This window comes from Hibiscus syriacus, unplaced genomic scaffold (assembly GCF_006381635.1).
Source record: "Hibiscus syriacus cultivar Baekdansim isolate YM2019G1 unplaced genomic scaffold, ASM638163v2 tig00003103_pilon, whole genome shotgun sequence".
NCBI classification, from domain to species: domain Eukaryota; kingdom Viridiplantae; phylum Streptophyta; class Magnoliopsida; order Malvales; family Malvaceae; genus Hibiscus; species Hibiscus syriacus.
The window spans coordinates 183,226-255,085 of NW_024061962.1; the positions used below are offsets into that span (position 1 = coordinate 183,226).

At 34.9% G+C, this 71,860-nt stretch overlaps 5 protein-coding genes and 3 pseudogenes across 7 annotated transcripts; 4 read left to right on the top strand and 4 right to left on the bottom strand.

Annotated features, from left to right (window-relative positions):
- The first annotated feature begins 15,172 nt into the window (after nt 1-15,172).
- LOC120174699 lies at nt 15,173-16,742 on the top strand (annotated as a pseudogene).
- Nucleotides 16,743-19,064: 2,322 nt separating this feature from the next.
- Nucleotides 19,065-22,008, top strand: LOC120174710 (pentatricopeptide repeat-containing protein At2g02980, chloroplastic-like). The gene is made up of 2 exons (XM_039181481.1): nt 19,065-21,032; nt 21,803-22,008. The coding sequence occupies exon 1, from the start codon at nt 19,148-19,150 to the stop codon at nt 20,966-20,968; it is 1,821 nt and encodes a 606-aa protein (XP_039037412.1). The 5' UTR covers nt 19,065-19,147; the 3' UTR covers nt 20,969-21,032; nt 21,803-22,008.
- Nucleotides 22,009-22,578: 570 nt separating this feature from the next.
- LOC120174754 (E3 ubiquitin-protein ligase MPSR1-like) lies at nt 22,579-25,284 on the top strand. The gene is made up of 2 exons (XM_039181517.1): nt 22,579-23,405; nt 24,006-25,284. Exons 1-2 carry the CDS (start codon nt 22,785-22,787, stop codon nt 24,045-24,047), a joined length of 663 nt encoding a protein of 220 aa, XP_039037448.1. The 5' UTR covers nt 22,579-22,784; the 3' UTR covers nt 24,048-25,284.
- Nucleotides 23,802-25,926, bottom strand: LOC120174720 (myb family transcription factor PHL8-like). 3 transcript variants are annotated; one of them, XM_039181500.1, is made up of 7 exons: nt 25,389-25,926; nt 25,197-25,273; nt 25,048-25,108; nt 24,877-24,949; nt 24,700-24,766; nt 23,910-24,598; nt 23,802-23,823 (listed from the first exon to the last, which is right to left on the bottom strand). In XM_039181500.1, exons 1-6 carry the CDS (start codon nt 25,774-25,776, stop codon nt 23,930-23,932), a joined length of 1,335 nt encoding a protein of 444 aa, XP_039037431.1. In that variant the 5' UTR covers nt 25,777-25,926; the 3' UTR covers nt 23,802-23,823; nt 23,910-23,929. The 3 variants fall into 3 exon arrangements, with proteins under 3 accessions (XP_039037431.1, XP_039037422.1, XP_039037429.1); XM_039181491.1 differs by having other exon boundaries at nt 24,700-24,769; nt 25,389-25,923; XM_039181498.1 differs by lacking the exon at nt 23,802-23,823 and having other exon boundaries at nt 23,841-24,598; nt 24,700-24,769; nt 25,389-25,924.
- Nucleotides 25,927-30,890: 4,964 nt separating this feature from the next.
- On the bottom strand, nt 30,891-40,357 carry LOC120174747 (transcription factor MYB105-like). Its single transcript, XM_039181505.1, has 4 exons — nt 39,672-40,357; nt 39,111-39,581; nt 31,510-31,591; nt 30,891-31,067 (listed from the first exon to the last, which is right to left on the bottom strand). The coding sequence occupies exons 1-4, from the start codon at nt 40,186-40,188 to the stop codon at nt 30,905-30,907; spliced, it is 1,233 nt and encodes a 410-aa protein (XP_039037436.1). The 5' UTR covers nt 40,189-40,357; the 3' UTR covers nt 30,891-30,904.
- A 7,549-nt stretch (nt 40,358-47,906) lies between these two features.
- LOC120174777 lies at nt 47,907-50,963 on the bottom strand. The gene is made up of 5 exons (XM_039181528.1): nt 50,870-50,963; nt 49,676-50,292; nt 49,442-49,498; nt 49,072-49,112; nt 47,907-48,986 (listed from the first exon to the last, which is right to left on the bottom strand). The coding sequence occupies exons 3-5, from the start codon at nt 49,466-49,468 to the stop codon at nt 48,683-48,685; spliced, it is 372 nt and encodes a 123-aa protein (XP_039037459.1). The 5' UTR covers nt 49,469-49,498; nt 49,676-50,292; nt 50,870-50,963; the 3' UTR covers nt 47,907-48,682.
- Nucleotides 50,964-51,647: 684 nt separating this feature from the next.
- On the bottom strand, nt 51,648-54,876 carry LOC120174765 (annotated as a pseudogene).
- Nucleotides 54,877-63,493: 8,617 nt separating this feature from the next.
- The window catches only part of LOC120174787, an 8,907-nt pseudogene continuing 540 nt past the window's right edge, over nt 63,494-71,860 (top strand).

The window sequence follows — 71,860 nt, forward strand, 5'->3', positions numbered from 1 at the left end:
ATAAAACATTATTAATTTGTATGGAAGAGGTATTACCTATTGTACCAATACCTTCAATGTGACCTTTTGAATTGTCTCCAAAAGTCACTTCTCCTCCATTTTTGGCATTAAGCTCAATGAACCGGCTTTTGTCTCCGGTCATATGTCTTGAGCATCCACTATCAAGGTACCATGAATTTGAATTTGTTTCCCATGCCTTGTAGCAATGCTCATTTCCTTACAAACATAGATTAATTTTTGATTTTTGGTACCCAAATTCTTTTGGGTCCATATTCATTAGTTTCCAAAATCCTAGTCCCCTTAGGTATCCATTTGTGTAGGATATTTTTATCTTTAGTAGTAATGAGTTCTTTAGGAACCCACATACTTCTAATGATTTTTCCATTAGAGGTTCTTTGGGGACCTCTATGATTGTAGTTTCTAAAACTTTTTCTAACAAAGTTGGATTTTGAATTTCCACCTTTTTCAAAATGTTTTGTTCCAACTTTATCAAAAGAAGTTTTAAGATCATCAATTTTCTTTTGATGATCATCATTGATCTTTGAAAGTAAATTTTGCAAATCTAAATTTTTCTTTTCAAACTTCTAGTTTGATTTGCAAATCTTTGATTTTACTTTCAAGATCGTTGTTGGTTTTGGATATGAGTTTGTTTTCATTTTTCAATTTTGAAACATCATTTTTATATTTTAAAAACAATTTCTCATAATCCGAAGCTAACCCATTGTACTCCTCAAATAACTCATCATAAGATAAATCATCAAAATCGGATGAGTTAGAGGTTACCTTAGAATCTTCCCCGAATGCCATCAAGCACAAGTTTGCTACTTCTTGTTCCTCTTCATCGGAACTTTCTTCATCGCTCCATGTAGCCACATGAGCCTTGTGCTTATTCTTTGATTGACCCTTTTTCTTCAATTGTGGGCAATCATATTTGACATGCCCCGGCTTTTTGCATTCATAGCAAATGATTGGGTCCTTCTCTTTTGGTTCATTTTTGAGGCCTTCGTTTCGTTTGAATTTTCTTCCTTGGTAAGGTCTCATCATTTTTCTGAACAGTTTGGCAAACAATGCCATTTCCTCATCATCATCATCATTATTAGAATCACTCTCATCTTTTGTGGATTTGAGAGCAACTCCAATATTTTTCTTCTTTTTCTTTTCCTTTGGTGTCTCTTCAACTTTATCAAGGTCCACCTCATCTTCAAGCATCATCTCATGAGTGAGGAGTGAACCGATAAGTTCTTCAAGAGTTAAGGACGATAGGTCCTTAGACTCGATGATTGCCGTCTTCTTTGATTGCCATGATTTTGGGAGGGAGTAGACTAACTTCCTCACAAGCTTTTCATTTGAGATGATCTCTCCATATGATTTGAGACCATTGACAATCGTTGAAAATCTATCCGTCATAGCTTTGATGTCTTCATTTGGTTTCATCCTGAAATTTTCATAGCTATGCGTTAGAATACTAATTTTTGATTTCTTTACCTCATATGTACCTTCATGTGTGACTTGAAGCTTGTCCCATATTTCTTTGGCGGTTGTACATGATGAAACTCTTCCGTATTCATCTGGTCCAAGAGCACAAAAAATAATATGGATGGCTTTGGAGTTGAGCTGGAACATTCTTGTCTCTCCTTCACTCCACAACCTTGGATGAGTGAGAGGTTTGATGTATCCTTCTTCTACAACATTCCATGCTCCCATGTCACTTGCTTGAATGAAGTACATCATTCTATTCTTCCAATAGGCATAATTAGCTCCATTGAAGAAAGGAGGCTTGTTGACGGGCATCGAATCAAGACCGGAGTCGAAGTTTGAAGCGGAGGCCATTGATGACTTTAATAATCGATATAACTCTTCCCCAATCGACTCAAGAGGTGATTAAACCTTCAAATGAGTTAGGCTCTGATACCCATTGTTGAGTTAATCGATCGACGGAATCGGCCAAGAGGGGGGTGAATTGGCAATTAAAAATTTCGTGGAAGCTTTTGCAGAAAAATTGAAAGTAATTGCACAACGATTTACAGTGGTTCGACTTTCTCAAACAAAGTCTACGTCCACTACCTTAGCTATCCACACTAAGGATTTTCCAACAAATTCACTAATTTGTTCTTTATTTTGAGGCCAAAGAGATAACCTTACAAAATCCCTCAAGAGTATACCCCAACTCTTGAGAACACTCTTTTTCCCAAAGAGAAGATTACAAATTTGCAAACTTACAAGAAAACCTCACAAGGTAAGATGTTTGCACAATTCTAGAACAAGAAAAGAACACTCAAAGATAATTACAAATGAGCACAAATGGTGTTCTTGAAAGCAAAATGAATATTGAAAGGAAAATTGGCTTGATTTGCACAAACTTGGTGTTTGATGCTTTCTCTATTGTTTCTCTATGATTTCTTGTTGATCAAGGGCTTCATAACTTGTTTAAATACACCTTGAATATCTTCTGAACGTTGGGGATGATTAGAGAAGATCATATAGCCGTTTTAGTGTGAAAACAATTAATAAAACAGTTTGGAGCGTGGGAGGAATCGGTACCCCCTATGGGGAATCGGTTCCCTAAGTGTAAAATTCAAATATTTCGACCGTTGAACAGGGGGGAATCGGTACCCCCTATGGGGGAATCGGTTCCCTCCGAGCATTCTGGAAATCTCGGAGCCAAACCATTCAGGGGGAATCGATACCCCCTTGGGGGGAATCGGTTCCCTCTGAGCAATCTGGAATTTTTGGCTTTGAAATGGTTCGAAATACTTTGAAAGATTATTTTGAAATTGTTTTAAGATTAAAACTTAATTTTACACTTAAGTAAGGATTAAAAATGATTTTTGAAATATTTTGAGTAATGTTTTGATATTCGAATAATTATATCGAATATACTTAGAAAATCATTTTGGAAAATCTTAAAATTCATTTAACTTAATTTGTTATATCGAAATATCAAAATGTTTTCAACATAATTTCTAACCATTCATAAATCTAAACAAATTCAAAGTCAATCAATCCACAAATTCAAACATTCCAAGATATTCAAAATGTTAAAACAATAAGTTTGGAGTTCAAAGCAAAACATAGAATCACATATCCAGATCAGGAGAAGGAAAACGAGCTCGTATAGCGGCCATTTCGTTAGTGAGGTCATTAATACGTGCGTTGGTTGCTTCATTATTTGCACGCATTTCCCGAAGAATTTCTAATTGTTGAGCTCCCATTGTAGATAAATGGGACTCTATAGAAGTAAAGTACGAATCCATAGTAGCGTATCGAAAATCGAATGTCTCCATAAAGGATTGGAAATATGGAGGCATTGGATGCGTTTGTTGTGCTTGCTCTTCGGGCTGCTCAGGCTCATCTTCGGCTTCATCGATGTCTCGCATTAATAGCTCAAGCTCGAGATCTTCGTCAGCTTCGGGTGGAGCTTGTGAAAAACTAGCTCCCGGAGTATTTGCAGAAGATCAAACCCATTCACCGGTTTCCTTATCCTTAATCCATCCCGCTCTCGTTAAGGAAAGAAGGTTAATTTGTTTCTTAAGGGGGAAAACGGCATCTAGATCGACTCTAAGCCCAGCTTTGGAAAACAGGTTACTCAAAATGCAACCGTAAACAAGAGATGAACAAAGTTTTTTGTTAGGAACAAGATTTACGGTTTCAACAATTTCAGCAAAAATAATCTGAGGTAGGTTGATTTTAATATTGTTTTCGAAACAATGTAACCACCAAAGATCTAAGGCTCTAAGAGTATAATAACGACCTCCGGATGGTCGAAACCACCAAGAAATCATTAGATGAAGAAAACGTTCATGAAGGTCTAGGACACTTGCACTATCTCTTCTTTTATAACGAGATCCTAAAACCTGTTTTTCATTTGAAATACCATCATTATCTAATCCAAATTTATTGGCTATGTAAGCCGAGTTAATATATAAGAATTGTCCTATAAGGTAGGAACGAATTCCTATGGTTTCGGTTTCAGTTTTGTTTTTAACACAAACGACATTAGAATAGAAAATACGAACAAGTTGATGGTAAACGATGGCTTCAAGGTCAAAGAGTTTATCAAATTTCCACTCTTTTAAAAGAGGAAGATATTTAAAATTCATAGCTAACATAGCTTGACGAGAAGAAATACGTTCTTCCCGGATTTTGTAAAAGTCAAAATATTGATAATACCAAAAACGATGATTTCTAGGACCAGGATGATTGAAACACGAATTTTGGATAGTCAAGTTAGGATCAATGGGTTAGGATTAGAAATTGGAATAGAAGGAGGATTTGGAGGTGGATTTGGTTGACGGTGTGAACGACTAGATGAGGACCTAGCACGTTTAGGATTGGATATGGTTTAGGAAATCGGAATAGAATTGATAACCTGCAATTTAGAAAACACATGTATGCAATTCAATCAATCCCAAAACTCAATTGAGTCCTCAATATTTCAAGGTTCTCTAAATCAATCCTATGGGCAAAGTTTTTGAAAAACTTTTGAAAAAAATGGTTTTGAGAAACAATATATGTATAGTTTTCATAATAACAACATAATTTAATCAAAACACAATAATTTGAAAATTAATTTTTTTTATTTCAAAAATTTAGAAAATTTTAAAAGAAAAATCTTGTGTTTTTGATGAAATTAGTTGTAATATCTAGTTTCTAATCACTAAATAATCAATGTCAGATCAAAAATTCAACCTATAACTAATTAAAACTAGTTCTATGTTCATAAATTGATAAAAAGAAGTTTTGGAAAAATACCTTGAATGATTTTGGATTTGAGTGAGATTAGATGAAGTTTGCACGTTTTTTATGATTCCAACAGGTTTAGAGGATGATATTTGAAGTGAATTCCGATTAAAAACGTTGATTTGAGGCAAGAATGGAGATTTGAGAGAGTAGAGGGAAGAAACGGCGTGAAAGAATAAGAGAGGGTTTGAGCAAATATTGGGTTCTGCCCCTGTTAAAACCAGAACCCTAAGAGGGTATCGATTCCCCTGTGGGGGGAATCGGTTCCCCTTCAAAGGGGGAATCGGTTCCCTCAAGGGGGGATCGATTCCCTCTGCACCAAAATGCTAAAATCTGATTTTAAACACCCAAAATGCTAAATTAATTTCCTCTAGTGGTATTGACAACTCATATATTGAAAATTAATCATGTTCAAACAATTCAATTAATCTTTAAACGATACTTGAACATAAAATTAATTTTTTATCACGAATCATAAACTCCCCCTAACTAATAGCAATGAATGCAATCAAAAATTGCTATTATAAGCATTTTTCATTTATTATTAAAAGTGCTAAAATTATTTTAAACACTCAGTGAAGATAGATTGGTCAAACCTAATTCTCTCCTAAGTGTCCAAAATCGTTCCTTGTCTAAAGGTTTTGTAAAGATATCCGCTAATTGGTGCAAAGTATCAACAAATTCTAGGACTACATCTTTCTTAGTGACATGGTCTCTAATGAAGTGATGTCTTATTTCAATGTGCTTAGTTCTAGAGTGTTAAATGGGATTTTTAGTGAGACAAATAGCACTAGTATTGTCACACTTGATAGGAATGGTACCTACTTCAATTCCATAATCAAAAAGTTGTTGTTTCATCCATAAAACTTGTGCACAGCAACTGCCAGCTGAAATGTATTCGGCTTCAGTGGTAGATAATGCAACACAATTTTGTTTCTTTGAAAACCAAGAAATTAGCATATTTCCAATGAATTGGCAAGTATCGGAGGTGCTTTTCCTATCTAATTTGCATCCTCCATAATCCGCATTAGAAAAAGCATGCAAGCTAAAGCTAGAGTCTCTAGGATACCAAAGTCCTAGACTAGGAGTGTCTTTAAGGTATCTAAAGATTCTCTTAACAGCTAGTAAATGTGATTCCTTAGAACATGATTGAAATCTAGCACATTAGCAAACACTAAACATAATATCCGGTCTACTTGCAGTAAGATAAAGTAGAGATCCAATCATTGACCTATTTGACATCTACACATTTACCTCCTTTATCTAAGTCAAGCTTTGTTGAAGAGCTCATTGGAGTGCCATGAGGTTTCCCATTTTCCAGTCCAAACTTCTTGAGCATATCTTTGATGTACTTAGCTTGATTGATGAAGATGCCATCTTTTCTTTGCTTGATTTGGAGTCCCAAGAAAAATGAGAGCTCCCCCATCATGCTCATCTCAAACTCACTTTGCATTAGCTTAGAAAATTCTTGGCAAAGAACATCATTAGTAGAACCAAATATTATATCATCAACATAAATTTGAACTACTAATAAATCTTTACCTTTATGCTTCAAAAACAATGTAGTGTCAACCTTCCCTTTTGAAAAACATTTTTCAATTAAAAAATTTGACAATCGTTCATACCAAGCTCTAGGAGCTTGCTTTAAACCATAAAGAGCTTTTGTCAATTTTAAAACATGATCCGGAAAATTTGAATTTTCAAAACCTGGAGGTTGTTCCACATACACTTCTTCTTTTATAAAACCATTTAAAAATGCACTTTTAACATCCATTTGATATAATTTAAATTCATTGCAACATGCAAATGCTAATAACATTCTAATTGATTCCATCCTATCTACGGGAGCGTATGTTTCATCATAGTCTATGCCCTCTTCTTGAGTATACCCTTGAGCAACAAGTCTAGCCTTGTTTCTCATCAAGCTTATTCCTAAATACCCATCTAGTACCTACAGTAGATTTATTACTAGGCCTTTCAACTAATGTCCATACTTTACTTCTCTCAAATTGATTTAACTCTTCTTGCATATCCATAATCCAATGTTCATCATTTAATGCTTCTTTAATATTCTTAGGCTCTATGCATGAGATAAATGCAACATAATTACAAATATTTCTAAGAGAAGATCGAGTTGTTACCCCTTTTGATGGATCACCTATAATTTCACCATCCTTGACATAGTTGTACTCTCTTGGATAAGATACTTCCCTTTCTTCAATGGTTGGATTCTCAAGAGGATCATGAGTTTCCTCATTTTTCGTTTCTTCCTTTGATGATGGTTCTCCAATGTCATGTCTAACGTCATTTGTATTTATAACACCTACATCATCATTCACACAAGAATCCTTCCTCGGAAGGGGATTATCATCGAAAACAACATCTATAGACTCTTCTACAACTAAAGTTCTTTTATTAAATACACGATAGGCTTTAGAATTTAAGGAATAACCCAGAAAAATTCCTTCATCACTTTTAGCATCAAATTTGCCAAGGTTTTCTTTATCGTTGTTTAAAACAAAACATTTACATCCAAAAGGATGAAAATAACTAATGTTAGGCTTTTTATTTTTTGAAAATTTCATATGGAGTTTTCTTTAAAATTGGCCTAATCATTACTCGATTTACAACATAACAAGCGGTATTTGTGGCTTCCGCCCAAAAAAATTTTGGCAAATTATTTTTACAAAGCATGGTTCTAGCCATTTCTTCTAAAGTTCGATTTTTCCTCTCAACAACTCCATTTTGTTGAGGAGTTCTAGGTGCTGAAAAATTATGGCTAATACCGTTAGAGTTACAAAATTCAGTAAATCCAAGATTTTCAAATTCAGTTCCATGATCACTCCTAACACTAGTTATAGAGTAACCTTTTTCATTTTGGATTACTTTTGAAAACGTGATGAATTGTTCTAATGCTTCATCTTTAGTATTTAAAAATAGAACTCAAGTATATCTAGAATAGTCATCTACCAAGACAAATGCATATTGTTTTCCACCCAAGCTAGTAGTTCTAGTTGGCCCAAAAAGATCTAAATGGATCAATTGTAAAACTCTACTAGTTGATACATCATTAATGGATTTAAAAGAAACTCGCTTTTGTTTTCCTTTAGCACAAGCATCACAGATTTTATCATTATCAAATTTAAGCTTAGGCAACCCTCTTACTAGGTCTCCTTGAATTAACCGTTGCAAAACACTCATATTAGCATGTCCTAGTCTCCTATGTCATAACCAACTATCATGTTCATCCTTAGCAACTAGGCATAAATTAGTCATATCAAAATAATCTAAATGCACCATGTATATATCCCTATTTTATGACCAATAAGCATAATCGAAAGTAGATGCAATGTCAATCAATTTTGTAATCATTTAAAATAAAACATTGTATCTTTTATCAAATTTATTTTTCAAAAGATTATGCTTTTAACCCATTCACATATAAAACATTATGCAATGTTGATTATAGAGATTAAGAGAACATGCATAAAGTTTTTGAAAATGTTATGCATTAAAACTTTATAATATTTAAACAAAAAATCTATGCATAAACATTAAGAAAAAATTTCAGGTCAAAATTTTGCAAAACCAAAGTTCTTGAAAAATCGATATCAATCGTTAAAGAGATATCAATTACTTTTAAAAAAAATTGACCAAAAATTAATATGATGAACTAGAGTTTATAAAAAATATTACCATGTTCATCATACAATATTTTTCAACATACATGAGACAAAACATAATCATTTAGAATTATTTAACATTTAAAACCTCATGCATGCATAGAATAAATGAGCAACCAAATAAAATAAAAAAAATTAAGTTTAGAGGTTACCCATTACTTTTTCATGTGTGGCTAGAGCATCTTGAATATCATCAACTTCATCACCATTGCTCCCACACACCTACAAGATACATTTAAGTAGATTTTGGTATCCAAATTGCTTTGGATCCTTGAACATTAGTTTCAATGCCTCTTGTTCCTTTTGGAATCCATACTTGTCTAATTTTAAATCGTTTTCCTTTCTTTAAAGGACAAGTATGTTCCTTATGACCATGATAATGACAATGTGAACATATTGTCATTATTGAACTAGATGAATTTAGAATGATCTCTTTTTCTTTTGTTAAACATTCAAGCTTATCTTTTAAATTGAAATTTTCTTTTTCAATACTTTCAAATTTCATTTTTGAGAGTTCTAAATCCTTCTTCAAGATTTCATTTTGATTTTCAAAATCCATTTTCATTTCTAGAAGAAGTTTGTTTAATTTGAAAATTTCTTTTTCAAAGTTTTCAGATTTTATTTTTGAAAGCTCTAACTCCTTTCTCAACCATTCATTTTGATTTTCCAAGTCTGTTTTAGCTTTCAAAAGAAGATCATTTTTAGCAATAAATTTAGAAATTAATTTATTGTATTTGGAGTTCATGGTCTCAAACTCCGAAAATAATTTATCATAAGCATCTTGTAACTCATTAAAAGATTTTGAATTTGATATATTTGAGTTAGAAGATACCTTTGGCTCTGTGAGAGCTAATAGAGACATCACTTTTATTGGTTCTTCTTCTTCCTTGTCTCTATAGATCTCCTCAAGCTTATCCCACATTTTCTTGGCACTTGAACAAGAAAAAACTCCTTTATATACATTAGGATCAATTGCACAACACAACATGTGTATAGCCTTTGAGTTTTGTTGAGCTTCATTCCGTTCTTGAATACTTCACTTCTTTGCCTTCTTAGTAGGAGAGGAATATCCTTTCTTGATTATCATCCAAGCTTCCATATCAAATGCTTTGATGAATATCATCATACACCTCTTCCAATGACGATAATTTGTTCCATTGAAGTGTGGAGGCACGTCAATTGGTCTGGATTCTTCCATGGAGAATGAACCGGAAGTGGACGCCATCTTTATCGATTTAACTCTTCCCGGATCGACTCAAGAGGCGATTAAACCTTCAAATTAGTTAGGCTCTGATGCCAATTGTTGAGTTAATCGATTGATGAATATGGCCAAGAGGGGGGTGAATTGTCAATTAAAATTTTTGGTGGAAGCTTTTGCAGAAAATTGAAAATAATTGCACAGCGATTTAGAGTGGTTCGACTTTATCAACCAAAGTCTACGTCCACTACCTTAGCTATCCACACTAAGGATTTTCCAACAAATTCACTAATTTGTTCTTTCTTTTGAGGACAAAGAGTAACCTTACAGCTCCCTCAAGAATTATACCCCAAATTCTTAAGCACACTCTTTTTCAAAGAGAAATACACAAATTTGCAAACTTACAAGGAAAACCTCACAAGGTAAGATGTTTGCACAATTCTAGAATAAGAAAGGAACACTCACAAATAATTACAAATGAGCACAAATGGTGTTCTTTGAAAGCAAAATGAATATTGAAAGGAAAATTGGCTTGATTTGCACAAACTTGGTGTTTGATGCTTTCTCTCTTGTTTCTCTATAATTTCTTATTGATCAAGGGCTTCAGAATTTGTTTAAATACACCTTGAATCACTTCTGAACGTTGGGGATGATTAATGAAGATCATATAGCCGTTTTAGTGTGAAAACAATTAATAAAACAGCTTGGAGCGTGGGGGGAATCAGTACCCCCTATGGGGAATCGGTTCCCTAAGTGTAAAATTCAAATATTTCGACCGTTATACAAGAGGGGAATCGGTTCCCTCCGAGCATACTGGAATTCTCGGAGCCAAACCATTCAGGGGGAATCGGTACCCCTTTAGGGGGGGAATCGGTTCCCTCTGAGCACTCTGGAATTTTTGGCATTGAAATGGTTCGAAATACTTTGTAAAATTATTTTGAAATTGTTTTAAGATTAAAACTTTATTTTACACTTTGAGTAAGGATTAAAAATGATCTTTGAAAGATTTGGAGTAATGTTTTGATATTCGAATAATTCTATCGAATATACTTAGAAAATCATTTGGAAAATCTTAAAATTCATTTAACTTAATTTGTTATATCGAAATATCAAAATGTTTTCAACATACTCCCTGAATGAATAGGGAGCATACACATTTGCCGAAGATTGTTCGAGTCTTATACTCCTTGAAAGAATGGGGAGCGGACCCGTCATTTGAAGATTTTTCAAGTCTCATTTATCCCGAAGTAACAGTGAGTGGTTTAACCTTTTGAAGTTCTCATGACCGGACAAATTCGATCAACTTTTGATCTTTTCTCTATTCTCGTTACACGAAAATTAGCAATGAGGGGCAGCTGTAGATACTCAATTTGTCCGGGGCTAAGTCAGAGCAGACCCGAAGCAGAGCAGTTGGAGGCCCAATTCAGCGATCCAGCTTCTAGCCCTCGTGAATACTCTCTGGAAAACTAAAAGTAGTTATCGGGAGTTAACAAAGCAAGGGTTTCAGTTTTCTTAATCTATCAGGGGGAAACACAGAAAAGGGGCAGTTGTTTTAGGGGGATTTTAACTACTGGAAACCACTAATAACGGAGGTTTTTAACATAGGAAAAGGGGGTTACAAAGAAAGAAAAAAAAAGGAGGAAACAATAGAGAGATATTAACAATAGAAAAAGCCAGAGACCAGAGTTTTTTGGTTTTGTTTTTTTTACACAGCAGGACAAGAGGAAAGAAACAGTGTAAACAACATTTTCATTTTCAAAGATCAAGCAGTGTAACAAGGGTCTTCCTTATCTCTTTCGAAAGCAATATAAGCAATTCAAAAGCAGGTTACTTTCGTTACTTTCTTTATTTTCTGAAATACATAGCAATTTTATATGTGGCTTGTTGTTTTTTCTTTCAAAGCATAAAAAAATAACAGAGAAAGGAATTAGAAAATTACCTTAGTTGTGGATGACGATAGAGTCTTGGTGGTTCTATTCTAGTCATTTAGGGTTTAATTGATGGAAATAGGGACTGGGGTTAGTGTTATGAAACCAACTAGGTCTGAAATTAGAACAATGAACAGTAAAATAAAATAGAAGAGGAGTGGTTGTTTACTTTTGAAAAGAATAGCCATCATCGTTAGGAGAGGTTCCCCAGAGCTTTCGGTCGTACCGTTGAGGTTAGGTGGTCGTGGTAGGGATTCGGTTTAGGTTCAGAAGTCTTATTTGTTTTTAGAGTCTAAGACCGAAGAGGGAATGTAACAATGGGTTATCCATTTTTGAGTAAACGAAGTGAGTATAAAACAAAAATTCAAAAAGCATTTCATCATTTAGAAATCATTTCCGTGTTTCATTGTAACAAAAGAGAAATTGAAAGTATGAGGGATTTGATTCATTACCTGAGCAATGGAGAGAGCACCATTCGCAAGGAGATAAGAATGGAAAGTGAAGAGCTCGGGCGGCTCTGCTTGAAGATTAGGCTAGTTTATTAGTTTACTTAGGTTATATATATTAATAGTTTCGGGTAAATTAGAATTTAGGCCCTCACAATTCATGCTCTCTTTTGCAAAGCAATCCATTTCTTATATTAATTTTCTTGTTTCGTTTCAAATGTGCATGTATTATTTATGTTATTTTGCATATTATCTTAATTTAAATCGAATAGGATAAATTGTATATAAGACCCTCTAGATTCATGTGCACTTTTGTTTAAGTAGCTAGTTTATTTCCAATTTTATATGTTTACTTTTACGTACATTTAAATGGGTCATTTTTTATATGTATGTACATACTTATTTTAAAAACATTTGTAGTTTAGCCTATCATGTTTTTATTTTTTATTTTTGATTAACATTTGTACATTATATGTTAATATACATGGTTAATGATTTTTAATTAAAATACATGTATATAATTTTTTGTATGTCACGTTGCATGATATTTTTAATTTTGTTTAATTAATTTTGGCATGACATCCTTTTTTGCACAATTTGTATGATATTCTCATGTGCATAACTCGACATATTACATAATTAGATTAAGGGTAATACACTTTTAATTTAAAATTGTTTTAAGTGTGTTGTCATAACGCATTTGATGTTCGCTTTTAATGATTTTAAAATAAAAGTGTATCCCATTAGTGACACCTAAAAATTAATCCATCACTTTAAAATTTGGGAATGGAAGAAAAAGAAATGTTCGGCTATTTAAATTTATCGAGAAAATGTTGTTATAGTTTTTAAGATCTAGACTCGATATTTGTAAATAATCGAACATTCTTTATCTTTCTAAAATGACTTGGTAATTTTAATTTAATTTATTTGAGTGCTTTTGCATATTATTGAATTCACATCTTTGTTTTATGGGATCATAAACCAAATTAAGTTCGAATTTGTCAAGTTCAATGAAAAGACATTAAATAATCGATTAGGTACTGTTTTAGGGCGTTGTGGGGGTGCTAATCATTCCCCGCACGTAATCGACTCTCGAACTCGGATTTTGGTAACGCATACCTTAATTTGTTGTTTTAATTAAAATTAATTTTTATTTAAAATAACAAACAGTTTTTGGTGCCCAATCACACCCTAATCAAAGAATGGTGGCGACTCTTCGAATCATATTTTTTTTCGATCGTAAAGGAAATCCAAAAAAAAATCGAAACGAGAAGTCTTTTAAATCGCATTTATTTTTAAATTAAAAATCAATTGAAAAAAGTAAATAGAAATTAATGTGATTTTTAAAATCTCATCTTTTCACTTTTAAGAAAAATTTCGTTTCGACACTTGCAATCGAACCAGCCGTTAAATTTGAGGAGAAATCGGTGAAGGTATGCGAAGTCAAGCCTTATTTTCTTTATCACAAATCTGTATCCTCCCAACTTAATGGTCCAAGTCTACAATTTCAGGCAAGGTGTGCGGCGCAAGAAGATGGGCTCCAAATCATTCTCCACAATCTATTTGGGGATAACAAAATAAAAGGAAATAAATTAATGGCTTTTACACAAGTTCATTGATAAGGGGGGAACTGTCCTCATTTCCTCGTATATTACCAGCGTAATGTAATGTCAGTGCAAGACTTCATCGTGTCTCCTATAATTTAAACGTTTTTCTGGTGGGGAGTCACCGCAGGTCCCGATGCTATGGCAAAATGCATCCCCCTATTTTGCCCAGATTGTAGCACAAAAGCAACTTGGGTTGCAGCCAACGCTGCTGCTTCCACTAATGTAGTGGGAAGCACTTGTTAAATGGATATTATATTTGTGGGTTGGATTTGTTAAATGGATCACTGATATTTTCATGTGCAGAAAACATGCATGAATAGGCCTCGTTATTGGTCGATGAACTTTCGCATGTCTTTTCCCTATACCGAAACTCCTCGTGTTAGAATTCCAATCTTTATTTTATCATCTTCCCATTGTTACTCTGCATAACTCCAAGTCTTAAAAATCACCAATCAGATAAGAGACATCAGATAAGAGACATGATCCTCGACGGTTCTACTTTCCTTTTGCTCTTTTCTTAAAGCTGGAATTATCTTGTCAATCACTTTCATATCACACAAAGACTGATCACAAAAGATAAAAGAATTCTCCATCTCAGAAATGTACATTGCCTTTGAATGATACGGTCGATTTTCACAGCAAAAGAGCCTGCCCTGACCCTTCTTTTCTTTACTCTTTTGGAAATATCAGTTGATCCATTTGTAGCTTCCATGTTTGCAAACAGTTTAACGGAGAGCTTCATTCACTTGATCATGCAAAGTTACCAGTGCTTATCTAAATCGCTTGCTTTTTTCTTGTATGTCATTTCTGTTGCTTTTGGAATCTTTCTTTTATGGAGCAAAGAAGTCAAACAATTATATAAAATTGGTCCTTCGTGAGCAGTGATCCAAAGAAAATATAGAAAACAATAGGGATTTGAAGTGGATGAGTTTGGGGATAATGTTTTAGTGCTTAATATAGACCAATTCATGCCATGCGTCGGTTCTTTAACAGTGTAGTTTCTGCTCTTCAGCAACTTCAAGAGACACAACTTTGAGAATATGTGTCGACCCTTCACGTAAAAACAACAACAAAAATGGATATCCCTTCTCCATTGTGATAACTTACTTTGGAACACCCAATTTCGGCTTAAATTTTCTGATGGGAAAATGTTACAATTTAACTGTTGTGCATTAAATGATAATACCTACCATTTCACATATAGGTAGCTAGGTTTGCATGAACTGCATGTCAAAAAGGAAAAAAGCTTAATCTCATTAAACAATAACCTTGGAGGGAAAAAGGGAACTGATCCATCAAATGACAAATGGTTTCATGTGAGTGGGTTTACCTTTTGAAAGCTGAAATGTATTTTTCACCTTAATGCAAGGAGCTCCTTTTTCCGTCAAAAGTTGAATGGCCATCTAGTCATCTTCACTTACTCTTTTCATCAACTAAGAATATTTTAATGGAAGAAAAAAATAATGCACGTGCATATACATGTCACCATCCACAAGGTAGACATCACCAGCTTGTTTCTCTTATATATTTTGTCGACCAGTGTGGGTACATGAGTGTCACAACTCACAAGATGGACTTATCAAGAGAAGAGAAATTGGAGAGCCAAAATGAGGTTCAACAGCAACCAACCAAAGGCACCAGCTTCCTTAGAACTTGTTTCAATGGCCTCAATGCCTTATCAGGTCCTTCTGATCTCTTCCTATTGTGTTTTAAAGGTTTACTCTTCGTAGAACATTAAGACACTAAACAAATTGCATAACCAATCTGTTAGGTGTTGGGATAGTGTCAATCCCATATGCACTTTCTCAAGGAGGATGGATAAGCTTAGTGCTCCTTTTCCTAGTTGCTGTTCTCTGTTGGTACACGGGATTACTTCTACGACGATGTATGAACACACATCCACTCATCAAAACCTATCCCGATATCGGTGAGCATGCTTTCGGATACAAGGGGAGAGCTATCGTGTCCGTGTTCATGTACGTCGAGTTGTATTTGGTTGCAGTCGAGTTTCTGATACTAGAAGGTGACAACCTGGACAAGCTGTTTCCGAACACGGCATTCAAACTGGCCGGGATGAAAATCGGAGGAAAGCAAGCGTTTGTCGTATTGACTTCCCTCATAGTTTTGCCAACCACATGGTTGAAGAGCTTGGGGCTTAGCTTCTTTTATTCTTGTTATTTGCATCTTTTGGGTAGGAGCAGTAGATAAAGTGGGGTTCAATGAAAGTGGTGTGGCTTTAAATTGGAGTGGAATGCCTATTTCTGTAAGCATGTTTGCCTTCTGTTATTGTGGTCATACGGTTTTCCCTACATTATGCAGCTCAATGAAAGATAGAAGCAAATTCTCCAAGGCAAGATGGTGATATCTTCCCTAATTTAGTCATTGATTTTCAGGGAAAGAAACTCATTTCATGCACACCTAAGCTTTCTATTTTTTGTTGCAGGTTTTATTTGTATGCTTCGTCACAAGCACCATCAGCTACGGATCAATGGCGGTTCTGGGCTACCTGATGTATGGAGAACATCTTAAGTCTCAAGTGACATTAAATCTTCCCATAAAAAAGATGAGCACAAAAATAGCAATTTGCACTACTCTAATCAACCCGCTCACGAAATATGCTATTATAACCACTCCGATTGCGACTACTATCGAGGAAAAACCAGTCTTCCGCAACAGCAGGTCTCTGAGCATCTTCATTAGAACTACACTTGTGATCAGCACAGTAATTGTTGCCTTAACCATCCCATTTTTTGGCTACGTGATGGCCTTTATAGGATCGTTTTTAAGTGTCACCGCATCTATGTTACTGCCATGCCTGTGTTATCTTAAGCTTAACAAAGCTGCTAGAAAATTTGGGTTGGAATTGATAATAATAGTTTCGATTTTGGTGGTTGGATTGTTCATAGGTGTAGTTGGAACCTTTACTTCCATAAGACAAATTGTTAACCATCTGTGAATTGTCAAGAAATTGTTAACTCTTAAAGAATATTTTAAGTGTATTTTTGGCTAGAGTATATTTTCATGCAGACAGTTAACAAAGGTTTGTTATTTAATGGAATGCAGTCGAACAAAGTCCGGAATGAGTTTCGGGATTCTCGAGTTTTCTCCAGTTTTGGAGAATATGGTATAGAAGCTAAGATCATGGAATCAAAAACTAAAAGCAGCAGAGAAATTGAAAGGAGAATGAAATCTCCCTAGAACTAACCACCAATCCCCTCTCGTGATGCAAATGTTTAACAACTTAGATTGACAAACAACTTGAACATGTCATGTACTAACATGTATAATTCCGACCCAACACATTAGCTAATTCCATCACATCACTATATATGCCTAAGCTCAGCCTATGTTGAAAGTGGACTTTGATCTATGTCAATGACAAAAGTAGTGTTAATAGGCCAAGATTCCATGTCAAACCACCAAGTGCAATACTGTGAGTTATTCAAGGGAAAGGAGAAAATTAGGCCATTTTACCAACAACAAAAAAATCTGAAGGATTTACGTTCTACTTTCCTAGACAAAAAATCTGAGCTGAATTTGCATATTAGTTCTTCTGCAATTGATGCATTAATGACTTAGAATCAGGAAATAATGTTTATTGCAGTATTCCGCACATTCGTCTGCATGACCAAATCTGTATTGCCCAAATGAGCTTTGCGTCTTAATTGGCTTAATCGTAGTTGTCCTTTCTCAGACATCATCTTCTCCACAGTTTCAGCATCTACTGTAAATGATCATGAATGCTAGTGCAAATATTGTAGCACCTAAAAGGGAAAACTGTGAAAATAACTAGAATCATCAACCATTGGAGGAGTAATAGTGCAAGGTTTTGTGAAAAATATGGCACAATTGCAAACAAAAACTAGAAATTACAAGAGGATGCGAAGTAGCTATCGCATGGCATATGCTCTCCAGTTCCATATTGCAGTGAGCATTTGTTTTTAGACTGAGCTTGACGCCGGATCTGACCAATCGTGTTACCCTTCCTAGCAACTTGCCATGTGAACATTCTGCGCTATCGTCTTGCACAGGCAAATGGTTTCCAGACCGAGTTTGTCGACGAACTTGAGTCAAGCGGGTTGTAGTTCCTCGAAAGGGCCGATAAGTATCCTTTCGGATGCTCTGTTGCATCAATAACTGGCTTTTAAGGCTAGCTAGGCGTCTAATATGATTTAACCGTGTCAGTCTTCCTCCACCATCAGATCCACCCCTTTCAAATTTTTTTTTTTTTTTGATCTCATGGTACATTAGGGGCATTTCGTCAGCATTACCCCAATTCACCATGAAAGTCGTAGCACAATCCGTAGCCATAGCATTGTCAACATTTTCTTGCAAATGTTGAGCCTCCATACTAGAATCTAACACCGATAATGGATAATTAGTGACAATATATGAGTCATATACCTGCTAAATTGAAACTAACCAGAACATGTTCCAAAGTTTTCGAGGCACTAACCATAATTTTGAGGATTACGATGAACTGCAGGTAAGTTATAATCAGATTCTGACATTAGTACAGCAAAGTTTACAAGGATCAACAACTGGTTGTTGCTTCCCACAGTTGATTTATCTTCAAACACAAGGGTTTCTTCACTGGGACAGGCTCTTCCACATTCAATTTGTCTCTTTTCTTCACTTATCCTTTCTTTCCGACATTCAAACAGAACCCTCTTCTTTTGTTCTGAAACATCTCGACAATATTGCCTCTGTTTGATTGTCATTTCTAATGGTTTGCCGCAAAAAAAACAATGGGAAAGCACTGTCTAGCTAGCATCAATAAAGCACCTCACAACAGTCGAACACAGTTGGCCTAACATCAATGTTTAAGGACATGGTTAAACAAAACATAAAAGAATCACTAAATTTATCATTACTCAGATTTAGCTCCTAGTATTACTCAGATTTAGCACCTAGTAACTTGTAGCAATAATTTGAAAACAAAAATATTAATCCAAAGAAGCAATAAAACAGAACCCACTTGCATTTGGAACCATCAGAACCTGGAAAGAATTTAAACACCATTGTCAAGTTTAATATTTTAACCAGAAAAGACAAAACCAAATATGTTTATGGTAAAGTTTGTCTGAAAAACCCTTAATAAAGAAGAGAATGAGGGGGGAAATGATTTCTGGGTATTGCCAGAGAGTATAATTTTAAAGAATAAAGAGACAATGAGGCGACGAAAAATCGAAAATATCTATGAACTTTTGGCCAGAAAAGAACCCTAAGAAAGGAGTCTCCTAGGAATCTAAAAACTCAACTTGAGTATCGAGTCATGGATTCATGTTTTGCTTCGCCCGGTTTCTGTTCAACATCCTGGAACACAGTTTAGCGTCTGTTAACTTGTATCAAAAGGAATGTACAATTGAGTTACGTGGCATCATATTAATGGTTGTTACTTTTATACAAGTATACATGAATGCATATGGTTACTGTTTTTCATTAAAAAAAAAACACGCAAAGCTCTTATCTTTATTTGCTTTGGCTTCCCTCCACAAACCTTTGAAGCAAAAATATTTCCACGTTCTGCCATTTATTTCCTGCAATGGCAACTGCTCCATCTCCAGTAACTTCAATTTCTCTTCCAAAGTCAAAATTCAATCAGAAATTCTCAAGAACTGAACCCTTAAATCCACCACAAAATCCTATCTCTCTTCTATCCCAATGCACCTCGTTGAAAGAACTAAGGCAAATCCAAGCCTTTGCAATCAAAACCCATCTCCAAAATGACCTCACTTTCCTCACCAAGTTCATCAATTTCTGCACCAAGAACCCAACTTCTACCTCCATGGAATACGCCCACAAACTGTTTGACAATATATCCCAACCTGATGTTGTCCTTTTCAATACCATGGCCCGTGGGTATTCACGTTCCAATACCCCAATCCAAGCCATTCCCCTCTTTTCTCAGCTTCTATCCTCCAGCTTCCTGCCTGATGACTACACCTTCCCTTCTGTTCTTAAAGCTTGTTCAAGTGCTAAAGCCTTGGATGAAGGTAAACAAATTCATTGCCTTGCCATTAAACTTGGGTTTAGTCATAACATCTACATATGTCCCAGCCTTATTAGTATGTATACTGAGTGTAATGATGTGGATTCAGCTCGCAGAGTCTTCGATAAGATGTTGGATCCTTGTGTTATTTCTTACAATGCTATTATTACTGGTTACGCAAAATGTAGCAGACCGAATGAGGCACTGTCGTTGTTTCGTGAATTGCAAGTTAGAAGTTTGAAGCCTACGGATGTTACTATGTTAAGTGTTCTCTCTTGTTGTTCTTTGTTAGGAGCGTTGGATTTGGGGAAGTGGATACATGAATATGTTAAAAAACATGGGTTTGATAAGTATATCAAAGTAAGCACCGCGCTTATTGATATGTATGCCAAGTGTGGGAGCTTGGAGGAAGCAATTTGTGTTTTTGAGAACATGAACATCAGGGATACGGCCGCTTGGTCAGCAATGATTGTGGCATATGCAACTCATGGGAAGGGTTATAAAACCATTGAAACGTTTGAAGAGATGAGAAAGGAAGGCGTGCAACCCGATGAGATCACGTTTTTAGGTCTCTTATATGCTTGTAGTCATAATGGACTTCTGGATGAAGGTTGGAGGTTTTTTTATAGTATGATTGATAAATATAGGATCATTCCGGGGATCAAGCATTATGGATGCATGGTTGATTTGCTTGCTCGAACAGGACACTTAGACGAGGCTTATAAGTTCATTGATGAATTGCCAATCAAGCCTACCCCAATATTATGGCGAACGTTGTTAGCTGCTTGTAGTAGTCACGGTGATGTGGAATTGGGAAAGAGGGTGATTAAACGGATTTTTGAGCTAGATGACTCTCATGGTGGAGATTATGTAATCTTATCAAACTTGTGTGCAAGATCTGGGAGATGGGAAGATGTGGATTTCCTAAGGAAATTGATGAAAGATAAAGGGGTGGTAAAAGTTCCCGGTTGTAGCTCCATAGAGGTGGACAACGTAGTGCATGAATTCTTCTCTGGGGACGGGGTGAATTCTGTTTCAACATCTCTTCATAAGGCGCTTGATGAGTTAATGAAGGAATTGAAGATGGTTGGTTATGTACCTGATACTTCCCTAGTTTTTCATGCGGAAATGGGAGAAGAAGAGAAAGAAATTTCACTTCGTTATCATAGTGAGAAGTTGGCCATTGCTTATGGACTCCTAAACACTCCCCCTGGATCAACAATTCGTGTAGTGAAAAACCTACGAGTGTGTGGGGATTGCCATGCTACTGCTAAGCTTATATCACATATCTTTGATAGGCAGATAATACTGCGAGATGTCCAGCGATTCCATCACTTCAGTGATGGAAAGTGCTCTTGTGGTGATTTCTGGTGATAATTTTGGTCTTTGGAAAATGCTACGGTTATGCAGCATTACTGAAGTCTGAAGCTGCAAGAAGGTAGAAAACATGTACTTGCAAGTTTTTATTTATATTCGATGAATTAATATCACTTCTATGCATAGTGTAAGTATTGAATTGATTATAAAGCATGTTGTTTCATAAATAACTAAATAAATAAAAATCGAGTAAAAACTTTTATAGAGGATGGCAATAAGATCCGAATACTTTCACTTCTTGGGACTGCCAATGACAACTTCATTTCAGAAGTTTGGGGCATTGTAGAAGTTCCCATTGTATGGACTCCTTAATATAGTTGCTAAGGTTTATGTTTCATTCATTAATAAAATCATAATGGAGTTTGTGGATCACAATGGATAATTCCTTAATTCCCTTAATATTGTTGCTACAATTTTAAGATGCATAAAGCCTGATATGCCTTTGAATTTATTCAAACTCATGTAAAACAAGTGAGTGGTTTTGTATGTTAATTTTAATTTTGTCTGTTATGTTTAGCATACCCGGTATCCTATATGCTCCAAAGTGTCACATCTCACTTGGTTTTGCAGGCAAGAAAATATAAAAACTCTTTTTTATATAAAAATGTATTTTGTCTAGAATGAAACCAATGCATTACTATTGCCTAATTTTTGCAACAATTCAAACACATTTTCTAAGAAGATAAAACAAAAAAGGGGATTGAGCCGATACATTGCAATTATGGGAAAAACATTAAATACATAAACCTCTTTTATTTATGAAGGTCTGCTAGAAACTTAGCATATCGGATTCTTTAACCAAAAACCTTCTATCTTCGCCTATAAAACCAGCTTATCAATGTTATATGATTCTCAAACTCTTCAACCTTTAATTAGTTGAGACAAAGGGAAAGCAGGCTGAACGGAGAGAAAGGAAATGAAGTTGAAGTGTTTAGCCTTGATTAATCTTTTAGTCTTACAGTATCTTGCAACTCTTGGTATTTCAAAGGGTTTTGATTTCTTCTACTTTGTTCAACAAGTGAGTCGTCTTATTTTTAATAAGAGATCATTTATTTTCTGGGATTCTTTCGATTTTCTTTGTTCACGTCTCATTTGAATTACTCTGTTGATGCAGTGGCCGGGATCCTTCTGCAATTCAGATAAGTTTAGTTGTTACTACCCTCCAACAGGGAAACCCGCCGCTGATTTCAGCATTCATGGACTTTGGCGTTTAAGTTACGTTTCTATAATTACTAAAGTCTTACATGATTAATCATGGTCTAAAACATGGAAAAGTCGAGGCAGAAGAAGATTAATGAACTCCCCAATAATTGTACCATACCAAGAGCTTAAAATCTAGATAATTCAAGAAGAATCTTTACCCAACTAGCAAAAAAAAAACTTTTTGCTGGTCTCGATCGGTTAAATAAATGTCAAGGGAACACATCAAAGAGATGGTAGGCAACAAGACAAGTGGCACTCAAACATAAAGTGGCATCAGCGTTGAATTCTACGCCCTCTAAAAATATCTTCTATTGCCAGAAAATGACTTTTCTTAACATGTCTGAAAGGGATAAACATTGTTAAAGATGAAAAACATATTGATACAAGGTTATCAACATTCCAGATCTTTACACGACCTTCTCCAATCTCAAATCTGTGGGCTCTCCAGTTCTTCACTTCCACTTATTCCCCTGTTATAATATCTCCCAAAGATCTATTCTTTTCATTCATTGATTCATTCCAAGACTTAAAACAGATTTACCTATGTTCATCAAATTTCTTTTTCTTCCTCCAAAGTCTCTCTTTTTGTCCTCAAATTCATCAAGTTTCCATGGCTTCTGAAACTAAAGCTCCTCCTTTGTTTGAAAGGTTGTTGAGGCAAAGAGACCTCTATTTCTTTCTGCCTTTAATCTTGGGTGTCTCCAACAACGGTAACAACAGTGTTTCAAGAGAAAACAGTGAAGACCCAGATCGAGAAACATCACAGGAAACGACTTCTCAACGTGAAAGAATAGTTTTCATCAACCCATTTACTCAAGGCATGGTGGTGATTGAAGGAGACTCAAATTTGGAAGCTTTGTTACGTGGTCAGGCTAACAAAGATGGCCAGCCGCCTGCTTCGAAAGCATCCATAGAAGCTTTGCTAAGTGTGGAAATCGGTGAAAGTGAATATGGGGAGTGTGTTGTTTGCTTGGAAGACTGGAAGCCTGGTGAGGTAGCAGAGGAGATGCCTTGCAAGCACAAGTTTCATGATGGGTGCATAGAGAAGTGGCTTGAAATTCATTGGACATGCCCTGTTTGCAGGTATAAGATGCCTGTTGATGAGGAAGATATGGGCAAGAAGAGAGATGAGCAGAGGAGGGAGATTTGGGTTAGTTTTTCTTTTAACAGTAGTAGGAGAAGTGAGGATTCAAATCAAGTTCCTTCAGCTGATTCTAGTAATGTCTCTACTGTAAGTCCTAGGCCTGATGATAATTATGAATGGAGGGTTAGAATGATTGTGTTAGATACTTGTTTTTCCCTTTGTTTCCCTTCATTTCAATTTTCGTTTGATTTTTTCCCATCTTTGTGGGGAAATCATGCACAGAGATACTTGTCTTTTCCAAATATGTGATCATAAATAAATTTATATTTCTGTTAGTGCAAACTACTCCTTGCAATTTGATTCCTGAATAATCTTTGTACCTTCTTTCTGCATAAGAATATTCCAGGAAAATTTCTGATCCATGGTGATTCTGTGAAGAAAGAAGCGCCCTGAAGAACATGCTAATTAATTATATTTAGTTGAAGTATGAGTTTGTTGTCGGCAATTCGAGTTAAGAGGGAGTGAGTAAAGGGCGAGTTGTTTCTGCAGAATATAACATTATACCTTCTTTTGATATCAATATTCTTTCAGAAGCTCTTGAAGTTCAATACATTTAACAATTTACATGATTTATGGACAAAAGAAATCGATTCTATAATCAAGTTCATTGCTTACACTATATTACTAACAGAAACCAAGCATTGTAAAAGTTGGACCGTGCCCATTGAGTCGATCTGTTCGCTGCAGTTCAAGTCTATTGCTTTCGGACTTGGTTTGATATCATTGTAGCATTGGTTGTTGAGATCAAATGATCCCAAGAACCCAGACTTCCTTGAACGGCTACGGGTTTCCTCCTCGGGAAGCTCCAATCTTTTAGCTAGTGATTGCTCAATACATATGCCATCAGAATTGTTACTCGTACTTATTTTCTTTCCATTTGCTTGATTGATTGAACCACTCAAAGGCTTCTTTTCTTGGTGAAAGTCCATTAATGAAAGTTCAACATTTGGGGAACAAATATTCTCAGTTTTTGGTGTCCTATTGTCATCTTGCCCCGTGTTCTCGGGAGATGTCAATGAGCTCTCCATGGAACATATAGTACTTCTCGTAGCCTTTCTTTCTCTTTCTATTGAGCCTGAACCTCCTACATCAGTTAGATCAGAAAACGAAGAACTTGTGCAGCCGGTGTTAACCATTGAGACTAGCTGAGAGAGTTCAGCTTTGGCAAGTTCTACACCAACAGAAGAGCTATATTCAGCCATTGTTTCTTGTGCTTTCTTTAATACTGATTGCAGATACTTCCCTTGAGCTTCAATTCTTAGCTGTAAATGTCTCTGGACCTGGAAATGGTGAAATTAGCTTGATTGATATGCATTGATGCATTAGCAGAAAACCATATATTCAAACTGAAATTGGTATAATATGGTTTATATATACATACCTCAATTTGTTCATGAAGCTTTCTTTGTACTTCCATCTGCAGTTGGAGAGCCTGAGAAATCCGCTTGCTTCTGATGAGCACAATAATAAGAGTGTCAACACTATCTGTTTTATCACCGTTTCCATCCGAAGTTTACCAAAAGACATAGGAATCACAATCCATATTTGTAACTATTACTCATTCATTTGCTTGTGAATTCCACTTGTGTCACTAATGAAGTTCCCATACCTGCCCTGTGTTTCTTTGTAATCCGTATGACAACAACAGAAGGGAAAGAGAAAAAAATTATTATGGAGTTCTAAAACGATATGAATATAGATACAACAACCAATGAATTCTTAGCCTCACCATCTTGTTTATCATTGCCAAGGCAGATTTCTGTCTGTTGGGTTCTCCCCAGCCTGTATTTCTGCAAGAAAAATGTAGTTAAAGCATGGTTTTTTCTTCCTATTACAAAAATATTATTGATATGATCATATAATGTAAGAGTAAATTGCCTGTAAATGGCTTTTAAGATGATACAAAGTGAGTCCAGAGACCCCCATGACCCTCATCACACTCTTTGGTGTTGCTTCTGTCAAGAAATAAACATAAAGACAAACATGAACAAATAATGTTCTTATTACTAACAATATGACTTAGACAAGATGATCGTATTATTTAGGTTATCCAAAATTGTTCTACTTAACTGTCTGCCCCTCCGAGTTGATTGACGGCTTCAACGAATCTTTGGTGAAGTTCAGGAGTCCACTTCAGTCTAGGCTTTGAATCAGTTGAGAGAACCGAATTCATTCTTTGAATTTTGAGTGTTTTGCAGCAGACCAGATCAAACGAGACTGGGCCAATGTTTATGTAAGAGAGACAGGCAGAAAGCTGAAGCTCCAATGATGGGTTTTTCTTCTTCTTTTTGATCCTTCTTTTAGTAGAAACTATGTTTTCAATATGCGGCAGATGGGAGTCTCTCTTTATAATGTTGGAGTTGTTAGGCTGTCCTAAGATCTCACTCCATATCTGGAAGCATTTGGTGGGGTTGCATTGGGGAGGGAATATATGCCATGAGCTGTGTCCTTCTCCCATTTCACACCAACTTCCTTTTTTTTTTCTTTGACACAAATAGAAAAAATAATCTTTTTTTTATTTTACCTGTGTCTATGTCAGAAGGCACAAGGGCTTCGCCTCGGGACGCATTTGAGGGAAGGTGAATGGATTGAATCTCTTTGATGTAGCAAAAAAACAGGGGAAGCAGCATAGTTAAGTCTCAAAAGGATAGAAAAATAAAGGAGGTGCATGATTTGTTTTGTTCTTTGCTGGTTTCCCCTTATTCATCCTTTTATTCTTTTCCCTGCTTGATTCCCTTGCTGAGTTAGGTTAGCCCCACCATGATGAATAAATGGAATGTAACTTTCCTAACACTATTGAGGAGCTTTCAAAGGAAAAAGAAAGAGAGAAAATTACATTTGACAGAAATTTTATTTAATGAATACTTTTTAAAGAGGAAAAAAACCAGTAGATGAATGTATCAAAGAATCTAATTTTAGATTTTGGACCCCACTGATCCTGCTCTTTCTTTCTTCATATAAAGAAAATACTTTAAATACAGGTCACCTTATAGGTATCCAAAACACAATTGAGGAATGAAAACAACTCCCCATCCCTATTTTTTCCTACACCAATAAGGTCCTTTTGTTTTTCTTGTACATACTGCCATTGGATCCCAACAAGTTGATGTATAAGAAAATCCAATGATTGAAGACCGAAGTATTTGCCATCTCAGTGCCATACATTCATCAAGTGTAATTTCATTGCTTTAGTTACCTTGAATAGATGCCTTTTGAAGTTGACTCACAGTTGGATACAGTTCAGTGAGCATAGAGTGGAAGGTCCACTGATGAGATTGTCTCTATCAACAACAACAAAAAAGAAGGTTTAACAATGAGATAAGCATGGTGAACCAACTAAGTGGCGGGTCCATATTCACCACCTATGAACCTGTAGTTTCTTCAATGGCAAGGTCTTATGATGTGTGGCCTTGAGTGAGTGTTTGAAAAACAAGAAAAAAGAAGAGTTATTGATGCACCTTTCTCTTTAACAAGCTGATGTACTTGAAACCTCCTTTCTTGCTTTAATATATTCCATATCCATGTAAAAGGAGATTCTGGGATGTTGCCGTTGCCAACTAATGAATCAAAAGTCGTACAATTACAAAGGTGGATTATCAATTATTGTTTTTAAAGGGACCCAATTAGAAGAAGATGAGAAGAATATGGCCATAGGAATCTACAAGGGAAAAGGAGAAACAAACGGAATTAGTCACCATCCAACTAAAGAATGATGGAAATTTTCAGATGAAATATTGTGTCAAGGAATAGTTACCCCAGGTCCCCAACAGTGAAAATGATGCTAGCAATATGTCACAAGTCAAACTTAAACTGTAAGAAAATTACAAGCATGAAATAACTCATATATTCAAATGACAACAGCTGAATGTGTATGCCATTGTTTTGTTAGGAAGTTTTTACATAAAAGTTACAAAAGAAAGAAAGAAAGAAAGAAAGGAAGAAAGAAAGAAAGAAAGAAGAAAGCAAAAAGAAAGAAAGAAAGAAGAAAGCAAAAGCATGAAAACGCCTGCAAAAATGAAGGAAAAATGTTTTCATTCATTGTAAAAGGAAAAGTAAAAGCATAGGTGGTGTTTGTTTTTGCAGAGGCAAGAGATCTGCAGTCTCCGGATCACATCTGCAGCAAAAGAGGTGGACCAAAAGTCTGTAGTCTGTAAGAAGAAGACTGTTTGTTTTTTAACGTCTGCAGACTGCTAAAATAAACTGAAATATAAATAAACTGATTTTTTAAACTTAAAAGAGTTTTGTAATACTGAAATTTAAATAATTTTAGTTTTATAATACTGAAATTTAAATAATCCATACAACTACAATAATAGATTTTTTAAAATAAATCAATCCATATTTTAAAATAAATCAATCCATATTTTAAAATAAATCAATCCATGTTTTAAAATAAAATTTTTCATATTTTAAAATAAATCAATCCATATTTTAAAATAAATTTTTCCATATTTTAAAATAAATCAATCCATATTTTAAAATAAATCAATCCATATTTTAAAACAAATCTATCCATATTTTAAAATAAATCAATCCATATTTTAAAATAAATTTTTCCATATTTTAAAATAAATCAATCCATATTTTAAAATAAAATTTTTCATATTTTAAAATAAATCAATCCATATTTTAAAATAAATTTTTCCATATTTTAAAATAAATCAATCCATATTTTAAAATAAATCAATTCATATTTTAAAATAAATCAATCCATATTTTAAAATAAATTTTTCCATATTTTAAAATAAATCAATCCATATTTTAAAATAAATCAACTCATATTTTAAAATAAATCAATTCATATTTTAAAATAAATCAATCCATTTTTAAAAAATCAATTCATATTTTAAAATATATCAATTCATATTTTAAAATAAAATTTTGAAATAGATTTAAATAATTTTAATTTCTTTGAAGATGTTTGAAGACATAAAATCATGTCTACACCAAGAAGACCTCGCGCAAACGTTAGAATAACTTTTGTCTTCTAAAAAACAAACGGTCTGCGAAGCTCAATGTCTGCACGTGGTCTGCGCAGCGCAGACATAAAGGCTTTGCAAACCTTACACAATAAAAGCAAACACCAAAATTTCATATTGCAAAGCATATACAATATAATGCAGAACAATGATACAAGTGGTAGACAATGATTGTTTTCTGCAGAACCAAGACAGTAAATGTCGAAATTGCTTCACTAAATGAAGCCCAATTTCTAGAAATCTATGTCATGTTTATGTTGGGCATAACATCTTTGTCCTAAGACCCCACAAACACACATTTGGTTGGTAGATACAAAGTAAAATCATGCAGAAATATTCCTTCAAACTATTCAAACCAAAGTCATTACTGATGAAATGGTACAATCCCACATCGAGTGCTGCTTCCCTCTTGGTTTACTCGGTAGTTTACTCATTTGCATACCTTGCGAACTCAAGACTCGAAGACGCAAACTAGCAGTTAAAAACAGACTATGAACATAGGATATATGACATAGGGTTCAGTTGTCACAGAGATGAATGGGGAAAAGGGAATCCAAAGGAAAAGAAAGACCTTTGTATTTGTTTTCTTTCCTTCATCTTCTTAGCGACCGAATGGAACTTTAGCAAACACATTTTTTTATTGAAGAACATAACTAAACACTTAACTGATGTTTAAAGTTGTAAACAAGGATAAGGGTAGTTAATGATGATGACTTATTTGCATTGGATCAAGTGAAAAGGGCCTAAATGGACAAATTCATAACAACATTATTATTGCTCTAGAAGCCTTTCCTTACCTTAGGCTTAAAAAGAAGTGTAAGAGAAAAGAAGGCTGTTAGTCCTTGATCGTAAGTGATTAAACGGTTAAAGTGAGCTCTTCTAGAGGTCTTAGGACCCTCTTTCTCCATACCTTCTCTTATATGCTATGGATATATTTTCTAGAAAGGTCAATGGAGAAACACAAGCACTCCATTCGAGTGGTCTATTGTTTTTGCAGATGATTCATTGTCTTTTTATTGAAGCTAAAGTGGACAACTGTAGAAAGTTGTTGGCAATCATTGAAGAATTTTGTATAGCTTCAAGGCAGCAAGTGAAATTGAGAAAACCAAGTTTGGTTTTCTGTTCTAATGCTATTGTGAATGAAAAAAAGGGAGATGGAAGAAGTGTTGGGTATCCCTGTTGCTGATAGTCCTGGTTTGTACCTTGGTGTTCCTTCATATTGGGGGGAAACAAGGTGAGTTGATCAGAAAGATAAGGAGGCTACAAGGCAGATTCCTATATGTCAGTCTGGGGTGGTGATAGGTTGATTTGGCCTTATGATAAGAAAGAAATCTATAGTGTTAAATCTGGCTATAAAATGTTGAAATCCGGTTGCCAAAACAGATATTAATCTGCTGCTTCTACTTCATCCACTATTGATCTTGAACCTGGTTAGTTTTTTACTTATGTTGCTATAAGATTCATCAGACAAGAATTCTCTCTGTTCAGTACCATGTGACTACTGCTTGTAATTGCTTTGTTCCTACGTGTCATGTGTTTCTATACAGGTGTTATTGCTCTCTGTACAAGGTAGAATTTGACTGAAGTGTAGGAAAAAAGATACTTGATGATGATGATGTACGTATAACCCACATTGTAGCCCAATACAAGGAAAAAGAGAGAGAGACCGAACTCACAAGAAAACAGCCCAGCCTGCCTATCAGTGAAATCCCTTGCTGTTTTCCTTCTCTTTATTCTGTTGAATACATTATGGTACAGATATTCATTGTCAGCCTGAATTTTTTCATAAGGACCCCCAATTTTAACTGTTTGGTTAAAGTAAACCGTATTTTAAGGGAATATCAGGATTACTAGCAGTTCATGGTCAACATTTAACATGTACAAATTTCCCATTCTATCTTCAAGAACAGGTTTTACTTTTGAATCCGGGGAATGATTGATGATTGAAAGGAAACGAAGGATGCAATGGAGAAACAAAGGTTCGTGAAGTTTGTTCTGTTTTCATCACTCGTGCCTGAATTTTGCAGTCCCATGATAAAAGGATGTGTATTTATTCCAATGTTTCAGTTTATTCCTTTGTCTTTCTTTGCCTCATCGTCATATGCTGTTGTTTCACCATCATACATAAAAACATAAATTCATGCCACTCGTATGTTCCTCTTATCTTACAAAGTGTTCTCCTCATACTTTTCTTATGATTTTATCCACTAAGAAAAAAAATCAAGCAAACCTTAAATTAAGGAACATAATTGGCAATAACATGTTCCATTACAGGCACTCACTTTTACCTCCTGGTTAAAACACCATAGACAATGGAGTATTGTATAGTTTTTGAAGCAAAAGAAATAGGGAAGGCGGAAATCGGCATGCATATATATAATTATAATTTTATTACTTTGTTTTCAACTTAATGGAAAGACCGAGGATAACGAGTAAAAAGTAGATGGAGGATATGACTTTGGGAACAGACTGATTGCACAGTTTCATCAACTCTCACCTTTCTCTTTTTCCTCTAAATGATCATCTCAGTTATCTTGGAGCACTTCTACATTAAGGCGGAAACCTTTTTCTTCATTTTTTAAAATCAGGGTTGTTTTCTAAAACTTTTCATATTGCTCCTACTCCAAGAAAATCGATGAAATGGGGTGTAACTGTCTCATAGTGGTTGCTACTGGTTGCTGCTACTAGTGGTAAAAGCTCACTGCCTGAGATTTGTGCTGTTGGTGCTGAGGTACTGTGGAAGTGGTGGTTGTGGTGCTGGGGATACAAACTAGGGGTGTATTCGGTTTGGTTTGGTTCGGTTTGGTTTTTTATCAAAAATTGAACCGAATCGAAATAAACGGTTTTTCAATATTTAAATCGAAACCGAAACCGAATAGTTAAAAAATCGAAAAAACCGAAACCGGTTTTTTCGGTTCGGTTCGGATTTTTTAACGGTTCGAGTTTTTCGGTTCGGTTCGGTTTAGTTTTTTTGTTTTTCAATAAAAAAATCACTTGAAATTATAATTTTTTTTACAAAAATTACCTATTCGGTTCAATATGAAACAAATGGGTTCCATATGGAAAACCCGAACCGAACCGAATCAAAAAAATAAACCTTTTAAAACGAACCGAAAACCGAACCGTTTAAAACCAAATCAAATCGAACCGTTTTACTCGATTCTTGTCAGTTTTTCGATTTTCTCGATTTCGTTGCTCACCCCTAATACAAACCATAGCATTGGGGTTCGTCTATGGGCCTATCCCAAGATCTGGTCTGGCTGAACATACCCATCATGTCATTGCTCTTGAGACCTGTTCCAAATGTTGTTTCAAAACACCACCAGTTACAATGTTAGAGAAACAGTGACAAAACGTGAATATAATGTGGAAAAAAAGCATGTAAAAGGACTAAGATTAGAGTTTAAAGCAGCAAAAAGAGGTAAAGGAAAACGGTTGCATCAGTCAATGTCTATAAAGAAAAAGAATAATTAAAAACACTAAAATCGTCATCAAATAGTTGTAAGAAATTCGAGGTGGGTTTTTTGGAATATCTCAGAAAAAGCAGATTAATATACAGTTAATATATGGTGTTACTGGATACATTAAAAGATATCTAATAAATTTGATTTAGCGTTACTGGAAATGTTGACTAATAATAATATAGTAGGTCTAAGTCATGAAGAAATATTAAAAAATTGTGTAACCGACAAACTTAACTTGTCGGTTCGTGTCGATCCAAATTAAAAATGTATCGATCCACAACGATATAAAAGGTAAAACTATGACAAAACCGGTATTGAAATGATAAAATCGGTAAAGCGGTACCGGATATATTTAAAGTGTCGGTACTTTAATATAAGGATCGACACTTCGTTAATTTAAAAGAGAAGCAATTTTAGCGCCTATAAAGTGTCGATACTTTTAAAAAAAACGTATATATCCACAACGATATAACAGGTAAAAATATGATAAAATCGGTATCAAAAAGATGAAACCGATAAAACGCTACCGGATATATTGAAAGTGTCGATACTTTATATAAGGATCGACACTTTGTGAATTTAAAAGAGAAACAGTTTTAGCGCCTATAAAGTGTCGATACTTTAAAAACTGTATCGATCCACAATGATATAATGGGTAAAAATATGATAAAACCGATATCAAAATGATAAAACTGGTAAAACGGTACCGGATATATTGAAAGTGTCGATATTTTCGTAAGTACGTGTAATAAATTATCGATACTTTCAAAGAAATACGTAATTATCCTTTCGAAAGTATTGACACATGACATAAAAGTATCGACACTTTTGTATTTGTATCGATTAAATATAAATAACATATCCGATGAAAATATAAAGGCCATAGCTAAATATCCTCTGAAAATAGATAGAACGGACGAGTTTTTGAAATCGAAGTGTAATTGTTGTTGCATTTCAGAAGGTGTTTCTAAAGCGAAGTTTGTTTGTTTGTTGCTGCAGTCGAATCGAAAAGTATGTTGTCGAAACCCTAGTTTTTTATTATTACAGTAATCGCGAATAGGGTTTTTATGTGTTGTTTGGGGTTTTGGAGTAAAGAAGCATTTGTGACCGATTGCAGGTAGAAAGTGATATTCAAGGTAAAATATAAATGTCGATACTTTTATTAAATATTATAGGTAGAAAATGATATTATAGGTTGTATAAATGTGCCGACACATTTTGTAGTGGCCATTCAAATTCTTTTGAAGAAAACCGTTTTACCACATGAGTAGTTATCTATATTTGTATATTGAATAAAGTGTATGTAACAAAATAATTTGATTTGCGTAAACTGATATATGAAGGAAAAATGGAGTCAATGGGTTGGAAAATTGTTGGTGGCGCAGATGACTTTGAAATTGAGGCCGAGACTCGAAAGCAACCAAAGGGTGGATCAATGTCTTTTTGTTATTATTGTTGAAATGATAATTGGATTAAAGTATCGATAAACTTTAAATTGATTACAAATTTTAAATGTTGACAGTATGGTCGAATGCAAAATGATGAAGGAAGATGGCACACAGAGCGGTTCGGTATGTAAAATGAAATTGACATTAAGTATTATTTAGTGTTAATGTATTGATTAAGAAACGCTTATGTTTAATATTAGGTGACAAAAGATGTGAGGTCCAAATGAAATTTGATGAGTGATGCTGAAAAGGAACCTTACATCACACAGTAAAGGAATGATATTAAAGAATACAAAGAACGGAGTAAAGCACATGAAAATAAGGTATTCATTAAACTTGTAAATACGTTGATACAAAATATATAAGAACTATAACATTATATATTGTTAAAAAATGTATGAAGTGTCGACAAGATGCAGCATTAAAAGGGTGAATTCATTAATTAAACACCTTAAGGAGAATGGTCAGTTGAATGTGCTGGGAGAAATAGGTTTTGGATCGTTGGTAGGAGTAAGGGATCGACCTATTCGGAGGGAATTGTGTCGATCCTTGATGGCGCAATTTGATGTCAGACAATGTATTGCTAAGTATGGTGATTTTTCATTTCCTCTCAGGATCTCATGTGCTGCAGCCGTATTAGGGGTATAAAATGAAGGCAAAAGTATTGTAGAAGTCTATAAGAGTAAGGACTGGAAAGCACTTGCCTCCAAATATGGTTTGAAGCAGAATGTGACATATGCTGAAATTGAAGAGGAAATAAAAAGTGGATCTTACGGGGGGGATGAGCTGAAGACCATAGTTCTATTATACCTTGTCGGTATCTTTCTTTGTCCAACGGGTGATACGTCAACGAACAAGGAATATATGAAGCTCATTTGCGATGAAGGCTTGAAGGGTGAATTCAATTGGGCTGAATATATCCATTCGAGATTGATTGAATCAATAATCACCTTTAAAAAGGGCAGCCAGAGATACCTCAAAGGGTGCATAGCAATCTTAGAGGTAAATGAGTTGAAGAAATTTTTTGTGTTTTTATATAAAATGATAGTATAGTTATTATATAAAAATATAAATTTTATTATAAATACAGGTTGCACTGTTCGATTTTTGGTCGGGATGTGAGGCAATGCTGGCTTATGAAAGAACCGGAGTGGCACGCATCCGTGCATGGGGGAAGGAAGAGGTAGATTTTATTATAAATATATTGAAACACATTATTAAAGAATTGTTTTCCATGATATCCACGACAAAGTTTTCATACTTAGAAATATCAGTATATTTATAATCGTTTTCTATAATGTATCCAAACTTAAAGTCTCCCATAAAGTGTCGATCAATATATAAAAAGTAACGACCCCAAAAATATTGAAACCGATAATTATATTGTAATGGGTAAATTTTCAATATACCCAAAAAAATATCAGCATAAAGTGTCGATACCTTTTCAAAAAGTATCGATACCTTTTCAAAAAGTGTCGATTGAAAAAACATCAGAACCCATAATTATAATGTAATAGGTAATTTTGTAATATAACCGGTATAGATATACCGGTTTTATGAGAGAATAGGTCTACAACCTATATCGACATTTTTTAATATTGTGTCGCTACTTTATGTCCAAAATGGATGAAAAAAGTGTCGATACCTTTTCAAAAAGTGTCGATTGAAAAAACAACCCATAATTATAATGTAATAGGTAATTTTGTAATATAACCGTTATAGATATACCGATTTTATGAGATAATATGTCTACAACCTATATTGACACTTTTTAATATTGTGTCACTACTTTATGTCCAGAATGGATGAAAAAGTGTCGATACCTTTTCAAAAAGTGTCGATTGAAAAAACATCAGAACCCATAATTATAATGTAATAGGTAATTTTGTAATATAACCGGTATAAATATACCGGTTTTATAAGAGAATAGGTCTACAACCTATATCGATACTTTTTAATATTGTATCCATACTTTTAAGTAACGCGATTTTTCTTCCTTCTTTCAATATTTATATGTACATGTTTCTTATACACAATAGGATCATGATACTTACGATATATAGAGATCGTTGTCATTCCATTCCGTCTTCGAAAAAATCAGTTGATGTAGGCTGTGTGCTTGTACTCAAACTGAGCTTGACTTGAGGACATGTTAGTTTGTTATGTCCCTCACCGTTGCAGTACCCACATTGCCTAATTTTCTTCTCGACCTTGTTCTTTTTCGGCACTTCTTTTCGTTTGCGTTGTTTTCGTTGAAGGTCACGAACGTTGTTTACTACAATGCTTTGGTTGACTGAATCATTCAAACCACACGAGTTTTCTAATTCTTCTATTAGTTTTTTCATCTCATCTCTTGCGGTTTTGAAAGACTCGTCTGTCTTTGATGCAATGTAGCATAACCTACTTGACGTTGAACGTAGAGCAGCGAACCTTGTCATTTGCACCACTTCTGGAGACACATTCATGTCAACATAACTGGGTGCAGAAGCATTCGTATCATTAGTCCACCTACTTTGAATCAAAGTCCCGGGAAAATATGTGTAATCCAAGTGCTTCAAAATGTGAAGTTAATGGCGACTCGGAAGTCCAACGTCTCGAATTTTTTGTAGGAGCAAATTAGAGTTTTCGTACGAGACCAAAACTAATTTCAAATTCCTATTTTTTCTGCGTACTTTGACAAATATAATGTTGACATTCATATGATAAGGACTTAATCTCTGCCTCAATCCGATACAATGTCTCCCGTATAAGTTCATATTGGAACGCACGAAAAGATTAGTGGGTAAAAATCGCAGCGGCATGGCTTTCAAGGGCGACCATTTTTGTGATCTGGAAGGGCTTCGTATGGGAACTTAAGTAATCCGTTTTCAACTCGTTCATACGCATTCTACTAATTCCATCTTCAATTGGACGAACAACATCTAAATATGTCTTCTTGTGTTTCAGTGCAATCGCTAGTGAAACATTCATAGACTCTCACCTTTGTGTTGAGCGAATATTGGCAAAGAAATGACCGGATAGATATGCTTGTGCCCATAAGTGTCGTGTATTTCCCTTCTCAATCACTCATGGATGCTTTTGGACGTTGATTCTGAAACACCGAACGCCATTGATATCAAATCTCGGTGTCCACCAGGAAGCCATGCATTTTGAGAATGCTGCTGTAAACTTTGGGTCACCAATGTTAGCTTGTGCATTGCGAGAAAGATGCCAATAACATAATCTGTGCTTAGCATAAGGGATAACAGATTTGATAGCCTTCTGCATTACCCTATCCCCATCGGTGACAATGAAATAGGTGATTATTCATCATGGCTTCTAAAAAATTATATAGCACCCACTCGAAAGATTGAGACGTCTCGTCAGCGATTATGGCAGTGGCAAACACAATTGTGTTATGGTGATGATTGACACCGACAATAGGCATAATTGGTCGACCATACAAATTATCTTTGTACGTTGTGTCGAACGCAATTACATCACCGAAGCATGTGTAATCCGATCTCGATGTAGAATCCGACCAAATAAGATTATATAATGCCACCGATTCATCTACCGAGTATGTCATAAAAACCCGTGATCATCATGTTTCTTATAATCAAAGTAGGCAATAAGCGCATTCACATCCCCATCGACGATTTCCTTGCTTTACCTCTTTGAAGTGCATTGTAGAGGTCTTTATGTGTAAATCCAACATTATGATAGCCCCCTGCCTGCTGCGTTAAATAGTTCATTACTTGTGATGTGCCAACATCGACCTATTTCAATGTTGTTACCTCATCGATATTAGCCTTACTTACAACTCTATTAGAACACATAAATGGTGTCATAGCATGTGTGCCCAATGCATGATTATGTTTCTGATCAGACTTACTTATAGCCCACTGATCGTTTGTATTTGTTACTGTAACTAAGACTCTAGCCTTACATCTTGTTCTTGTGACTGGCGTATGAGTACGTTGACGATCAACAATATTGACTTTTGATACTCGAAACCCTTCTTTGGAACAACAAAATTCTCGTGTCTTCACATTCCCTTCACGTCAAGCCGTGTTGTTCCCTTACGTGCACTAAACCCATGTTCCCGTGCGAATCCCTTGTAAAAGTACCAAGCTTGATCACGTGAACAGAAGAGCTGACCAACCAATCTATCAGATTCATCAACATTATGTACTTCATGGCATTCCTCGGTTGGCTTAACATTGTCTACATCAGTATGATCCATGGCAAAAATTTTGTTGTGCAAGTTCAGTGGTCCCGGAGTTGATGGAGATGTAAGCAAAGGTTCATTTTGAACATGTTTCAGTCGTGTTGCTTTCAATAGGATGTGGTATTGGTAGTGGTAGTTAAAGGGTGGGTACAACATTAAATTCGCAGTACATATTTAGGTAGGTACAATAACTACCTAAATATGTGTCAATACATTTTCTACAAGTATCGACCTAAAAAACATCAAAACCAATAATTATAATGTAATAGGTAAATTAACATATCATGTAAATTTTACCTTTTTTTTCATAATGTTACCTGATATGTTGAAAGTATTGATCCTTTTTATAAAAAGAATCGATACTTTACAATATAATAGGTAAAAATATGATGTAATAGGTAGCGCTTATATTGTAAAGTATCTATCCTCTTTATAAAAGTGTACATACTTATTTCACTGTGAAAAACATTAATTTAAGGTTATCTTTTGAGTGAGTTTTAAGATATATCAAATTAGTAACTATACGCGTCTAATGATTTATTTTTTATGTTACGGTATATATTATTATTAAATTAAAAACAATAAACATATATATTACATATTTATTATTATTTTTGGTTAATATTGTTAAATTTAAATTCTAAATAATATTTTATAAAATATCAAAACAATCAAATAATTTGTGTAAATGAAATTATTAAATTAATATTGTAGGTGGAAAACATGAAACACTATTAAAAAAATTGAAACATAAATTACATAACTTTAAAAAAAGTATGAATCATTTTTATAAAAAGTATGAACACTTTCAACATATTAGGTAAATTTTACATTTTTTATCATAATGTTACTTGATATGTTGAAAGTATCGATCATTTTTATAAAAAGTATCGATATTGTACAATATAATAGATAAAAATATAATGTAATAAGTAACGCTTATATAATGTAATATGTAACGCTTATATTGTAAAGTATCTATCATTTTTATAAAAGTGCCCATACTTATTTCACTGTGGAAAACATTAATTTAAGATTATATTTTAAGTGAGTTTTAAGATATTAATTTAGTAATTAAAAACAATAAACATATATATTACATATGTATTATTATCTTTGGTTAATATTGTTAAATTTAAATTCTAAATAATATTTTATAAAATATCAAAACAATCAAATAATTTTTTGTGTAAATGAAATTATTAAATTAATATTGTAGGTGGAAAACATGAAACACTATTAAAAAAGGATTGAAACATAAATTACATAACTTTAAAAAGAGTATCGATCCTTTTTATAAAAAGTATGGACACTTTCAACATATCAGGTAAATGTTACCTTTCTTAAAAGAGAAGAAGTTATAACGCTAATAAAGTGTCGATACTTTATAAAAATGTATCGATTCATAACAATATAATAGGTAAAAATATGATAAAATCGGTCTCGAAATGACAAAACAGGTAAAACGCTACCGATTATGTTGAAAGTGTCGATAATTTATTATACGTATCGACATTTTTAGAATTTAAAATAAAATAAATTATAACGTCAATAAAATATCGATACTTTATAAAAATGTATTGATCCATAACAATATAACATGTAAAAATATGTCAAAATCGATCTATAAATGACAAAAAGGTGAACGCATAATAAATAAAACTTAGGAGGTAAAACACAAAGAGACCCACCAGGGAAGAAATCAAAAGTTGCTTGTTGTACAGAAAACCCATCATACTGAGGGACCTCGCTGGTCATGTGGGTTGAAACTTTTGAGCAACCATTAACCCCAGCATCAGAACCACCATTGAAGGTTCCAAATTGGTAGTGGGAGATAGTGTCAAGCCTTCTATTGGGGATGGCGAGACAGTATGGGGCTGGTGGTTCAGCTTTAGCTTCTTCCATCCTCTTGTAAACAGATTGACTCAGCTTCCTCCTCCTATAGGCACTCGATTGTTCTCTATACTTCCTAGCCATAATCACATGCCAATGGTTCTTGACTGCATTATCAGTCCTTCCAGGGAATAGCCTCGCTATCATTGCCCATTTGTTACCATAGAGTCTATGTGCTTGCATTAGACTCTCTTCTTCTTCTTCAGTAAACGCTCTTCTATTGATCCTAGGATCCAATTGGTTAAACCATCTTAGCCTGCAGCTCTTACCTTCAGCAACAATCAAACTAAAAATCTGAAATGAGTCTTTAATGGACTAAAAAATAAAATAATATTGACACTTTTTTGTCACTATCTTACCTGATCTTCCTTCCAACTTCTCAGCTATAAGGTTCCAGTTCTGAGGGCCATAAAGAGCTACGAGTTCCTTGAGCTTAGTATCTTCTGCAGGCCTCCAGTGGCCTCTGGCACAAAGCTTAGACTGTACACTATCTGTTTCCTTGCCACTTACAGCATTCTCATTGGAGTTCTCATTTAAATTGGCGTTCAGATTAATGGTCCTATCACTGCAATCAGAGCCTTGACCTTCCACAACACCAGAGCTATGGTTTTCACCAAAGCACCTTGTTTTGCAGCTCCCCATGAAAGGAAAACCCCAAGAAGCTCTTTCTCTTTCCTGTAAGTGAGACACACTTGAGCCTTCAATACTATAGTTTGGACCAAGAGAAAGTGAACCCATGTCTGGAAAAGCCATCCCTATTGAACAACCAGGAGAATATGAAGATAAAGAAGAAGACGGACTAGTAGAAGAGTAACAGCTTAGTCCATTCACATTGTCTTGTGCTGGTGCACATATAACAACACACTTGTTAACCATGCCTTCATTTCCTATCCCCTAACAAATGCTGTTATACAACTGTTACAAAGTCATGTTGTTCGTGAATCAGATAGTTTCAAAAGGGAGGTGGGAACCGAGAAGAAAGTTTGACAAACAGTGAAAGACTGGGAAACGTGAAAAGGATTAAAACTTGAAACAGCAAAACCTACAAAGGAAATGGACTAGAAACAGTAGCTTGAAGTAGTTAACTAGTTCGTTCTCCTATATTACTAACTTTTCGTTGTCCCCTTCCTATCTATCAGTCACACGTGTGTAAAGACTCATAATGTGATGTGTGTAAGCTTAGGGTTGTGCAGGTCTAAGGCACCTTTCTTTTCAAGGGCAGAGTTTGACAAAACAGGCCCCCCTATCAACACACTACTAAATAACCTAGCCCCCCTGTCCATCTCTATCAAAGATTTTAACTTGAGGATTGTGTTTAACCTAGGGGTTAACCACCTGATATTGACCCAACAAAGAGCTTACCACACTCATGTCCCTTCATTTTCCAAGTAATTGTAACAGTACGACAAATGGTTAGCTTCATTAGTGATCTCCATTATTAGAAACAAAGATTCTGCCTAATTGTTTCCGGCATTTTTACCTTAATCTCACAAGTCTGAACAGTAAAAACCAGTATAGATGTAACCAATAACACAATATCTTTTCCCTTGCAAGTTGCAATAATCCTGAAGTATGATGTATGTATATACATGCATATCAGGAATGGGATACATAAGAAAAGTTTTTAAACCCCAATAAACATCTATTGCAGAACTAAACAATACATTTATAATAGGTCATTTGTGAAGATTGTTTGAAGTTTATTTAGCAACTGTCTGTCATGAGTCAATGGCCTAAAATGAAACCTATAATACGAAAGAAATTTTTTTTCTTCTTTTGATGGGTCAGATCAGTGAATGAAACAACATCTGAAATAGTAAAAAATATTGGGCATATTCAAAACAAAACCTCAATTAAACCAGTTAAAACCATAAGCATGTTTCCATGCAAGGAATGTCCTCAAACTTTACCCAGAAAAAATGGGAAAAGACTTGTGAGTTATATTATATAAAAATGCATGGATAGAAAGAAACAACTTGTACAGAATCTTATCATTTTTTTTACTCTGTTCTTGCTAACTGGAAACCTAATGGCAGACCCTTTCATTTAATGCGATTCACAGGGGCTAACAAATATGTACTATCATTGTTGCTGATCTGGTGATTTGGACAGTCTTCAGTCAAAAAAGAAGTTTGTTTTTCTGAGATTTTCTTCCCACACACTTATTCATTAAACTTTATACTCAAGTATAATTCAATTTTATTAATTGAATTTAAATTTATTGTCAATGGATCTATCAGACATTAATTCTGCGTTTTGCCTGAAGACTGACTGCAATGCTTAATAATGTGATGGCGTGAGCGCTTTTATTTGTCTTATTTTGTTTGCTCCTGCCGAAAGATTACAGTGTTGTCATGATGTCATCATGACATTGGAACTGACAAAAGCAGTTGATTTTAATTGTCATATTTATGGAATTAATCAATATTATATTAGTTAAACTGATTGGATAATCTTTGATAACATAATAACTGAATAGATAATTCATAATAAAAATACCAAAAAAAATTTGACTGCTAAAATTTTGGTCTTTCTAAATAAATAATTTTATTTTTATTATTTTAAAAAAACTCGATAAAAATAAACTTTTTTATTGAATTTTAAATATTTAAATCCACGTCACAATATTTGAATAATTTCGTTCTTATAAAATAAATAACTTTTTATTAGTATAAAATAATCATCTTTATAAAGGTCAAAAAGACTTTTTTTCACTCATTTTAAAAATGTGTTTAAAAGAAAATATATAAAATCATATGAGAAACAGAATTAGATGGTTAAAATATTTGTCTTCAATAGATTTTGATCCGATGATTTATATAATTTATTTTAAAAAAAAATAAGTTAGGGGTGAAGCTTGTGAACGCGATAATCTAGATTATGGTGACTTTTATGGTACAAATAATCAAGATCGAGTTTAAAATAAAAAGTCCTCGATTCATATGATTATTGTAATGCTATGTTATGTGTATATTTAGGGATAATTATTATCATATATCTCATTATAATTTCAATTATCTCTTTAAGTTATAAAATAAAAACAAAAAGAAAATCATGTTAGATCAAAACATGTTTTCACATCAAAACTCAAGACAGATTTAGAACGAATATAACATCACCAAATATCAAAATAAGTTAATCAAATGAAAATCTTTAATTTTGAATCGAAATCAAGACGACATAAAAATTGATTTATTACATATAATGTTCATTCCTAATATATTAAATAAGTGAAGAGATAGAAGTGGTCCTATTAGAAACACAATGAAAATGGTAAGTTAGGTTTGTGGGTAGTGACATAAGATGTGAGGCACGACGCAATATTATTTGTCTTAGGGGAATAAGTAGAACCGAATAAGGCAAAGGCAATGATGCCTTTTATAACCAATTTGAAAGAAACAAAGGACATTTTGTTTTTATAATTTTAGGTAAAAAAAATACAATTAATGTATGTATGGCCTCCGTCTCCAGCTTTTAAGACACCATCAATAGAGCATTTTCAGGTAAAAACTTCTTGCAGTACACTTCCACAACTCATATATTATATAGTCATCATCATCCATTCATGCATGTATATCTGACTTGCTAATCTTATTATTATTTTTGTTTTTAAAGGATCTTTCAATTGTATGACTGATTGGAATTATCAACTACTAAATATTGTATCTTAGTATGAAACAATCGTGAAACATTTATAAATATATCTTCTTATCCTTAGTGGGTCTTGGTGAACATCTCCGAAGGAATGACATCGTGTAGTAATTGAGCATTTATCATAACTTATTTTATGATAATTACATGATAGCTTAATTAAGAATTTAAGAGGACAATAATTAAATTATAAAATTGTTGAGATTATACCATTAGATCATAGCTAGCTTTATAATTCAATTTTAGTCAACATTAATTTTTAACGGATTATTAAGTAACATCTTAATGGGGAAATACATATTTTACACCTTACATTATCATCATAATCTCTTTTTATACATGTACATGTGGTTCCTTGTTTGCACGTGTATGGAGACATGCATGGATCTGTGTTGGAAGGAGGGGGAGGGGGGTTGAAATGTGAAGCGGCAAACATGAAAACATAGGATGTTTGGGTTTTATTTTTCATCTGTTTGTAAAGGGGGGGAGCCACCAAGTATGCATGAAAAGAAAGGAGAGGTCACATTGGTGATATATGGATGACCCACCATATATAAATAGCAGGCCTCATCATAAGATTCTGTTGGGGCTGTTCCCTTGGAACCATATAGGAATGCAAAGCGAGGAAGTGCCACTGTTCCTCCATGGCAGCATCACGAAACATCACGAAACTAATCAGTAAAAATGAGACTAATCAGTAAAAACGAGACTAATCAGTAAAAACAATCTAATAAAAATGAGAAAATGGGCGAGAAACAAGGTCCACAACAACATCAGACATACTATATCCTTGGGTTTTTTTGCTTTTCTAAACATGTTTGATCATCATGTCTTTTACATTTGTCTGAGAAGATTAAATAAAATCTACTGAGTGGTTTGAAAATGGATGCTGATCTCTCTAAAGGAATCCGATCAAGGTGCGTGCAAGTTGTCAAGTTTATGAACATGACATATATTGATATTGTACATCACTTTAAAGAATCGCTGCTAATTGCATTGGGTAAGAAGCCTAAAAATATATTGAAACACTAAAAATGAAGCCTGCAAAAGATAAACAGTGGTCAAATGCAATGAAACACTCTAGTTATAGTATAATAATTAAAGCCAATACCAGAAAAGAAGAAAACAAGATGAAGTCCTCGTTCAGTACTAGGGGAACTCATTAGGCATAGGGATAGGAGTGCGCAGTGGGGTTTAATAGGGTTTCATTTTCATTGACTGATCTGTGACTGTCCAAAACATGGAAGTTTGGTTTTACCTACGTCTTTTAACGGTCAGTAAGCAGTTCTGAAACACAGAGAGAGCTTTAAAAAGATTTGAAACTGAGTCATTGTCAAAAAAATTAATACCACATTTAGTAATTATAGGTTTGCTTTTCCCCAGTGCTTTGCTTTTATGATTTGCAGGATGAAAACAGGTAATTGTAACAAAGGATGAGACAACAGCTTTACTAAGGATCCTGAAGAGTTACATAACTTGTTTGCTACAGAGTGTAGCTAAGGCATGGATGTTGTGACACTTCATTAATGACATTTGCTGACTGTAGCTAAGGCTCTTTAGCCATTATTGTTTGAGAAATGAATCCAAACCAACCCCACTTTCAGTGAAATGTCTTTTTCCTGTGGGAAAATATGACATTAAATCAGTGGGGATACAGATTTAGAGGCAATCATAATAATAGTAGATAGTGTTGATTTTAATCCTTGGGGGCAAGCACATAAGAAGAAAATAGTCTTGTACCATGGGGACTGTTTAGTCCTCACATTCGCATTTCAATCTTAGTGAAAAGAAAGCATAAATGTGAATTTAATATATGAAGGGAAAACAACTAATTTCATCACTCACTTTTGATTATATTTCTGTTTTGATTATTAAACTTCAGTTTGTTTTAAATTTTATCAGTCAATTTTGATATTATTCCATTTCTTGTCACTTCATTGTTTATTATTTAACGATATTATGACAAACATTAATATTTTAAAAATGATAAAAAGGTCACAGTTTTTGAATCTATAAAAATACCTCTAGGTTGTTTCTTTCGCATTTTTAACCTTGTTTTTTATTTTATTTTTTATGATGTAACATCTTCAAAATTCCAACAACGGAGAGGTGGAGAAGAAGTAGATAAGCAATACATTCTAATTCCACAAGAATTGTTTTCCTCGTAATTTTAAGTTGAAATTTTACGAATTTTAAAGAGATTTTAGAAAAAAATAAATTGATAGAATGATAGGAAAAGATGAAGTGCCATTTTCGATGTATGTGATGATTGAAGAAAACACTGAAAAGTGAACGAATCTATGACAGCGTGAGATGAGATAAAACTCTAAAAGTTTTAAAGTTGTTGAAAAGACGATGAAATGAAAAATAAAAATAAAAAGGACGAAAATAAGATGGCTTCCTCTTCAACATAAAAACACTGTCATCCTTTTGTTTTTGATTTAAGGTCTAAGTGATAAAATAGAGTATTTCGAAAGTTGAGCAATTAAATTAATTTTTTAAAAAGTTTAGTGACCAAAACAAGAATATGGTAGAAGTTAAGTGAAGAAAGACGTAGTTGAGCCAAATGTTAGTATTTGTTTTCTTATGGTTGACAGTTCCCGCTGTGGAGGCAACAATAACTTTGCAGTCTGTGTGTTCTGTTTCCCCATGGCCATCCATGGCTGGCACTATACAAAGATTCTGCTGACACAAAGAAAAAGAGCACCACGAGGAAAAATATACTCATAAATGCCCAATGAAAGAGATGACAAAGCTTCCAGGGATGCCAAGAAATATATTTCAGGACAGAAAACTAGAAAGAGAAACCCATTGATACAGTTGATTGGCACAGTTACAAAAGAAACAACAAAAAACAACAGTGAAGGGAAAGAACACGACAAGGTTCATGCAAACAGTGATTCATGTGCCTCCAAAACAGGTTATCATAATGTACTACTTACTACTAATCTGTGCAATCATCATTTAGCTTATCAGAAAAATTAGAGCAACGTTTTCATGCATTAAAGCTTGTCTGTTTATCAATGATGCATAGTCAAACAACAGCTGAAAAGAAAGGTTCTGAAATCAAAAGCTTTCTATGTGTGCACGCACGGTGAAATGAAATGAAAGGGATTACTAACTGAAAGGAAAAAGGAAGAGATCATCAAATAATGCCAGCTTTAAAAGCAACGTTAACTCTTTTCCCTGGTTAATTCAGTCATAGGAAAATCTGGGTTTTTTTTCCATGTAGGTTTTTAATAACCCCATTTCTAATTATGCCATATATATATGCAGGATGGGAGGGGCTAAGCTAAAGATAAAGTTAGAGGAGAGAACACAAACACAAATTGCCGCCGTTGCTAATGGGGTCGGAGTGCTTGGTTATGAGTTTTCTCTGTAGTTTAGAGTCGAACTCACCGACCTTAGAAGTTGGGAGTCGTTGCATGTAGTCTTAGTGTTTAGGGTTTTATAATAGTGAAGATAGGAGAGTTTAGGGTCGGGTAAGGCTTGTGTTTGGGTTAACCAACCGTTGCTAATGGTGGTCGGAGTGCTTGATTCTGAGTTTTCACGACGGCGTTGCTAGTGACGAGGAGAGAGTTCTGTTTTCATGGTGGTTGACGGCTGTGGGTTTTGAGAGAGTCACGACGGCGGTCGAAGTGTAGAACTCTGTTGAAGAAAGGCGAGAGGAGCGGCAGTTGCGGCACTGTTTTCTGGTTATGGGTCGTGCGAGAATGAGAGGTGGAGAGTTGGAGAAGGTGAGGGCATGAGGCTTGAGCGGCTGAAATGAATATTTAGTTTAAGTTTATTTTAATTTAGGTTCTAAACTCTAATTGACTTTGGGGTTAATTATTATTTAACTACTATAATCTTAGGGGTAAATTAGTTTTAGGGTCTTTAGATTTATGTGTTTTGTATAAAACATACCTCAATTGTTTAAATTTTACCTTAAATTAGTCCTCAAATTTAGATTTTTCGTAATTTAGTCTCTGTTTAAGATTATTTTCTTTAATTAGTTGTGTATATTTATTTTGCATGTTGATATGTTTATATATAAGTATGCGAATGATTTATTTATGAGTCGCATAACATCATTTTACATAATTTGTATGTTAGTTTCATGTGTATAACTTAAACCCTAAACCTTAAATTTTAAACCCTAATCTTTAATACTTAAACCCTAAACCTTAAACTCCAAACCTTAAATCCTATCACATAAACTCTAAAGTCTAAACCCTAAACCCTTAAAATCCTATCACATAAACTCTAAACCCTAAATCCTAAACCCTAAACTATAAACCCTAAACCTTATCACATAATTAGAAAGAATGAGATGACTTAGTGAAAGGAGAGAGAGTAAACTTGTTTTTCTTTCTTAATTCTTTATAAAAATCGGTTACACTCTATTTTGATATATTTTTGTAAATTATTAATATTTAAATTGAATTATTTTTTTATTATATTTATATTTATTATCAAATAAAAAATTAGTTATGAGGTAAATCCAATATAATATCTTGATATTAAATGCTCAAATCCTTGATATTTATGATATTTGAATCCGAAATCTCAAAATATAACAACAAATTAAAAATTTAGTTATTACAAATATTACCATTAGAAATATATTAAATATTTGTCATTAGATAAATAATTTTTTATTAATTTAAAATAAATATAAGAATATTTATTCAAAAATAATTTTTAACCATTTTCAATTTAAGAATATTTATTCATCCATAATGTATTTTTAATAATGTAATTTTAAAAAATCTAAAATTATAATATAAAATTTTTCCAAGCTGCTCACGAGCTTTTCGAGTCAAATATCGAGTAGTTCATTTCGACTCGTTAAAAACTCGAGTCGAGTTCGAGCTCGATCCGAGTATTTATCGAGCCAAGATCGAGTCGATCTCGAGTAGCTCACGATCTGTCTCGTCTCATTTACAACCTTACGTGGTTCCCACAACTCAACAAAAAGAAGAAATTTGATCCACATTCAGCACTTCCACCATCATAAATAAATAGTATGATACAGACGAAATTGATAGACTTCAACCTCTAGTTTCCACAAAATAATATCTATACAACACCTCCTGGTTTCCAGTCCCATTTTTACTCGATCAAAGGTCATTCAGCAGCCATTCAACCTTAATAGATATGCCAAGTTTCAACTCTTCATGCTTGGACCTGCAATTGTCTTTGAGCACACTACCGCACCTAGATAGATCGACTTCCCACTAAAAAGTTGCAAAGGGGACGAACCACTTTTTCTCAGCTTTCCGGGAAATTCTCTACTCGAATTAACCTTCATGAAGAGATTTTTCTTCATGTGACTTTGGTTAAGCAATAGCATAGTTCTATTACGTGGGGGAGGCTGCAAAACCCCTTGCACACAATCTCCCACCTGTGCACAGCTCCAAGACTTTGATGGCCCATTCTCAGAAAATGGTTTAAGCCTTGAGATACTATTCCTAAACCTAGAGAAGACTCGGTTTTTTGGAGAATTTTGCTCTTCAAGTTTGGAACATACAGGACAAGGAGGATCGCTCATACGAGTTTTTTGTGTTTGTCTGCTTCAAACATTCTGCATGGAAAGTGTGCCCACATGAAAGAGCCCCTGCAACAGGCATGTCACTACTTACAATCCTACGAGCACTCCAAGGCGATCTCTGTGAAAGATATCTCTCGCACAAACTACATTTAAAACCACTAGATGGGATACATGATCGACTAAACATCACAGATTCAAATGACTCAGAAATATCCGCAATATCATTGCTGCTGCTAGCACTGCTCCAGCAATGGGCATCTCTTTGTGGTGTGGCTGTATCATCTGAAAGCCCCGCAACTGTGGAGTCCGAGGCTTCTGTGGTAGGAGTCTCCATGGGAAAGGACAAGGGGTGAATAGGTTTGGACATGAAGCAATACCGACTTGAAATGTTTCGTTGAGATGAGAAGCACTGCTCGACCATGGGTTCAGACTCACTACTGTCTGAATAAGGTGAAGTGGAGACACCACTATCTGCATTTGTTGAAGTACCCTGCAAAATTTCATCAACTTAAGGAATACAAATTCTACGGAAACATTCTCAACTTAACACCAGTGTGAATACAAGAATAAAGTACCTCAACGATACAAGTGAAGGGTGATTGCCCACCAACATGATCTAACAAGGAAAAGACACCAATAAGTTGTTTAAATCAAAGCTGGTGGAAATGATTCAAACTTTTTTCAAGCTTGTCTCCAATATTCAATTTTTAAATCCCAAGCACATTAAAAGAGTATTCCGGACCACTGCATTACACCCTAAGATATAGTAGCTGACTAGGCTGTTGAACATCACCGTTATTCAACTCAAAAGCAATGAGAAAGCAATAGATAGTGTTACAATCTATAACAATAAAAGAAACCAAAGGTTTTTCTCTTTCACATTTAACAATCAAAGTGAACATCAATACAGTTTAACAATCCAAGTGTCACTCTTAACTAGCTTACCTCTTCTCGCTGCAGTTTCATAATCATCAAAGAGTGATTTCTTGTATCACCGGAGGTGTCCACTGTGGACCCTGTGAAAGATCCGATGGGCTACTTAAAAAGGGCCCAGCACCATCAGATGCAGAATATTGATGATTGTAAAGAAGGTTTCTCCTCACCCAGCCCCTACTTTCTTTACTGTTTGGAGATGTAGAAGATTCATACAGTTGATTCCCATCATATGAACCATATGATGTCCACTGTGGACCCTGTGAAAGATCCGATGGGCTACTTAAAAAGGGCCCAGCACCATCAGATGCAGAATATTGATGATTGTAAAGAAGGTTTCTCCTCACCCAGCCCCTACTTTCTTTACTGTTTGGAGATGTAGAAGATTCATACAGTTGATTCCCATCATATGAACCATATGACAGTCCATCGGGTTGAAAATGGAAATCCCATCTTGAAGGGGGTGGCGAGAAACTAGTATTAGTTTGCCAATAAAGCTCTTGGGGACCCATGGACCAATCTCTACTGGGTGTATTTGACCCATGTGGCCTTGCAGCCACACAACACAGCGACCCCGTCTTAGCTCTTTTATGTAAACCTCACAAGTTTCAACTCTGCAAGTTTTCAACTTTTACAAAGCTTCCCAACAAATAACTCGAGGAATCACAACATCCTGGAGATATGCTATGTTCTCGGTGACCATTTTGACGTTAAGCCCCAAAATTCAGTAAATATAAGAATTAATTCATCAAGGAACACACTAACTTCAACAGTGAAGTATGTTAAATATACATTTCATTGAAGCATGTTAAATCCCCTCAACAGTTCCTTTTGAGAGTCAGACGCTACCATCAAAACAGAAACTGGCAGGAAAAAGCAAAATAAGTACAATCAGACGAAAAAATTATGCCGCTAAACAGCCGTTAAATTAGCAATGAAATAAAATAAATGAGAAGGAACGGAGTGTCCCTCCAAGTTAATGATCAAATAGACTTTCATCATATCATTTCCTAAACATCCACTATCCAACTTCCATACAGTAACTCCCAAAATAGAAATGGCAGCAATAAATTTTGATAATTTCAGACAAACTAAGCAGAATCATCTCGTCAAATAACTATAAAAAAATTCTATATTTCAACTTGACATAGTCATAAAGCTAAGAATCAAACAGCCTAAAAATGCAAAATTTTTCATAATTTCTGAACTTCGGAAAAATGGGGAAAAATCTTAATGGAAACCAAGTATAAGTAACTACATAGTAGCAAGGAAACCAAAAACAAGAAAGATGATTAAAATAACTTTGAAGAACAGTTCAGAGAGACTTAACGGAAGCTGCGATTATGCAAGTAATTAGAACCAAAATTTTAAATTAACATTAATGAGAAAACGCTAAAAAAACATAAAGAATAAAAGAATAAAGAGAGAGTGGGGGCTTACGATTTCAAGGAGACGAAATGCAATCGGGAAGAAATGCGAGGGGATTTTAGGAGAGTGAAAACAATCCCTAATTTATTGGGGGAAAGGAGATTAAGTTGATGTGAACTTTTTCTATTTTCACGTTAGGACCTCTAGGACCTCCTTTCTTTATGCAACTCAAAAACTATCCCAAGTTTTTTGTTTTGTTTTTCTTTTCATTTTCTATTTTTAAGATAATATTATTGTTGTGGCATTATTTATTAATTTTATATAATTAGATCGATAAATGATATATATAATTCACACTCAGAATCCACACAGTTATATATATATGTAGAATTTGTTGAATGATCTTTTTATTATATGGTTGATCAAAACCCCAATAATTAGATATTATATTTTGCGGAATTACAATGTCGTCGAATCTCGAGATTTTCTCCCTACCTTCTAGCGGGTCTTGAAGCGCATCTCGGGAAGGAAGAGCACGGTTCGTAAATCGTGTAGGTCATAGAGCCTGACAGTGTTGATGACTTGATTACAGAGTTGATGAAGCTTGGAGGACCAATTGGTGAATGGTGGAGAGATAGTATAATATATAAAGTGATTGATTAATTAAGACCAGCTTATTTAAAAATTAAAATAAACTCATACCTACCTAATAGATTAGGTAATCATTTCTTTGCACCGGCTGGCAAGCAATGATTAGTTTAATGGCAACAGTAAGACTCATTTACAAAATGAACCCACATGTTTTCATTTTGCAAATATGCCCCCTCCAAGACAAGCAATGGTCACTAGAGAATACAACTTGAGGCTTTAATTGCAAGCAACTCCATAAAGTGTGGACTTATTAAAGAGAAGGGATCATTGTACAAGGAAGCCATGTTCAGTTCCAAACTCTATAACCCTGCTGAAGTTATATATTTTCCGGTTCTCTAGTGTAGACACTTATTTTTATTCAGATTTACAAAAACATTATATTATATTATTATATTATTATTGTGATTATCATATTATTATTATTATTATTTTAATATATATATATATATATATATTTTGCAGGCCTCATACTGAACCTGCGGTTCAAACTCAAACTTGCTTGGCACGATGTGACCGAATTCACTGCCGTTGCATTGTACCGTGGAGTGCAGCGATAGAAAATTGGAAATGCAGACTTTTCTGCGGTCAAAGTCGTATAATTGACCAAGCTACAACTGTTTCTCTTCGTGGGAAACTGGTTATGTTTCCATTATCACCTCACCTCACGTATTTTGCGGGGGACTGGGGTCTTCTTTTTTTGGAATATAAAAGAAAGTAGGTTTCCTGGGAAAAAGGGGGGGGGGTTTGGCAGCAAAGGGGGAGGTTCTTTTTTGGTTTTGATTTTTTTTTATTAGATCCAGAAGCAGAAGTGGTTTCATTATCCCCAAGAACACTGCTGGAATCCGACAGTTATGTGTGCGAGATCTGCAACCAAGTGTTCCAACGAGACCAGAACCTTCAAATGCATCGGAGAAGGCACAAGGTGCCGTGGAAGTTGTTGAAAAGGCCGGATAATCAAGACACGGCGGTGAAGAAGAAGGTGTTCATTTGCCCCGAGCCGAGTTGTTTGCACCACCACCCTTGCCATGCCTTCGGAGATCTGGTTGGCATAAAGAAACATTTCAGAAGGAATCACAGCGATAACAAGCAGTGGGTTTTCGCTAAGTGTTGCAAAGGCTACGCCGTTCAGTCCGATTATAAGGCTCGTCTCAAGACTTGTGGCACCAAAGGCCATTCTTGTGACTGTGGCCGTGTTTTTTTTCCAGAGTGGAGACTTTCATCGAACACCAAGATATTTGCGCTGTTCGACGAGTTCAAACTCAATTCCAGGCTCAAACAGATTCAACCGCCACTCGATGCAAGCTTTAGCTTATCGCCGTTGCTGGTACCGGAATCAGCTCGGGCTCTTGAACTTCAGCTTCTGCCGTCGTCGAGCACTCACTCACGGCGGAATTTAGATGAGAATTGCTCGACTCATTTAAAGCTATCCATTGGATCAAACTCGAATGAATTGAGTACTACAGAAGCGAACAAGTGGAATAATAGTGAAGCAGCAATGTTGGAAGAAGAAGCGACTAGGTTGAAGGAGTTGGCGACGGAGCAGCTGAAGCTAGCCATGGCGGAGAAAGCCTACGCCGAGAAGGGTCGATAAGAAGCAAAACGGGAGATGGAGATAGCCGAGATTGAATTCGCGAGTGCAAGGAGGATTTTGAGCGTTTTAAACATGTTAAGTTGCATGTGCTTTTGTATGTCACCCAGTGAAGGTACCAATCGAGTTAAAACTCACTTATCCTTATTTTGCAGCTTTCTTATTTAACTAATTATTTGTCATGTTTAATATTTTACTTCTCTATGTATTAAAATGGGTTATGATGTATTCGAGTTTGTACATGTTAATATGGGTTATGATTGGTTGAGATGACTTAATTATATATATATATATAGGGGTACAGAGCGTTCGACTAATTGTTTGTCCTTTGATTTTATTTTTATTTTTTATCTAACATTAATTTTGACTTTTTTTTAATAGTAATCTCAATCAATTAAAGGTAAGCAATTTGAATCGAGTTTTTTTTTTAAATTTTAATTTTAATTTGAATTTTTGCAATTAAGACAACCGACAAATTAAATCGGTAACTCGATACATTTATGGTAAAATGCAGATCATGTTAATATGGTGTTCGATCTACTTAAATATTTTTAAAATGATCGGTGGCGACCCTAACACTAATTCTTTCAAGTCAAAGCTCAATTTCGGGTCTACCCGAAAGACGGCCGCGACATCTTGTAAGGTGACACCCATCCACAACTGTTCGTTGCAAAGGATCAAACACATTCAGCCAGAACTTGAGGCTTGTTCCATCTGCAATACCATCTCAAAATATGAATCTATCGAAGTTCCTTTTCGGCCACATGCTGATGCCATTCAAATTCTAATGTCGAGAGATTCGGATTAGTACCTTTGGCGGGCACGTGCTCGATAAACAGGAAAAGCCCTCCTGGTTTCAGCACCCTCTTCACCTCTGATCAAAGTTAACAAATCACTAAAATAGTTCAAGCATGAGCTAATCACTAGTTTTTGAAGTACCAAACTACCTTTAAGTGCCATGTTAACATCTTTGACAGAACATAATACAAGTGTTCCTACAACTGCATCGATGGAGGAATCATCTACTGGAACAGCCTCCGCAACCTGTATAAAATGTAGCATGTTGTCTATTAGTCTCTCTTTACATAGAAAAAGGCATCAATTTTCCCATCACTTATGCCATTGATGAAACTTACAGCTTATATGAAATGAAAATTCTTCGGAGGTATACCAACCGTGGTTGCCGATGCTCGAGCATACTTCTCCATTTTCTTGTTAGGATCCAATCCAAAAACTTGGACCTCACCATTACCAGCATAGTACTCGAGATTAGGGCCTGTCCCAATGCCAATCTCCATTACCCTTTTGGCCTTTCCCTAAAAGCTGCGACTTATAACCTGCAATCTTGAGATTCAACAAAAAGACATAGTAATTCAATCATATATATATGTATGTATGCATGTATATGATAAGAAAAGCATAAATTAACTAACCCGTGCCTCATAAGATTTCATGCTTGTGTTCATAACAGAGGCATAGAACTCTTCATACCAATCAGGTCTTGGAGGGTGAATCTTGTTGAGGAAAGCCTAAATATGAAGAATATTCTAAGAAATCATACAGCCAGTTATAAGTATATGTTTTGAGAGAGATGAAGAAAGGGTACTACCAAGTAATCATCAGAGTGTAAAGTGGAGGCATTGGATTTGGGAGGGGAAATTGGAAGAAAAGCGGCAGTGGCTGCTTCAATAAAATGTCTTCTTCCGCAACAGGAACAGAATCTGGCGGCAAACGGTGGCTGTTTGCTGGGAATTGCAGCGGCTGAGCTGCTCTTTTCGGTGGTTTGTTAGGTGGCAAGAGGTTGACCAGGAGATGCATGGAGGTGGACCAGTTTCAGCATCTTTGGTGTTTTAGTATCAGTTGCAAGTTAAAGTAATGGCTTGGCAAAAGCATCGACTTTGTTTTGTAAGTCATGGCCATCACCAACCTCACAAAATTTCAAGATTTTTTCTTCTATTTTTGGTGTTTTCATAGTATATTATAATGTTTTATATTCATATATAATATATTCAATTATTTTATTTTATTTCATTTTTTATAAAAATATTATTTAATAAAATTAAAATTGATAATTAATATTACAATTAGTATATTTATACAAATTCATATACCAATTCCATCAATTATTGTAGATTTTAATAAGATATTATAAAGCGTGTATAGTAATTAAGGTAATTAAAATATTCAACTTTGATAGATTTTAATTTAATCTATTTTTATAATATCAATCATTTTTTAAATTTAAATTCGGAATAAATTAAGATAAATCCTATAAAAGAGGAAGTTGGAGTAGATAAGTTAAAATTGCGATAAAAAGTAATGATTTGACCCGATTTATAGTTATTTGACCCGATTAAAGTAGAGTTAAAACGAATCGTTTTAAATTTAAGATATAATATAAAAATAAATATCTAAACTATACTACTTTTTATGAATTGTTGTTTAAACATTTTTTCGATCAATCTAAGTGGTTAACATTACAAACGTTATCATTTTAAGTATTCTACTCGTAACAGTCGTAAAAAAAGCCTATCACATGTCGCCTTCAAGTAATTTTGATAAATTCGTTTTTTTTAAAACTTAAAAATATCATTAGATTTTAAAAAAAAATTTCTTAAATTACAAAAAAAAAAAACCCAAAATCTCTAAAAATTGCAAATCCATAACTGTAATCCTAACCTTACTTTCCTTACCGACAATGACTATCGCAGTTGGTGTCGTCCTTGCTATCTCGCTAGTCAAACGTCATCATTTTTTCCGTCAATTGATCGTCGGGATCACGTAGGGCCGTGGTTTGCAACTTTGTTTGTAACATCCCAAAATACGGGTTAGTGACCACAATTGTAAAATTTCAGAATATGATGATTAAAGTATAATAGTTTAATAGTTTAATGATTTGTTCGGAAATATTTCCTAAAAGTTTATAGTAATTATCCAAAGAATTAAAGGGCAAAATGGTCATTAGACTTGAAAATTATAATTAAATGATATATATATATGGATAAGGATGGGAGATTTTCTAGAAAAATCTCTTCTCTCTTTTCTTCTTCATTTTCTCTTCTCCACGTGTGAAGCCAAGCAAAGGTGAGTTTTCTTTTGAGCTGATTATGTGCTGAAATTTAAGTTTAGTTTTGATTATTAGATGCTAAGTAAGATTAAGGAAGGATTAATTTGCTTTAAAACAACAAAGTGAAGAGTTTATGAGGATTTAAAGATTTGGAGTTTTTGAATGAAATATCGAAATAAAGTTTATATTGAGAATTGAAAGTTGAATTTGACTTGTCATCAAGTTAATTAAGGGATAGGAAGTGTTAGAATAGGAATTTGAACATGTTGCAAAACTAGTATAATTTTTGCAATTACATAGGAATGACTAGATTTGAAGTTAAAGAAGTGATTATGGAATAGAAATAAGTTTAAGTATGTGTATTAAAGTTAGGAGTATTAAAGGAAGTGAAATAGGAAGGTTTGAGTTGAAAATTGATGATTTTCGAGCTTAGAATACAATTTCTGGGTAGAGGGAACCGATACCCTATGAATGGGAATCGATTCCCCCTCTTGAACGAAAATTTTCCAGTATGTTCAGGGGGTATCGATTCCCCTGGGGGGGGGTATCGATTCCCCCCTAAATGAAAATATAGAATTGATTCATTAAATCGGTTTAAGTTATTAACATCAAGTTTAAAGTTTAGGCTTCTGATAGTTGTTTTGAAATGATATATTTATGTAGATATTGAGCCTAAACAAGTTCCGGAATAATCAAAGGATTATATCGAATCAAAGCAAGGCTAAGGTGAGTGCAATTTAAATTGTACTTATGTGATTGATCAAACATTGGCTTGCGATGAGTCAATGATAGAGTTACTATGGTAAGAGGTAAATTATATAATGTTATGGGATTACTCTGTGTGCATTAGTACATAGAAATAGATGTATGTTTATATGTTACATGATTTACATGTTTACATGAAAATGCAACATATGATATTAGATATGTGCTTACACATACATTTGATATGTGATAGAAGAGAAGGAACATATGATTATGATATCAAGGATTACACGTACATGTGATACGTGACTGCAAAGAAAAGATATGTGTTTATAAGAGAAAGAATATGAATAAGTAATGTGAACGGTCATAAATGATAATGCCCATGTTATGTGATATGAGAGCTAGGGGTATAGTTGGCATGCCAAGGGTCGAGGGTTACCTATGTTCTTCGGGACATATGGACTGTTTACCTATGTTCTTCGGGACATATGGACTGTTTACCTATGTTCTTTGGGACATATGGACTGTTTACCTATGTTCTTCGGGACATATGGACTGTTTACCTATGTTCTTCGGGACATATGGACTGTTTACCTAGGTTCTTCGGAATCTATGGACTGTCCTTCGGGACATTGATCGAGCTGTGGTGACAGCATATGTGCACAACCTCAATGTACTCACATACCTTAAGTTCTCAAAAGTATACATGGGCGAATACATGGTCCTTACAGAGAGTAAATAAATAATTGATTTGTTACTATGTATGTTTGGTTGTGAAGTAGTATATGTGTTCCATGGTATGTAGAGAAAGGTTCGATATATGTATTATATGATAAAAAGGTACTAAAAGTACTTGTATTATCTCATGTCATCATGTATACTGAATTATATGCGACTCGATTGAATGTTATATTTATGAGAAATGCATTATTATTATGTTTTTGCTTCACTAAGTCTATGACTTAGCGTGTAAGTGATTTACACGTAGGTACTGAGAAGCAGAAGGATCAAAGCTAGTTCATAGTAACAACATATCTCTGCTCAAAGACCAGATCAGAAGTAAATTACACAGTATGTATTATTATGTGATAAATAGGTTGGCATGTAAATAAAGTAGGTAAATTAGGTATTTATGCTCTGATCGAGTTTTGTAATATTCTAAACATATTTATATAAGTACAAATGCAAAGAAATGAACTGTTAAATTTTTACGAGTGTTATGTACAATTTACGAAAATCACTGTAGCAGGTTACTGTATTACTGTTCATATAGTATTTCACCGTTCATAAACACGTTTTTATCTCAAAATTTTATACCAAATATAATTGAATAATACATGATTGTATTTTCTTAATATAAATTCAAATGTCCAGTTATTTTACAAGAATAAAGGTTTTGAAAATGTCAATGTGACATCTCGGACTCGTATCCAGGTCGGGTATGGGTTGGGGTGTTACATTTAATGGTATCAGAGCTACGGTTTAGCCGATTCTCGGCATAAACAGGAGTCTAGGGTGTCTTATAATGTATACATGCCAACAAAATAGTGAAAACTTCTGATCTGGTATAGTAATGAGTATGTTGTTTTGCTAATAGAACGATATTTTTATTCTTAATAGATGTCCGGACATGATAGTTATAGAAGTCAAGCGGGAGATGATCGGCCCGCTGAGAGCAGTAATTCACCTGCCCTGGCCAGGCAAGGTGAAAAACAGACACCTTCTGGAGTGCCTGTAACTGATCAAGATGTGTTCTTTAGAACATTAGATGCGGTATTGACGCGTTTTCAACCTCCTGTTACTTCAACTCCAAGAATGAATGTTGCAAATGAGTTGAAGGGTTTAGGAGCTACAGAGTTTAAAGGTGAAGCCGAAGAAGGTCCTGTTGTTGCTGACCTTTGGCTTAATGATGTAAAAATTATGTTAGATGGACTTCACTGTTCTAATGTAGAGAAGTTAGATGGAGTGGTCTCCTTGCTTCGTGGGCAAGCGAGAATTTGGTGGACAAATGTCACTTTGAGAATGACCAATGATCAAGTGACATGGTCTTTGTTCTTAGAAGAGTTTAAGCATAAGTATATAGGAGACCAATTTATCAGGCAAATGAAGCAAGAATTTTTGAATCTGAAACAGATGAATCGCACAGTGTATGAGTACGAGTGCGAGTTTAATAAGTTAAGTCGTTTTGCGGCTGAGTTGATCCCAACAGAGAAGGATGTGTGTGAGTGGTTTGTAGAGGGCTTGCGCCAAAGGTTGAAAGAAATGTTAATAGTATTGAACTTGTCCTCGTTTCAAGAAATAGTAAATCGTGCTAAAGCTCTAGAGAGAGCTCAGAATGAAAGGTTTGGGGATCAAAGAACCCAATCATCCAAAAGAACCGGGGCTTTATCGAGTTCTGCACCACCCAAGAGGGGTAGAGATTCTGGTACTCAGTCTCAGGCAAGGTCTGGATTGGTAGAATCCTCCGTTAGAGAATCAAATCAGAGGAAAGCTAGACAGACCCAATCAGTAGGGTTTGGTGAGGACAGAACCCAACAGAGACATTGTCAGACTTGTGGAAAATATCATGGTGGAATATGTAGGGTAGAATCCGGAGCTTGTTTCCGATGTGGTGAAATGGGACATTTTGTGAGAGATTGCCCATTGGGGAAAGGAGAACCAGTACAGTCGGAACGATCTGCTTCGATATCTTGGAGAGGGAGAGGTAGAGGAAGAGGTAGGAGCCAACCTGAATCTTCTACTCAACAAGAAATACGCTCCACTGCTCGAATGTATAATATTAATACCAATGAAGATTTTGATGATCCGGAGATAATAGCAGGTATCTTTCAAGTGTGAAATAAATATATTATGATAATGATTGATTTAGGCTTGTTTGTTCATATATTAGTAGTAAATGGGTGAAAGAATTGAGAATTCAATTAGAAATTATTCATAGTAATATGACAGTGACAAATTTATTAGGGTACAGTGTGTGGATAAGTAAGATATATTGAAAGTGTCCCATTATTATGCAATGAATTTGAAGTAAGATTGGAAATAAACCAGTTTTATAATTACCATAAAAATGTTAATTATAATTGAAAAGAGTAGAGTTAACCAGTTTAGATGAATTGGAAATTATAATGTTAGAGGATTTATATCGTTCTGAAATAGAATAGTTTCTTTGCTGCATTGATAAGATAAGGTATAGGTGATGATTCTTATAAGGAGAATATTAAAAGATCAAATGATGCAGAATATGGTTATAGAAAAGTTTAAGAATATATATATATATATAATAAGTATAGATAGATTATTGGTATGGAGTGATGACAATAGAGGTTACTATCTATATAATGAGTTACATTATATGGATTTTAGAAAGGTTAAAGTAAAATACATTGGAGATGTGTGGACAATATCTTATCTCCTGGTGCAATGAAAATTCGAGGACGAATTTTCTTAAGGGGGAAGATTTGTAACATCCCAAAATACGGGTTAGTGACCACAATTATAAAATTTCAGAATATGATGATTAAAGTATAATAGTTTAATAGTTTAATGATTTGTTCGGAAATATTTCCTAAAAGTTTATAGTAATTATCCAAAGAATTAAAGGGCAAAATGGTCATTAGACTTGATAATTATAATTAAATGATATATATATATATGGATAAGGATGGGAGATTTTCCAGAAAAATCTCTTCTCTCTTTTCTTCTTCATTTTCTCTTCTCCACGTGTGAAGCCAAGCAAAGGTGAGTTTTCTTTTGAGCTGATTATGTGCTGAAATTTAAGTTTAGTTTTGATTATTAGATGCTAAGTAAGATTAAGGAAGGATTAATTTGCTTTAAAACAACAAAGTGAAGAGTTTATGAGGATTTAAAGATTTGGAGTTTTTGAATGAAATATCGAAATAAAGTTTATATTGAGAATTGAAAGTTGAATTTGACTTGTCATCAAGTTAATTAAGGGATAAGAAGTGTTAGAATAGGAATTTGAACATGTTGCAAAACTAGTATAATTTTTGCAATTACATAGGAATGACTAGATTTGAAGTTAAAGAAGTGATTATGGAATAGAAATAAGTTTAAGTATGTGTATTAAAGTTAGGAGTATTAAAGGAAGTGAAATAGGAAGGTTTGAGTTGAAAATTGATGATTTTCGAGCTTAGAATACAATTTCTGGGTAGAGGGAACCGATACCCTATGAATGGGAATCGATTCCCCCTCTTGAACGAAAAATTTCCAGTATGTTCAGGGGGTATCGATTCCCCTGGGGGGGTATCGATTCCCCCCTAAATGAAAATATAGAATTGATTCATTAAATCGGTTTAAGTTATTAACATCAAGTTTAAAGTTTAGGCTTCTGATAGTTGTTTTGAAATGATATATTTATGTAGATATTGAGCCTAAACAAGTTCCGGAATAATCAAAGGATTATAATCGAATCAAAGCAAGGCTAAGGTGAGTGCAATTTAAATTGTACTTATGTGATTGATCAAACATTGGCTTGCGATGAGTCAATGATAGAGTTACTATGGTAAGAGGTAAATTATATAATGTTATGGGATTACTCTGTGTGCATTAGTACATAGAAATAGATGTATGTTTATATGTTACATGATTTACATGTTTACATGAAAATGCAACATATGATATTAGATATGTGCTTACACATACATTTGATATGTGATAGAAGAGAAGGAACATATGATTATGATATCAAGGATTACACGTACATGTGATACGTGACTGCAAAGAAAAGATATGTGTTTATAAGAGAAAGAATATGAATAAGTAATGTGAACGGTCATAAATGATAATGCCCATGTTATGTGATATGAGAGCTAGGGGTATAGTTGGCATGCCAAGGGTTGAGGGTTACCTATGTTCTTCGGGACATATGGACTGTTTACCTATGTTCTTCGGGACATATGGACTGTTTACCTATGTTCTTCGGGACATATGGACTGTTTACCTATGTTCTTCGGGACATATAGACTGTTTACCTATGTTCTTCGGGACATATGGACTGTTTACCTAGGTTCTTCGGAATCTATGGACTGGTCCTTCGGGACATTGATCGAGCTGTGGTGACAGCATATGTGTGCACAACCTCAATGTACTCACATACCTTAAGTTCTCAAAAGTATACATGGGCGAATACATGGTCCTTACAGAGAGTAAATAAATAAATTGATTTGTTACTATGTATGTTTGGTTGTGAAGTAGTATATATGTTCCATGGTATGTAGAGAAAGGTTCGATATATGTATTTATATGATAAAAAGGTACTAAAAGTACTTGTATTATCTCATGTCATCATGTATACTGAATTATATGCGACTCGATTGAATGTTATATTTATGAGAAATGCATTATTATTATGTTTTTGCTTCACTAAGTCTATGACTTAGCGTGTAAGTGATTTACACGTAGGTACTGAGAAGCAGAAGGATCAAAGCTAAGTTCATAGTAACAACATATCTCTGCTCAAAGACCAGATCAGAAGTAAATTACACAGTATGTATTATTATGTGATAAATAGGTTGGCATGTAAATAAAGTAGGTAAATTAGGTATTTATGCTCTGATCGAGTTTTGTAATATTCTAAACATATTTATATAAGTACAAATGCAAAGAAATGAACTGTTAAATTTTTACGAGTGTTATGTACAATTTACGAAAATCACTGTAGCAGGTTACTGTATTACTGTTCATATAGTATTTCACCGTTCATAAACACGTTTTTATCTCAAAATTTTATACCAAACATAATTGAATAATACATGATTGTATTTTCTTAATATAAATTCAAATGTCCAGTTATTTTACAAGAATAAAGGTTTTGAAAATGTCAATGTGACATCTCGGACTCGTATCCAGGTCGGGTATGGGTTGGGGTGTTACATTGTTCTTCGTCAAGGGGTCGCGTGAATCGTCGTTCATTGACTCTTGTTCTGATGGTTGTTTGTGGATTATTGGTTGTCGGGTGGAGTAAAGGTTCGGTAACGGCCAAGAGAGGCGACTAATGTGGGTTTAGGGATTGAAATAATTTTTTTTAAAGTTTTGAGACTTATTTAAAATTTTTGAATTTTTTGAGTTTTCTAAATTATATTATATTTTTTTATTTTAAATAAAAAATTTCAAAACAACAACGTGAAACACCTAAATTTATTTTTAAAAAAATGTATAATTTGGACAGACTAGTATCTATATTAAGCCTAAATTTAAAGCTCTCTTTAGAAAGCAAAGTATATGTCAGTCACGTGGATGCACGGTCAACGCTTCCAACCCTAGAAAAAAAATCGAACCAACCACCAGCCGAAGATATTTCTCAAAGAACAAAATCACCACAGTTCCTTCCTTATTTCCTGATATAGAAAATAAAAACGCTCCGACGTTTCTCCGTTTCTATTCTTCCGTTCCGTTCCTCTGTTTCTCCGTAATTTCCCTCCACTTCACTTAATTCTTCATATTCGATCTGTTAAATAATTTCTAATTATTACTTGTCAGTTCAGTTTATTTTTTATATCTGATTATTATTGTTATTGTTCTAATTACCATGTTACGATTTAAGAGTTTAAGAAACTTTAGGCATTTAGTTTTTTTTTTCTGAATCCAATTTTTGATTTTTGTATGCTGCAGTTAATTTAAGTTGTTATAGAGATCAATAATTTGAAACTTAAGGCGGTTATTATGGCTGGTCAAAAAAATGATTACGGCTGGTCAAAAAAATGATTACGGCAAAAGATCCCATTTTCAGCCTGATCATGCTGGAAATGGAGTAGGAGGGAGTAAAAGAAGGAATGGAGGCGAGGAAAATGAACAGCATGGGATTGGGCCTGAAGACACTGTATACCGTTATTTATGCCACGTCAAAAGGGTTGGGAGTATTATAGGGAGAGGTGGTGAGATTGTGAAATAGTTAAGGTTAGATAGTAAGTCTAATATTAGGATTTGCGAAGCTATGCCGGGTTGTGAGGAGAGGATTGTTATGATTTATAGCTTTAGTGAGGAAACAAATCCCTTTGGTGACGGTGACGATGAATTTGTTTCACCTGCTCAGGATGCATTGTTTAGGGTACATGATAGGGTGGTTGCGGAAGAGTTACCTTCCGATGAGGATTTCGAAGAGCAAACACATGTAGTTACTGTGAGAATGCTTGTGGCATCTGATCAGATTGGCTGTGTTATTGGGAAAGGTGGACAACTGATTCAAACTCTAAGGAGCGAAATGCATGCTCAGGTTCAGGTTTTAAGTAATGAGCATTTGCCCCCATGTGCTTTGAGTTCTGATGAGCTTCTTCAGGTAAAGTTGTTTTTCTTTTGTAAAAAGATACTATGTGTGTTATGCCTTCATTTAATAAATAGGAGAAAGGATGGTGGCTGTTTAACTTTTTTTTATAGGAATTGAAGGCCTCGTTAAAAACCTCATTCATGATTAAAGGAACTTATAGAGAAGCTCCTTAATCAGAGGGAGGAGGAAAAGAGTGCCTTAAGATTCATTAACCATAGAAAATACACGATACAACCAGGTGGTTGTTTAACTGAATGAGACTTAAACTGGATGATAGAGATGAATAGATATGAGTCATGAGAATTGTTTGAATGAGACTTCTTTAAAAGGAAATTAGTTGTATCTTGGTGTCATGGTGACAGGTGAAATGGAGAAGAGATTTGGGGGAGAAATGGAATTAGGGTTCAGAGAATTGGGAACTCGAAAGCTAGGGATTTGGGAGAAAGAGGAATCGATTAAATTACCTGATGACAATGCAGTTTGGGAACAGACCAAGGGAGATGACAAACTGGATTGGAACGTCAAATGGGAATGGGCCACAGGAGATACTCAAGTAACTACAGCTGTGGAAGATAAAGGAAGATGACAGCCCACCATGAAGCCCAAGAAGAAATCTGTTGAAGGAATCTATCAAGAAGCAAGCAGTTAGACTACAAGACAAATATAGGACAGCTGTAAACAAATAATTGGCTGTTGATTAGTAAATATATGCAACATAATTGTAATTGAGAAAATATGCTGAGATTTCAATGCAATTCTTCTTCTTCATACTTTCTTCATTTTTTCTGAAATCCCCAATTCTATCATTTTCTATCTTGAATTGTGACAATTGGTAATCAGAGTTACGTTAATTGATCCAAAATTCGAAAAAAAAAATTGGGATGACTAAGAAAAATACAAAAATGGCTGAAACAAATCCGATCGAAGCAACTAAAACTGTACCTGCAGAGCAGCAAGAGGAAGTGACGAGATTGTGGGTTGTTCAACGTGAGAAATGGGAGGAACGTCTAGCTACCCTGGAAGCACAGTCCACAGAAAATACTAGGTATCTTCAGAAGATTATTCAGATGATTACAAAAAGTGCAGAGGAAGGTGATCACCTAACTCCAGCAACCAGTAAGAAAGGAGCTGACATTCCTGCACCAAAACTGGAAGGTAAGACACCTTGTGAGGTTACTGTAATTAATGAACATGAAAGATATTCTTTTAAACCTGGAGAACCAGGTATTTTACAATCTAAACCTGGTGATAAACAATCTGATCCTATTCTGCTAACTGTTCCATCTTTGAGACTGGTTAGTAATGGAGATGACTCAGGGGAGAATTCTAGTGCTATTCCTGCTACTGTTAATGTTTCTGTTTCATTTTCTAGACCTAAAATTGAACTTCAGTTCTTTGATGGTTCAAATCCTAGGGGTTGGTTGCAAAAATGTCAGAAATATTTCAGAATATTTGCTATTCCTGAATCTTAGCAGATTGAAATAGCTTCTATGTATTTGACTGGGAAGGCTGAAACGTGGTTTGATGGGTATCTAATGCACAAACATAAGGTTACTTGGCATGAGTTTGCAGCTGATTTGTGTCACAGATTTAACAGCAGTACGTATATTGATGTGGTGGATGAGTTCAACAAATTAACTCAACGAGGTACTGTGGAGGAGTATCAGGAACGTTTTAATGAATTAATGCCTTTTATTATACAGCAGAATCCTCATCTGGGGGAAGAGTATTTCATTTCTAGCTTTATTAGCGGCTTAAAGGATGAATTGAAGCACAGAGTTCGAGCACATGAACCAAAATCTTTGTCTGCTACATTTAAACAAACTAAACTTCATGAAATTGCTGGTGAAATTGAAAGTAAAAATTTCGACTTCCTGTTCGAAATTTCTACAATTCAAGTCAAACTTCTACAGTGAAGAATTTGTCTACTACGATTTTTCCTAAGCCTAGTCCTCCAATTACCAACACTAAGCAGAGTATTTTAGACTATCGAAGAGCTAATAATCTTTGTTTTAAATGTGGAGACAAGTTTGCTCCGGGACATCAATGTAAACAGAAGTAGCTGAATTGTATGAATAAAGGTGAATTTGTTGAAGACATTGAAGAGGAGAATATTCAAGAAACCGAATTACCAGAATCTGTTACTCAGATTGCAAGAGCAAAAGATTTCGAAATTTCTATGAATGCTTTAAATGGACAGGCTAGTTTTTCAACTTTGAGAATTCAAGGGACTGTGAAAGGGAGACCCTTAAATATTTTGATTGACAGTGGTAGTACAAATAGTTTTGTAACTGCTGGTTGGGCTAAGGAAGGAGCAGAGGTTATTTCTACTAGACCTCTTTCAATCACTGTAGCAAATGGAGAGAAACTTTACAGCACACTCACTAGTAAACAACTCCAATGGAAAATGCAAGGACATCTTTTTGAACATGATTTCAGAGTCTTGCAACTGGGAGGGAGTGATATGGTGCTAGGGGTTGATTGGATGCAAAAGTACAGTCCCATTTTGATGGATTTTAATGAATTGACATTGGCATTCCAAAAAGATGGACAACAAATTCTTTTACAAGGAGAAAAAAGGATGCCAACTATTAAATTACATTCTGAAAATAAGTTACAGAAAATGGTTGCTAAAGATGTTGCTTTTGCTGGTGAATTCTATTTGATGATAACAGAAGAAGATCAGTTTTCAATTTCAGCAGATTTACAATCAATTTTACAACAGTATGCAGATATATTTGCTGAACCTGATGGTATGCCACCTCAAAGAGGTCAAGACCATGCAATTATACCTAAGGAGGGAGCTCAACCTGTCAATCTACGACCATACAGATTTCCTCACCATCAAAAAATAGAAGTTGAGAGACAGATTAAGGAGATGTTAGCCTCTTCCATTATACAAACAAGTAAGAGTCTTTTTGCCTCTCCTTGTTTGTTGGTTAAGAAGAAAGATGGTCCATGGAGGCTTTGTGTTGATTATAGGCAATTGAATTCTATGACGGTTAAAAACAAATTTCCTATACTAGTGGTAGAAGATCTTTTGGATGAATTGGCTGGATCTAAGTATTTTTCTAAAATTGATCTTAGATCAGGATATTGGCAGATTCGAATAAGACCTGATGATATTGAGAAGATAGCTTTTAGAACTCATCATGGCCACTTTGAGTTCAAAGTCATGCCATTTGGTCTAACAAATGCACCAGCAACTTTTCAAACATTGATGAATGAAGTTTTTGGACCATATTTGAGGAAATTTGTCTTAGTTTTTTTTGATGATATTCTCATATACAGTAAATCTATTTTAGAACACAAGACACATTTAAAAATTGTGTTAGAGACTTTGAGGAAGCACCAGTTGTTTGCTAAACAAAGTAAGTGTTTTTTTGGGCAAACACAGGTGGAATATTTGGGTTATGTAATTTCAGCTCGAGGTGTTGCTACTGATTTTTCCAAGATAAAAGCTATGACGACTTGGAAGTTGCCTACAAATTTGAAATCTCTCAGGAGATTTTTGGGTCTTACAGGCTATTACAGGAAATTTATACGCAATTATGGTATGATTAGTAGGCCATTGACTGATATGCTTAAAAAGAATAATTTCACTTGGACACCTGAATCTAGGACAGCTTTTGAGACACTTAAAGCAGCCATGTCTCAGGCTCCTATTCTTGCTTTGCCTGATTTTACTAAACCATTCTGTTTGGAAACAGATGCGAGTTCTACTGGAATTGGAGTTGTTTTATCTCAAGAGGGACGTCCTATAGCCTATTTAAGTAAGGCCTTAAGTCCTAGACATTCTGATTTGTCTGTCTATGAAAGGGAATACTTAGCTATTCTTATGGCAGTAACTAAATGGAGACATTACTTTGAAGGAATTCCATTTGTCATCAAAACAGATCATGAAGCACTTAAACATCTTTTGGACCAAAGACTCACTACTTCTATCCAAAAGAAAGGACTTACAAAACTTTTGGGGTTAGACTATAAAATTCTTTACAGAAAAGGGAGAAGTAATTTGGCTGCAGATGCTTTATCTAGAAAAAATGAAGTTGAATTACAGAAGATGACTGTAACAGCTATTATTCCACAGTGGGTTCAAGATCTTGAAAAGAGCTATACAGAAGATAGCTTTGCAAAGGCAAAAATTGCAGAATTGAGTATCTGTACAGATGCTAACAGTTAATGGACTTTTATTCAGGGAGTTCTGAGATTTAACAAGAAAGTTTATGTGGGTGAAACTGGAGGATTGAGACAACAAATCTTGACCCTTTTACATGCATCCCCTTTGGGAGGACATTCAGGAATTCAAGCTACTGTCTATAGAGTTCAGCTTTATTTTTATTGGCCAAGATTAAAAAAACAGATCACAGATTTTATTGCTCAGTGTGAGGTCTGCCAGATGACTAAAGTTGATCATTCTCACAAAGCTGGTCTCCTACAACCACTACCAATTCCACACCAGGCTTGGGATATGATTTCTATGGATTTCATTGAAGGTTTGCCACCTTCCAAGAAATTCACTTGCATTTGGGTAATTGTTGACAGGTTTACTAAATATGGTCATTTCATTCCTTTAAAACATCCTTACACAGCAGCTGATTTGGCAAAGCTTTATTTAGCTCAGATTTATAAATTACATGGCCATCCTAAGTCTATTGTGTCAGATAGAGACAAGTTATTTACAAGTGTTTTTTGGAAGGAATTTATGAAACAGGTTGGCACATAAACTCACTTCAGCACTGCCTATCATCCAGAAACGGATGGCCAAACTGAAAGAGTAAATCAGTGTGTTGAGCAGTACTTGAGGAGTGTTTGTTTTATTAAACCTACTATATGGGTTGATTGGTTACCACAGGCAGAATGGTGGTATAACACCAACTATCACACTGCCTTAGGAGTAACTCCATTTGAAGCAATGTATGGTTATAAACCTCAAGTTTTATCTTGGGGTGGTCAGTCAATAGTGCAGACAGTACAGGAGTTATTAGAGCAACGAGATGTCATGAACAAAATTTTGCAGGAACAACTACAGAAGGCTCAATCAAGAATGAAAGCATATGCAGACAGGAAACGTACATATAAGGAATTTATGGTGGGGGATAGTGTTTACCTTAAACTCCAACCGTATCAGCAAACGTCGTTAGCAATTCGTAAAAATCTTAAATTGGCTGCTCGCTTTTTTGGTCCCTACACAGTGATTGAACGAGTGGGGTTAGTGGCATACAAATTAAAATTACCTGATCATTCGAAAATCCATCTTGTTTTCCATGTTAGTCTCTTAAAGAAAAAGATTGGTGACCAGCAGATTACCTCGTTGGATCCTCCGGAGATTGATGTTGATGGCCAGTTAAAGGTATATCCGGCTGCTGCTTTGGCCAAACGAATTGTGAAGCGCAATAATCAGGATGTTACCCAATTCTTGATTCACTGGACAAACTTGGGAAATGATGATGCCACATGGGAAGACTATACTGTTTTGAGAACACAGTTTCCACGGTTTGATCCTTGAGGTCAAGGATCGTCTGAAGAGGGGGGTATTGTCATGGTGACAGGTGAAATGGAGAAGAGATTTGGGGGAGAAATGGAATTAGGGTTCGGAGAATTGGGAACTCGGAAGCTAGGGATTTGGGAGAAAGAGGAATCGATTAAATTACCTGATGACAATGCAGTTTGGGAACAGACCAAGGGAGATGACAAACTGGATTGGAACGTCAAATGGGAATGGGCCACAGGAGATACTCAAGTAACTACAGTTGTGGAAGATAAAGGAGGATGACAGCCCACCATGAAGCCCAAGAAGAAATCTGTTGAAGGAATCTATCAAGAAGCAAGCAGTTAGACTACAAGACAAATATAGGACAGCTGTAAACAAATAATTGGCTGTTGATTAGTAAATATATGCAACAGAATTGTAATTGAGAAAATATGCTGAGATTTCAATGCAATTCTTCTTCTTCATACTTTCTTCATTTTTTCTGAAATCCCCAATTCTATCATTTTCTATCTTGAATTGTGACACTTGGTGATACTTTCCCCCCACAATTTCAGCTTCTCTTCCTAGAAAAGAAAGAGTTTATATTCCTGATTGTTCTTTTATTGTAAATGGTGGGATTTGGAAGATCTGTTGATTGTTCTCAATTAGGGTTCTGACCAGGCAGTTCTTACCTTAAAATGTGTCCTTATGTTGTTGTAACTGTATTTAATACCCTCCTTAAATATGTATGAGTTCCCAGCTTATTAGGGGAATTTGGATCATCTCACAGCCTTGTTGTTTACTTATTGAATTTCTCTGTGGTGTTTTCAGATAGTTGGAGAGCCCTCAGTAGTGAGGAAGGCTCTGTATCATGTGTCATCTCACCTTCATGATAATCCTTCAAGATCCCAACACTTGCTTCCCTCCTCTCTATCTAATATGAATCCACCTGATGGGATGTACATGAATGCTCCCCTTATTGGTTCTTATGGCAACTATTCTTCTAGAAGAGATGATGGTTCTGAAAGGGAATTTTCTCTTCGTTTGGTTTGCCCAGTTGGAAACATTGGGGGTGTGATTGGAAAAGGTGGTGGTATAATCAAACAGATTAGACAGGAGTCTGGGGCATCTATTAAAGTTGATAGCTCTGCGGCTGAAGGAGATGATTGCATTATATTCATATCAGCGAAGGAGGTAAGAATACATTAGTTATAAAATGAGCTACATTATCATTGGGGATTTTCTATCGTAGAAAGTTTTGACATGCCAAATTATTTATATCTGCAGTTTATTGAAGGCCCATCCCCTACCATCAATGCTGCTTTGCGGTTGCAATCACGATGCAGTGAAAAAACAGAAGGAGAGTCAGGTGATTCTGTAATCACTACCCGTTTACTTGTCCCAAGCTCACAGGTTGGATGCCTTATTGGTAAATGTGGAGCGATAATATCTGGGCTGAGGAATGCTACTAGGGCTAGTATTCGCATACTATCTAAGGAAAACCTTCCCAAAGTTGCATATGAAGACGAAGAGATGGTGCAGGTGAATAAATATCCTTTTTGGTCTGCACATGCACTCTTCCTTTGTCATCACTCAATATCATAATCAGACCTCTCTAGTCGATGGAAATTTAATCTTCTATTGTGGTACAGATTACTGGAAGTTTGGATGTTGCTAGCAATGCCTTTTCACAAGTACTGTTGCGCCTGAGAGCCAATATATTTGAAAGAGAAGGAGCAGCTCCAGCATTTTTGCCCGTCCTTCCCTACATTCCCATGTCATTAGACACGTCAGATGGTCCTAAGTATGGTAAAAAAGATGGTCAACCACGTAATCTTGGATACTCTTCTTACTCAGGGGGATACAGCACTAGTGATTTGTCCGTAAGTGACAATAAAGGAATTTATAGTGGTTCACTTGTAAGCTTGTCTTTTCATTTATTTCCTCCTTTAACATTTCCTTGCAAAGATGCATCTGGTCATTGCGGCCAGGTGTTTTCTAAAGTGCAACATCTAACTATCCAGCCCGTTGCATATTTATGATGTTCTGCATGCATAATTTCTATCTCACGTTTTATTTTACTTCCTCTGAATGTTTTATGTTTTTATTTTCCAGAGTGGAAGTGACATCTATGGAAATCATGGTGGTCAGAGTTCCGGTCGGGGGTAACGTTTACCTATCTAGTTAGAAAATTTTGATCACCTTGGATTTTCTGTTATATCAATTGTTACGACTTGCCTGATTTTTAGCTGTCACCAGGTTGTCCAATGTAAACCAAGTTTCACATAGGAAGC

What these genes read in the sequence shown, in the direction of transcription:
- LOC120174710 (XM_039181481.1), top strand. Translation starts at nt 19,148, where the DNA reads ATGGCAACTGCTCCATCTCCAGTAACTTCAATTTCTCTTCCAAAGTCA.
- LOC120174754 (XM_039181517.1), top strand. Translation starts at nt 22,785, where the DNA reads ATGGCTTCTGAAACTAAAGCTCCTCCTTTGTTTGAAAGGTTGTTGAGG. An exon ending in ATTCTAGTAATGTCTCTACT is followed by an intron (nt 23,406 to 24,005) that starts GTAAGTCCTAGG and finishes TGTTCGCTGCAG; the next exon opens with TTCAAGTCTATTGCTTTCGG.
- LOC120174720 (XM_039181491.1), bottom strand. Translation starts at nt 25,776, where the DNA reads ATGGGAGAAGGACACAGCTCATGGCATATATTCCCTCCCCAATGCAAC. An exon ending in ATCTTAAAAGCCATTTACAG is followed by an intron (nt 25,109 to 25,196) that starts GCAATTTACTCT and finishes TTTTTCTTGCAG; the next exon opens with AAATACAGGCTGGGGAGAAC. An exon ending in ATTCACAAGCAAATGAATGA is followed by an intron (nt 24,770 to 24,876) that starts GTAATAGTTACA and finishes TGTGCTCATCAG; the next exon opens with AAGCAAGCGGATTTCTCAGG.
- LOC120174747 (XM_039181505.1), bottom strand. Translation starts at nt 40,188, where the DNA reads ATGGTTAACAAGTGTGTTGTTATATGTGCACCAGCACAAGACAATGTG. An exon ending in GAAGTTGGAAGGAAGATCAG is followed by an intron (nt 39,582 to 39,671) that starts GTAAGATAGTGA and finishes TTGTTGCTGAAG; the next exon opens with GTAAGAGCTGCAGGCTAAGA. An exon ending in AACTTTTGATTTCTTCCCTG is followed by an intron (nt 31,592 to 39,110) that starts GTGGGTCTCTTT and finishes CATTTGGAACAG; the next exon opens with GTCTCAAGAGCAATGACATG.
- LOC120174777 (XM_039181528.1), bottom strand. Translation starts at nt 49,468, where the DNA reads ATGATTATGAAACTGCAGCGAGAAGAG. An exon ending in TGAAACTGCAGCGAGAAGAG is followed by an intron (nt 49,113 to 49,441) that starts GTAAGCTAGTTA and finishes TTTCCTTGTTAG; the next exon opens with ATCATGTTGGTGGGCAATCA. An exon ending in CCTTCACTTGTATCGTTGAG is followed by an intron (nt 48,987 to 49,071) that starts GTACTTTATTCT and finishes GAAATTTTGCAG; the next exon opens with GGTACTTCAACAAATGCAGA.